The sequence below is a fragment of the Leptodactylus fuscus genome, chromosome 4 (genome assembly GCF_031893055.1).
Source record: "Leptodactylus fuscus isolate aLepFus1 chromosome 4, aLepFus1.hap2, whole genome shotgun sequence".
Taxonomy (NCBI): domain Eukaryota; kingdom Metazoa; phylum Chordata; class Amphibia; order Anura; family Leptodactylidae; genus Leptodactylus; species Leptodactylus fuscus.
The window spans coordinates 79,912,839-79,984,927 of record NC_134268.1 but is presented as its reverse complement, the minus strand read 5'-3'; the positions used below and the strand labels follow the sequence as shown (position 1 = coordinate 79,984,927).

General features: G+C 41.1%; 1 protein-coding gene across 1 annotated transcript; it reads left to right on the top strand.

Annotated features, from left to right (window-relative positions):
• Positions 1–19,625: 19,625 nt before the first annotated feature.
• On the top strand, positions 19,626–60,152 carry TMX3 (thioredoxin related transmembrane protein 3). The gene is made up of 16 exons (XM_075270718.1): positions 19,626–19,706; positions 21,747–21,798; positions 26,688–26,727; positions 27,628–27,751; positions 36,652–36,697; positions 37,542–37,622; positions 39,644–39,743; positions 41,439–41,516; positions 44,038–44,104; positions 49,267–49,365; positions 51,771–51,828; positions 53,021–53,074; positions 54,830–54,886; positions 56,485–56,614; positions 57,794–57,862; positions 58,756–60,152. The coding sequence occupies exons 1-16, from the start codon at positions 19,670–19,672 to the stop codon at positions 59,014–59,016; spliced, it is 1,353 nt and encodes a 450-aa protein (XP_075126819.1). The 5' UTR covers positions 19,626–19,669; the 3' UTR covers positions 59,017–60,152.
• The last annotated feature ends 11,937 nt before the right edge of the window (positions 60,153–72,089 follow it).

Genomic DNA, 72,089 nt, shown 5'->3' with positions numbered 1-72,089 from the left:
TCATAACAAAGGGATTATCCAAAGTGTAGAATCACTTTAATATGATGGTCCTCTGCATAGCTTTCTAGATCATTTAATGTGTCCCTTAATATCATCCCTTTTTGACAGTTTTCTGGGAAATAGGGATTGTTGAATTAGACCCATTATGCATGGCTGTTAGGATGGTGCGGTAGGTGCGGCCAAGGTATCAAGGTCGCAGCCTGTTCTGCTGGCACTGCTCAATCCAGCGTGCATAGGGTTAATTCCCTTCCAGCCGATGGGCGTGGTCACTCTGCTGACTGACAGGGGTGTCAGCCTATGGACACCTGGTTTGAACACCTGGACTGGTTGTTCAGGCCCGCCTTCCCTCCATTTAAGAGGCTGGTTTCGGCCTTCCAGTGCTCTAGCTGCAAATCCTGTATGGTGCACGTCTGCCCAAACTTTAGTTAGCAGAATTCTGCCTTAGTTAGCTAGGTAGGGCTTTACTTAAAATTGTTTCCCCTAGTAATTGCTCAGGGAATTCCTAGCTTAGCTAGTCTGAGACCTGTAGTGCTTCTACAGCAGGTGGCTGTAGTGGGTGCGGCTAAGGAAGCTACTGGGAGCACACGGTCATACTTTGTGTTTGTCTTGCAGTGGAGTAACTGCAAGACTTTGGAATTCATTTAAGCGTCTGCTTTGTACTGCAGTGGTAACTGCCCTGTGAGGTAGCAGGGAGCGCCTTGTTTGTGGTGTAGCCCGGCAGTGAGGTTAATTGTCGGGCCTTGTTCAAACCAGTATGCCCTGTAGTTCAGAGTCCAGTTGGGCTCCGCAGGATATTTATTATTTAGTTTTTTAATATATCCTGATGACCGTAACACTGACCTCCTATCTATTCATTCTCTATCTCAATAGGGGAACCCCATTATGGCATATTCATTTCAATGTGTTATACCTTTAAAAGAAATTTACATATCAACGAATGTGGGGAGAACTTTATTGTTTTAATCAGCTAAGAGTTTTATATTTATATATGGACACTCATCATAACATCATTTTATGCATTGAAAGGTAACTAAACCAAAAATCTAATCCTTCCAAATTTTATCATTGATACCTAAGAATTACATGGTGTTCCAAATTAAGACGGCAGCAGAGATGCATTGCCTCTATTATACTTATATGGAAAATGCCAACGTTTCCGTAAGTATAATTGACATGCAGCGATTTTCAAAAAAAAAATTCCGCTGCAGATTTTTTTTCTGCAATGTGTGTGTGCAATTAGCCAGAATTCCATCCACTTTACAGGTAATGTAAAACGCAGTGTATTTTGTCTGTGTTTTCCCAACATGGGGTCAGGGTCTATGAATGACATTTCAAAGTATTAAACAGGCCACAGGTTTCAAGCAGTATGGAAAAAAAGGATCTTTCTGCTGTTGAAAAGATTCAAATAGTGCAATGCCTTGAACAAGGTATGAAAATATTAGATATTTTACAAAAAGTTAAGCGTTAACATTGAACTGTGAAAATATTTTTGGCTGATTTACAGCACAGATGGGTTTGTGCAAATAAAGGCATAAGGAGAAAGGTTTCTGCGAGACAAATTAATCGGATTAAAAGAGACGCTGCTGAATTACCATTACAAAGAAGCAAACAGGGATTTGAACCTGCTGGTGTCTCTGGAGTCCCACGAACCTCAAGGTATAGAATCCTCCAGGCTTGCAGTTGTACATAAACCTACTATTCAGCCACCACCTTGCCTTCCGTAACAAAATCATCTACATACATGATAATGCACCGTCTCATACAGCAAATAATACCTCTGAGTCATTGGCTACAATGGGCATCCTTCCCTGATCTCAATGCTATTAAGAACCTTTGGAGCAACCTCAAGCAAAAGATCTATGAGAGTTGGAGGCAGTAATTTATGGATGTAAGACTTGTGAAGGTGATATCAAAGAAGGGGTCCAATGTTAACGTGTAACTTGGCCTGTTAGGGTGCAGTCACACGGAGTAACGTGCTGCTTGACCTGGCACGTATACGCCGTGTGAGATTTTGAGCGCCATATACGCTCCCATTGATTTCAACGAGAGTTAGTCTCGTATATGACGCGTTATTTTGCGGCCTCAAAATCACGGCCGCAAAATAACGCGGTATATATAAGACTAACTCTCATTGAAATCAATGGGAGCGTATACGGTGCTCAAAATCTCACACGGCGTATACGTGCCAGGTCACGCGGCACGTTACTCCGTGTGAATGCACCCTTAGGGAGCATTCACACGGAGTTATGCTGGCCGTAATGGGTGCTTATTTTTACTGGCATAGAAATGCGCGTTTACGTGGCTTTTTTTTACTATGAGCGTATACGCGGCATTTTTTGCTCACGTAAACGCTTCACATAATAATATGGAATAAGTTATATATCCATTGCACTTAAGGCAAGCGGTGATCATCCTAGCAGGATAAGATAAGGCATATCCACTTGTCTCCAATTATGGACACTGTCAGTGAATATCTGCTTTTATATCAAGAGGTACTTGTTATTTTCTCGGGTCAGGTCCTAAGTTAGCAGCTGACATCTGCAATACATGTATAACAGGTCAACACACACAGCAATGTCATTAAGAGGTAAATCACCTGACAACTAATCCAATGCATAGAAACATATACACTAGTTTTAAAAAAACATATTAGGGAAAATTTATTAAGACTGACATATAGTACATCGCCTTAATAAACTGCCCACTTGGCGCAGGAACTGCAGATTTATGAAGTAGCTGCAGCACTTGGACGTCCTAGAGCCAGAATGGAAATAAGATAAGATAAGATATTCCTTTAATAGTCCCACAATGGGGAAATTTCAGTGATACAGTTTCATAGATGGTACAGTAGTATATAACAAGCTCATGGCAGATAGAGAAATCCTAGGAATCATAGCAACTAAAACGAAAGAAACACAGACACACTGAAGGATCATTTAGTTCTCTGTGCGGATTGATGTTAATAATACAGCCGAATGTGGTTGGAGGACACGAGGAGGGGGGTCACAGCATGTAGATATAACAAGCAGAAAACATTTTTTGCAGAGGTGGGGGACATATGCAGCTATCATGATAACATGTGGTAGTTCTTTGGTAGGTGGTGAGATCTCCTGCTCACAGCTGATAGTTCGGTATCTTGCATCAGCACTATTGTCCATTAACCACAAAAAAAAATGCCCCAAATGTCCTTCATCACAAGCCCTCCTCCTCCTCCTTCCTTCTTACCACTGTGTTCTACTTCCCCAAAGAAGTCTGAAGCCATCCAGGTGTACATGGTGCTGCTCTCTTGCCAAGCTTCCATAAACTCATGGGGTAGGTGGGTGATGGTAGGTTCCCAGGCTGTAACAGAGTCCCATGTGTCCACAGTAATAGAAAGAAATACCAGTCAGCTGTAGGCATCTTCACACATCAGCAATAGATGCCAAAAATCATCTCCTTGAACGAAGAAGTCCACATTTCCATGTAGGTTTCTCCTCCATGCCGCATGGTGTCCATGCTGTCCTAGCTCTGGGCGGATGGTAATAGGCACATGTGCACAGGAAACCAGCTGAACCAGGTCTTGAGTCCATGCTTTACAATAGAAACAAAAGGAACAAAAAACTCCATAGGGTCTTCCATTCGATTTATAGTTGCTAATTCATAGTGCTAGTTTTCTTGGTTACAGGATTTTTGAAGATACAGAGAAAAAGAGTGAGAAAGGAAAGCTAAAGGTTGCTCCCAGCTTGGAGCCCTGTATCGAGGCAGCCACTAAGGGCGCCAGGAAGAGGAGGGATGATCTCTACGCTAGGTAGGAATTGGTATAGACTTCCATTGTAAGTCATGCCATCCCTGTCCACTGTGCATAGGGCATCAGTATGAAAAATCAGTTTAGGGCTAGAAAACCCCCTTTAAGAAAGTAGAGGAGTGATCAATAGTAACAAACATACTGAATGCATCTCTCTTCTGTATATGGTGCTGTGTATAAATAAAGCAGAGTGTCTTCTCAAATTCTTCCACAAGAGGTCACTGTAGCCAAAGGTTTTATTACAGTTGCCATGAATGTCAAACATTTCAATTGCAGAAAAGATAAATGCTATGTGAAAGATGTATCTCTAAGGCTGGGCTCATATCTGCATTGGATTCTCCTGCACAGTGGGCTTTTCTCTCCGCCGGTTTCAGTACAAAAAAGCCGGCGGATACCATTATAGTGTTTGGGCTCACTGGTGTTCGTGGGTAAAAGCTTTTTTTTAGCTGTTGGGATGTCTGTCTTTCGGGTCCTTATGCAGATCCAAATGATGGAGAAATTAACGCTAGTGTGAACCTAGCGAGACATGAAACATAAAAAAGGATTTCATTTTGTAATATGAAAAAATAATACAAAATATGTTACATTTTACAGTAATTGAGCAAAGTAATAAGAAAGAAAGAAAGAAAAAAAGAAACCAAAAAAATGGCCATGGGCATGTTCAGTCGGCTCTGCCCAAAGTCCGATGGCACAGCAGACTGGGCATGAGTAGAAGTTTGAAGCCAGCACAGGAAGAAGACGCGGAGAGAGGCCATTCCAGACGAAGATAGAGGCGGCGCTGGAGATTTCTCTTGCAGCATTGGGGACACCCCCAGTGCTGTTTGAGCGCTGGGGACCGCCCCCAGTGTTGTGAGAGAACTCATTTGCATACCGAGGAAAACCAGAATATCTACCGAACGGCGGCACAGAGAAGACATCTAAAGGTAGGAGAAGAATAGCCTTTCTTAAGGCTATTCCTACCTGTTAGTGAGAAAAAAAATAGCAATTTAATGATAGAATTCCTTTAATATAAGCTTTTTTTTAACACTTTAGAGTTGGACGCTGGAAAGATTCTCTTGACACTAAGCATTTTCTCTGCGGCCATTGTTCCAACAAATTGGTTCTACTAAAGCAAAAAAAACTTCCATGAAGATCAATCACCTGTCATAATAAAGACCCAGCCATCATGGCAGCAGATAGATGTCATGCAGAAGATCTGTGGAAAGTGACATCTCTCTTTTCCACCAGAACAGCATCTTCTGACTCATTTTGGGCAGCACGGTGGCTCAGTGGCTAGTACTATAGCCTTGCAGTACTGGGGTCCTGGATTAACATCCGACCAATGACAGCATCAGCAAGGAGTTTGTATGTTCTCCCCGTGTTTGCGTAGGTTTTCCCCGGGCACTCTGGTTTCCTCCCACACTATAAAACATATTGATAGGTTAATTGGCCTTAAAATAAATGATTGTTACAACTGGCCAAAAATTATTTGTGTTGTGTCATCATGGGGATGTATGGAGAGAGATCATCTCCTGTATGATATAGCCAGCACCTGCCGCTAACCACTGCAATCAGTGCCGAAACTGATCACAGCTGTTAACACTTTAGATTCCGAAGTTAAACGTGACTGTGGAATCTAAAGTGCACAGGCGCCATGGGCCCAGCCATCTTTAATCTATCACCACCCTCCGGAATAATAACGGACGATGATAAATGGTTGCCATAACAGCCTGGAGCCTATTGAGTGCTCCCAGGCTTCTCATTACATCAATTCTATTACACACTGCTATAGGCAGCATGTTATAGAAGTGAATGGATTTCCCTATATACTGCAATACATTAGTATTTATGAGGGATCAGACCCCCTAGGGTTCAAGCTCCCTAAGGGGTCTGAAAATAAAAGTAAAAGGAAAAAAAAAATTGTTTTTTTTAAATAAATTTTTATTGAATTTTCACAAAAGAAAGTATACAAATGAGTAAGGTAAAAACATATATAGTAAAACAGGAAACTGTTCAGTAAACCTGATATATCTATAAAGCAGGAAAAGCGTTGAACACAGTGAGTACAACAAAGTGAGGGGAAAGGGAGGGAACAACCTACAGGGGGATGTGACACAGGTATTGGGAGAAGTGTGTGGGGCAACACAGCAACCTTCCAGGGGTTGATGGACAGAGTCCTTAAGCCCCATCGAAAGTATGCTTCTGCCTACCTGGATGATATTGTTATCTTTAGTAAAGACTGGGAGAGACACTTGTTAAAAGATCAGGCTGTACTAAATTCCCTCCAAGCAGCCTTCCCTCCAAGTGTGCTTTGGGTCTGGAAGAGGCCAGATACCTTGGGTATGTAATTGGAAGAGAGGTGATAAAACCCCAGGTTAACAGAGTGGAGGCATTTCAAAATTGAGCCCTCACTTGCTTTTTATTTGAGGGCTTTCCTAGGAATCGTGGGCTATTACCGCAGGTTCATCCTAAATTTTGTTATTATTGCAGCCCCGCTGACAGACCTAACTAAGGGGACTTATTCTGTCATGGTCTGTTACATGTCTGTTACATGTATGTTTCCAGTTTGTACATATTCTTAGAATATATTGATTATTGGTGTTTGAGCTTCTTATACGTTTTGTTACAGTGAAAGGAAAAAGGAACGCCCCATCAATTACTGTATCCTAAAGGATCTATCTTCCTCATATTCTAAATACGTCACCAACTTCCATGAAAACAAAGAGGAGCTGGCGACATCTCTCTACAACTTCTTTAATGATACCATCTTTGAGAATGAGGTATACAATTATAATAAACATCCAGGTACATGTTGGGTTAGATATAAGGGGCTACAGGTAGGGGTTGGGTTTAGGGTTAATAGATTGAGTCGATATATCTCTATATGCCTCAGAATCATAGATATAAAAGTTATCTTTGTTATTTCTATATCTTTTCTCCTTCTGTCTTCTTTAGCTCCCTGCAGACATGAAAGTCAGCTGGAATAGAAAGCTGGGAAAAACCGCCTGTTTCACCAGGTTCCACGAGGAGAACGGCCATCAATATGCCGACATCCATTTATCGGAGAAACTCTGCGATTCTGCAGGTAAGTCTCTCATCATGTACAATTATTGCTGTGAAATCTTCCAAGTTCCTGTTGCACTGAGTATAAATCTATCTCTCATTGTCTTCAGACTGAGTACGAGACACATTAATCCATGAGATGTGTCATGCTGCCTGCTGGGTCATTGATGGAGATCGAAATGCTGGACATGGATGGCGTTGGAAGTTCTTCTGTCAGACGGCCACCCTGACTCATCCTGAGCTCCCACCAATTACTCAATACCATGAATTTGAGATCAACTAACCGGTGGTCTATCAATGCTCAGGCTGCCAACACAGGTAACATACAATCTGTTATATAATCCCAGTTTGTGTGCCAAGCACATAATCTATGGACAGACCGGAGCGTGATGTTGGATTGTTGATGTAGTATTTTAGGCCTTCCCTATGCTATGTGAGCATGTGCAATGTGTTAGTTACCAGCACTGCTTGCTTTACATCTATAGACTGGTTACTACTATAATAAATTAAGGGGCTGTAGAATTTATTTTGGACTTGTTTGTGCTTTTATGGTTTGTCTTTAATATAAGCTTTTTCTATCACTTTAGAGTTGGATGCTGGAAAGCTTCTCTTGACACTGAGAGGTTTGTCTGCGGCCATTGTTCCAACAAGTTGGTTCTCCTAAAGCCCATCTGAAAATTTCCATGAAGATCCGTCATCAGTCATAATAAGGACCCAGCCATGACAGCAGCACATAGTGATGTCATCTAGAAGACCTGTGGAAAGTGACATCTCTCATTTCCATCAGAACAGCATCTTCTGACTCATTTTGGGCAGCACGGTGGCTCAGTGGCTAGCACTATAGCCTTGCAGTACCAATGATATCGTCTGCAAGGAGTTTGTATGTTCTCCCCGTGTTTGTGTGGGTTTTCCCCGGGTACTCCGGTTTCCTCCCACACTATAAAAACATATTGATAGGTTAATTGGCCTTAAAATAAATGATTGTTACAACTGGCCAAAAATTATTTGTGTTGTGTCATCATGGGGATGTATGGAGAGAGATCATCTCCGGTATGATATAGCCAGCACCTGCCGCTAACAGCTGCGATCGGTGCCGAAACTGATCGCAGCTGTTAACACTTTACATTCCGAAGTTAAACGTGACTGTGGAATCTAAAGTGCACAAAAGAAAGTATACAAACGAGTAAGGTAAGAACATATACCGTAAAACAGGAAACCGTTCAGTAAACCAGATATATCTATAAAGCAGGAAAAGCGTTGAATACAGTAAGAACAACAAAGTGAGTGGAAAGGGAGGGACCAACCTACAGGGGGATGTGACACAGGTATTGGGAGAAGTGTGTGGGGCAACACAGCAACCTTCTAGGGGTTGATGGACAGAGTCCTAAAGCCCCATCGAAGGTATGCTTCTGCCTACCTGGATGACATTGTTATCTTTAGTAAAGACTGGGAGAGTCACTTGTCAAAAGATCAGGCTGTACTAAATTCCCTCCAAGCAGCCGAACCCAAAAAAGTGTGCTTTGGGTCTGGAAGAGGCCAGATACCTTGGGTATGTCATTGGAAGAGAGGTGATAAAACCCCAGGTTAACAGAGTGGAGTCATTTCAAAATTGGCCTCAGCCCTTATATAAAAAGCAAGAGAGGGCTTTCCTAGGAATCGTGGGCTATTACCACAGGTTCATCCCAAATTTTGCTATTATTGCAGCCCCGCTGACAGACCTAACTAAGGGGACTAATTCTGTCATGGTCAAATGGAGTGAAGAGGCTGAGGGGGCATTCCAAGAATTGAAGTCAATCCTCTAAAAACAGCCGGTTTTGGTCTCTAAGGAGCCTTGAAGACGAGGAGGGTGACTCCGGTACCTATCGGTCATCCATAGACACAGGTATCCAACTGAGCTTCTGTAATGATCAGAAATATCTTTCCAGTAAAAATATATATTTTTTTTTTATAGCAAACTAATTTAATGACACATTTATGACGTTATTTCTTGTGTTTTTTATATCCCAATTCTCCAACCCTGAGCCTTGTCCAGGAGGAGAGGTAGAGTATTTTATATTAACTAGGTTATCTGGTTCATGTTACCTATACAGTAGGGGGCAGTATTATTTTGTGGTATATTCTCGGCTAAGCTGTTACATGTGTATTTCCAGTTTGTGCATATTCTTAGAATATATTGATTATTGGTGTTTGAGCTTCTTATATGTTTTGTTACAGTGAAAGGAAACAGGAGCGTCCCATCAATTACTGTATCCTAAAGGATCTATCTTCCTCATATTCTAAATATGTCACCAACTTCCATGAAAACAAAGGGGATCTAGCAAGATCTCTCTGCGACTTCTTTAATGACTCCGTCTTTGAGAATGAGGTATACAATTATAATAAACAGATATGTACATGTTGGGTTAGATATAAGGGGCTACAGGTAGGGGTTGGGTTTAGGGTTAATAGATTGACTCGATATATCTCTATATGCCATAGAATCATAGACATAAAAGTCATCTTTGTTATTTCTATATCTTTTCTCCTTCTGTCTTCTTTAGCTCCCTGCAGACATGGAAGTCAGCTGGAATAGAAAGCTGGGAAAAACCGCGGGTTTCACCAGGTTCCACAAGGAGAACGGCCATCAATATGCCGACATCCATTTATCGGAGAAACTCTGCGATTCTGCAGGTAAGTCTCTCATCATGTACAATTATTGCTGTGAAATCTTCCAAGTGTCTGTTGCACTGATTATAAATCTATCTCTCATTGTCTTCAGACCGAGTACGAGACACATTAATCCATGAGATGTGTCATGCTGCCTGCTGGGTCATCGATGGAGATCAAAATGCTGGACATGGATGGTGTTGGAAGTTCTTCTGTCAGACGGCCGCCCTGACTCATCCTGAGCTCCCACCAATTACTCAATACCATGAATTTGAGATCAACTACCCAGTGGTCTATCAATGCTCAGGCTGCCAACACAGGTAACATACAATCTGTTATATAATCCCAGTTTGTGTCCCAAGCACATAATCTATGGACAGACTGGAGCGTGATGCTGGATTGTTGATGTAGTATTTTAGGCCTTCCCTATGCTATGTGAGCATGTGCAATGTGTTAGTTACCAGCACTGCTTGCTTTACATCTATAGACTGGTTACTACTATAATAAATTAAGGGGCAGTAGAATTTATTTTGGACTTGTTTGTGCTTTTAGGGTTTGTCTTTAATATAAGCTTTTTCTATCACTTTAGAGTTGGACCCTGGAAAGCTTCTCTTGACACTGAGAGGTTTGTCTGCGGCCATTGTTCCAACAAGTTGGTTCTCCTAAAGCCCATCTGAAAATTTCCATGAAGATCCTTCATCAGTCATAATAAGGACCCAGCCATGACAGCAGAACATAGTGATGTCATCTAGAAGACCTGTGGAAAGTGACATCTCTCATTTCCATCAGAACAGCATCTTCTGACTCATTTTGGGCAGCACGGTGGCTCAGTGGCTAGTACTATAGCCTTGCAGTACCAATGATATCGTCTGCCAGGAGTTTGTATGTTCTCCCCGTGTTTGCGTGGGTTTTCCCCGGGTACTCCGGTTTCCTCCCACACTATAAAAACATATTGATAGGTTAATTGGCCTTAAAATAAATGATTGTTACAACTGGCCAAAAATTATTTGTGTTGTGTCATCATGGGGATGTATGGAGAGAGATCATCTCCGGTATGATATAGCCAGCACCTGCCGCTAACAGCTGCGATCGGTGCCGAAACTGATCGCAGCTGTTAACACTTTACATTCCGAAGTTAAACGTGACTGTGGAATCTAAAGTGCACAAAAGAAAGTATACAAACGAGTAAGGTAAGAACATATACCGTAAAACAGGAAACTGTTCAGTAAACCAGATATATCTATAAAGCAGGAAAAGCGTTGAATACAGTAAGAACAACAAAGTGAGTGGAAAGGGAGGGACCAACCTACAGGGGGATGTGACACAGGTATTGGGAGAAGTGTGTGGGGAAACACAGCAACCTTCCAGGGGTTGATGGACAGAGTCCTTAAGCCCCATCAAAAGTATGCTTCTGCCTACCTGGATGACATTGTTATCTTTAGTAAAGACTGGGAGAGTCACTTGTCAAAAGATCAGGCTGTACTAAATTCCCTCCAAGCAGCTGAACCCAAAAAAAGTGTGCTTTGAGTCTGGAAGAGGCCAGATACCTTGGGTATGTAATTGGAAGAGAGGTGATAAAACCCCAGGTTAACAGAGTGGAGGCATTTCAAAATTGGTCTCAGCCCTTAAATAAAAAGCAAGTAAGGGCTTTCCTAGGAATGATGGGCTATTACCGCAGGTTCATCCTAAATTTTGCTACTATTGCAGCCCCACTGACAGACCTAACTAAGGGGACTAATTCTGTCATGGTCAAATGGAGTGAAGAGGCTGAGGGGGCATTCCAAGAATTGAAATCAATCCTCTATAAACAGACGGTTTTGGTCACAACTTTACCAAAGAGTTTGTGGTTCAAACTGATGCTTTTGATGTGGGGTTAGACACAGTGCTGTCTCAAATGGTGGGGGGTGAAGAGCATCCAGATACCTACCTCAGTAGAAAGCTTACACCTGATAGAAATTACAGTATTGCGGAGAGGGAGTGCTTCGCCATTAAGTGGGCCCTAGAATCCCTAAGGTACCACCTCTTGGGCCGACATTTTAAGCTGGTCACTGGTATGTGAGAAGCTGGTATGTGAGAAGGTGACAGGCAGAGTGCTGGAGTCCAGATATATCAGCCCCAGGTTTCTGACATATGTGTGGTCCAGGGCAGATCTGGAGTAGGCCAGATCAGGTGTAGATCCTTGGCTCATTACTGGGCCAGAAAAGTCTTTGAGAAGCAGGATGGTTGTTCCAAAGAACTGCCCACAAACAAGGCTATTCTGCCCTAGCTGTTAGGAGCTGTAGTTACATAGGGGCATGCAAGTGAACAGACTCCGGACAGCCCATACAGACTGCCAGCTATAATGAAGAGCAGCTCCCACATTTCCCTTGTTCTCCATCCAGATAAGATAGTAGTGCTCCTGGGTAAATGACCTGTGGTCTCTTGGTGATGATGTCATTACAGGTCCTTCGGCCTTTCTAGCCATGGAGACTACACTGATAATACAAGGCTAGCATTATCATTGTAGTTTTTGCCTGTTGATACTTGCAAGGATCCATGTCGCAGTTTGAGAAGTAGCTAGCACAGACCACTGATATTATTGGGTCTCTCACTACTTTTTGGGCATCATAATGAACCTGACAGTTTACTTTTAATAACCAACCATCATGTACCATATGTTTATAACATATAATCAAAATGAACTAGAATTCTGGTGCAATTTGCATCAAAAAAACTTTTTTCCATGCCCTGTTCCCCATTTAGGCTGGAGCCCCACGGGACAGAAACGCCACAGGAAAAATTGTGGTGTTTTACAGTACAGGCAAAGTGGATGGAATTCTAGCAAATCCCATGCCCACCTTGCGGTAAAAACCGCCATGCGGATATACCACGATTGCCTCGAAAACTTGTGCGGTTTACGAAATCTCACCATGTCAATTATATCTATGGAAATGCTGGCGGTTTCCACATAGGTATGATTGCAACAGAAAGTCCCCAGAGGAAAACTTTCTGAAATTTATGTTTAAAACGCTGTGGGAAGAACCACGATGCTTCATACCTTGTGCATTTTAAGACTGTCTAGTCCTGTGGTGGTGAACCTATAACACACGTGCCAGAGGGGACATTCAGTCCTATCTGTGGTCATGCATGCTGTCACCCCAGTCAGGCTCCTGTATCGATTGTACTGGAAAACACTCTGTGGATATCTTAAATGTCATTAACTGTTTTTTTAAGTAGTTTTTTATACTGATTTCAAATCTGAAAACCGTTTTGCTCTATCAGGTCAAATTGTTAAGATATTGTCGAATAAATGTTACTATTTTGCTTAAATAGGACTACAAGCTTCTAACAGTATACAAAATTATATTATGTAATATATATTCTCTCTCTCTCTCTCTCTCTCTCTCTCTCTCTCTCTATATATATATACTGTATATATGAATATTGCATTATAATTATTTATTAAGAGATGATGTAAGAGGGGACCACATGGTGGCTCAGTGGGTAGCACTGCAGCCTTGCAGCACTGGAGTCCTGGTGCTCAAACCCTGCCAAGGGCAAAAAAACATCTGCAAGGAGTTTGTATGTTCTCTCTGTGTTTGCATGGATTTCCATCCAATATTCCAAAAAAGACATACTGATGGGGGGGGGACACATTGTGAGCTCTATGTAGGGCTCACAGTCTTTATTTTAAAAAAAAAAAAAAAAAAAAAAAAAGATGATGTAGGATTTTAAGACGCAATTTTAGTTGGCAGTTGCGTTATGAATTGCGCCCACATGAAATATTCTGCCCACATGAAAGAGACGTACGAAAATATGTCACTACTTCTGGACAAAATACATTATCGCGAGTACAATTGGAGTATTTGTGGTGACTTAAAAGTAGTAGCTACTCTAACGGAAATGCAGACAGACTCCTCACACAACGGTCTCCAAGATTTCTCCCGTGCATCCCCCATAGTCTGGAACTCCGTACCAAGACACATATACCTAGACACATAAAACTGATCCCCACAATCACAGGCTTCAAGAAGGCCCTCAAGACTCCCCTAGTCAGGAAGGCCTACAACCTCCAATAACACTATCACCGCACCACCATCTGAACAGTCTCCCCCTCTCCTTCTGTCTCTATCCCTCTTCCCTCATAGACTGTAAGCCCTCGCGAGCAGGGCCCTCTACCCCACTGTGCCAGTCGGTCATTGTTAGTATCATATCTGTTTGTACGTTTTGTGTACTGTATGTGAACCCCCAAATGTAAAGCACCATGGAATTAGTGGTGCTATATAAATAAACAATAATAATAATAATAATAATAAATGCTGCTTCATATGTGAATGAAACATCAAGAAGAAGTGGCCAATCAGAGACTGAATGCAGCCAGGAAATAAAAACGTTCTTCATCCACCGTTGGTTGATTGTGACAAGATTCTCATGCCACCAATTCATATAAAGGTCCCAATTAGATTCAAATTTAAAACTTCAACTTTATTTACTTATTTTAAAATCAGTACAAGAAAGGTATAAAACCAAAGTAGACCACTCCTGACCAGCCAGGTCAAAGAGTAAATTAATGCACACCTCTCTGACCTAGGTGCACAAATATATACAAGGGATGTAGACAAGGGGACAAAAAAATAAGCAATATGTCCCTATCCTGTAACCCTACCTCCCTGCACAATAGACAAATATGTCAAGGCAAACACCCAAGCCACACACTTTTACCATTAGTCTAGCAATGGAGTAGTCTGACCGCCGTCAGGACTGCTCCCTAGTCACCGGTAACGTGCCCTGCACATGACAGGCTATTTAAATAACTCGCTTTGTTGAAGATCTGAATAGAAACAACTTAGGTCTTAAATTCACTGCAGAGTATAAAAGAGAATCCATCACATTTTTAGATTTGAAACTGACTAGGTCATCTAATGGAAGGATTTCAACAAATATATACCGCAAACCAACAGCAACAAATAGCTTCCTCAGTTGGGGGAGCTGTCATCTGGACACATTAAAACAGGGTATTCCCGTGGGTCAATTCCTGAGAGCTCGACGAAATTGTTCGTCAGATCAAGAGTTTTTGCAGGAATCCCAAGACCTTTCACATAGACTCCAAGAACGAGGGTTCCCCCAACCAGTCATTAATAAAGCATTCAAGAGAGCGCAATCCAGCGAGCGGAGGACACTATTGGTTCCTAAGAAACGGATACATGAAAAGGGAAACACAAGGATTATAGGTACCTATGACACCTGTCATCAGGAGGTGTGGGCGGTGTTGCAAAAATATTGGCGTATCTTACAAGCAGATCTGGTGGTGGGAAAGATGGTAGGGGTAAGACCAGGTATAACCTTTAGGAGAGGACGCAATCTTAAGGATAGACTAATCCAAAGTTATTTACCTAAGAGTTCACGATCTGAAACGTGGCTCACACAAAATAAACCAGTGAGTACCCTCAAATGGGGCAGATTCACTGCCTGCCCATTTATTGAAAAAAGTAAAAGCTTTTCTAATAACGTCACAGGTGTCTCTTATGTGTGTAGAGATTTTGCCACATGTGCCACCATGGGGGTGATGTATCTTCTCAGTTGCCCCTGCCCACTTTTTTATGTGGGAAAAACCAGGAGACAACTGAGAAGGAGAATAAGAGATCATGTTTGTGATGTTCAAAATGGGAGGGACACACCGGTGGCCAGACATTTTGTTTCCTGCCATTCAGGGATTCCTGTAGGACTTAAAGGGGTATTCCCATGAACATAATCATATCTATACTTGTAAATAATTAAAAGTTAAACATTTTTGCAAATATAAGTAATTAAAAATTCTGCAAAGTTTTAAAGATTTTCTCTAACTTTCTTAGTGGTGACAGTCTTTTGTCTTGATCGGTTGCCAATGGTTATGACCACTAATGCAGAGACTTTCTATGGTCTGGGACTTGTCAGGAACCCAGCTATGATTTTCATATTGTAGCCGGGTTATCAGGCAGGGACACTACATGTATCAGAAGATATCCCGGCCACAATAAGGAAAGCATGGCTGATTTTCTGACCTTAGAAAGTTTCTGCATTAGTGGTCGTATCCATGGCAACCAATCAAGATAACGGACTGTTACCACTAAGAAAGTTACAGAAAATATATAAAACTCTGCAGAATTTTTAATTACTTATTTTTGCAAAAATGTTTAACTTTTAATTATCTACAAATTTAATAATAATTATGTAGATGGGAATACCCCTTTAAAGAGGACCTTTCACCACTTTTGGGCACAGGCAGTGTTATATACTGCTGGAAAGCTGACAGTGCGCTGAATTCAGCGCACTGTCGGCTTTCCCGATCTGTGCCCGGTGTGAAGAGCTTACGGTGCCGGTACCGTAGTGCTCTATGGTCAGAAGGGCGTTTCTGACCATTAGCCAGAGACGTCCTTCTGCCTCGCGGCGCCAATCGCGCTGTGCTGTGGAGCAGGGAGGAACGCCCCCTCCCTCTGCTCACAGTGCTCGTCCATAGACGAGTGTTATCAGGAGCGGGAGGGGGGAGTTACTCCCCGCTCCACAGCACAGCGCGATAGGCGCCGCGAGGCAGAAGGACGTCTCTGGCTAATGGTCAGAAACGCCCTTCTGACCATAGAGCACTACGGTACCGGCACCGTAAGCTCTTCACACCGGGCACAGATCGGGAAAGCCGACAGTGCGCTGAATTCAGCGCACTGTCAGCTTTCCAGCAATATATAACACTGCATGTGCCCAAAAGTGGTGAAAGGTCCTCTTTAAAGTCCAAGTGATTGAGGTGGTAAAACCCCCCCTAGGGGAGGAGATTGGGATAACATGATACTGCAAAAAGAAACGCAGTGGATATTTAGGTTAGATACCCTAGCCCCAAGGGGATTAAATGAACAACTGAATTTCACCTGCTATCTGTGAATTATATGGGAATATTATCCTTAAGTTATGCAGAATTGGTCTCCTTCTTCCCTCCTCTTAAATATGTGCCAGATGTGCTTGGCTATATATGAACATGGAGTAAAAGAATGTGCTTGTAGTGTAAGATTAGCCTATAGATGCGTTTTGAAATAGTGCCCGAAATAAAAGGGATTTGATATGCCCCTTTGGGAGATGGATGCTCCTCGGGGTTTGAATGCATTATGCTCCTTTGGCGATCGGATGGCTATAAGTGATCCAGCTATTAATACCTTATGTGTCTTATGTATGCAATCATAATTGGGTATACTGGTATGCAGGTTTCCCCGTACCGCTGCATCTTAGTTTTATGATTGATGGCAGCATACGGGAGCGGGGAATAAGTGCGCGCGCATGCGCGTGACGTCAGTTGATACTGGATGATAATTGGTCAGTAATCAGGCCAATGATGTAGAGGCAAAGGCGCATGCGCGTTCGGGTATTTTATGAGATGATGAGTGTGTAGCTATCACGTGAACTGATGACGGATATTCAAAGGAATTTGGAGGATGAGCACATATACTGAGCGTGATTGGCTCAGCTTGGTTACGGGAGGTGTGGCGAGTTATTTAAATAGCCTGTCATGTGCAGGGCGCGTTACCGATGACTAGGGAGCGGTCCTGCCGGCAGTCAGACTACTCCACCGCTAGACTAATAGTAAAAGCAGTTTTTACTGCTGGTAATACAGTCATTAACATCCTAATATGCCCCTGAAGAGTCTAAGTGTATGACGAAATACATAGGACCAGACTTGGAGGAGTTATTTATATGTTCTGGCGCACTGGGCTGAAAGTTCTGAAATTGGCGGGTTTTGCTCCTGCCTTACATCCCTGTTGGTGTGGTGCTAGACCAGTAGCCTCAGGGTGCGGGGGGGGGGGGGAGCTCCTACCTGTCAACATCCATTACAGAGATTTTATTAGCACGGGTGTTTGCCTTGACATATTTGTCTATTGTGCAGGGAGGTAGGGTTACAGGATAGGAACATATTGCTTATTTTTTGTCCCCTTGTCTACATCCCTTGTATATATTTGTGCACCTAGGTGAAAGAGGTGCATTCATTTACTCTTTGACCTGGCTGGTCAGGAGTGGTCTACTTTGGTTTTATACCTTTTTAGTACTGATTTTAAAAGAAGTAAATAAAGTGAAGTTTTAAATTTGAATCTAATTGGGACCTATTTTGGGAATATTCCCTTCAGTGAATTACTTTTTGAAAAATAGAACTGTGCATCCAATTTTCAGTGAATTACAATTCATATAAAGTTGGGACTTATGAAAAATTTTGTCAAGAAATTAGACAGCGACACTGATGCTTTTCGGTTCCTGCTCAACAAGTTTCCAGGGTTGAGTTATGTAAAGGTAAAAGAAAGTGTATTCAAAGGTCCACAAATAAAAGAAATCATGGCTGATTAACACTTTCAAGACATTCTAAGTGCTGCTGAAAAAGATGCGTTTGTGGCATTCAAGTCAGTCGTAATCAATTTCCTTGGAAATAAGAAAAGTGCTGACTACGTGAATGTTGTACAAAAACGCATTAGTGCGTACAAACATCTTGGCTGCAATATGTCTCTGATAAATTAATTTACTTGACTCGCCTCTGGACTTCTTCCCAGAAAACCTAGGCGCAGTCAGCGATGAACATGGCGAGCACTTTCACCAGGACATTTCGGTGATGGAGTCACACTATCGGGGTCAGATATTAGACTTCAAACTGAATTTTTGTTTATCATATAATTATGTATGTGATATATAATTTCAGTAGCTATAGCCACGCTCATGTTTATGTTTAAAATTCATGTAGAAATAACTTTTAGAATGCAAGTTTTTGGGCAAAAATTACATTTTTATGTTTTGAAATTGAAATATAAAATTTAAGATCATGGATATTTCAAGAATGGCGGGTGATAGAGAAAAACGGTTTGCATATTCGAAATCAGCATGTTCAATGCGATGATGTACAGTAATTCATCAGCACCTGCTTTGCAGTGGAAGGAGGTCGTCCAGATGCTCTATGGGGAATGCAGGTAAATACAGGAGCATGTTATTCTGTGTGAGGGCCAATGTGGAGAATATTAGAGTGGGGCCAAAGTGGAGCACCAAATTTATATTGTTTTTTTTTTTTCCATGTTTTAATAGCTTTACAAAAATTCAAAATTTTGAAAAAAAATATCTTTTGAATCCTCATAATCTGACCTCTGTAACATTTTTATATTTCAGCGTAAGGCGTCTTTTTTGTGCAGGACAATATGTATTTTTTATTGATAACTTTTTGGGGAATGTATGATGTTTTCATCACTTTTTATTCCATTTTTTTTTTTTTTACCAAGTTGGTAAAACACAACAGTTTTTTTTTTTTTTAAAAAAACGCATAAAAAACTGCAAGTGTTTTTTTAAAGGGAAATTTCAATGTCCATACAGTGGCTGGAGCAAAAAAACTGCTACAAAAAAGGCTACTTAAAACATGACAAAAATGCATTTTGTAAAAAAAAAAAAAAAAAACATTAAAAAAAGTTTCCCAATTCCTGAAGCAGATAATATCGGTCAACAAAAACTGCCTGAAGATACGTCACATCGCTTTTTTTGATCCTTTCATCTAGAGAAAAAACTTCTACTGACTCCCATTGAAATGAATAGGAGGCGGATTTTAAGACGGAATCCTTTTCAAAATCGAACTTATTTTTATTCCCTCAAATTTTAAAGAAGAATGGATGACAGCAAGCAGAGATGTGGAAAAACCGTGAGGAACTGACACAGAAAGTATATTGGAAAAGTGTAGAACTTTTCATTATACAAAGCATAAGCTTGAGTTACTGTATAGACCCCAGGTATAAGCATTGTGGATTCATGATTGTGGCGTTGCGGATGTCCTTTGTATATGGTCTGTAGTATTAGCCGCCATTTACCTCATACTACTCAGGCTGTGGTTGCTACATAATGTAATGGATCTACACGACATCCAGGAGTATTTGGGCACATTATGGCGGAAGTGTATGGCGGTATTATGAAGGCAGACATTAAAAAAAAAGTTAATAAAAATGCCATATTGTGACAACACACTGAACGGCGAGCGGGAAGCTGCGGGGTTGAGGGCGGGCAGCGGGGCGACTACGGAGAAGCGCCGACATAATGTCAGTCTATCCAATGATACAGCTGTGTGACCCGAGCACAGAGAACACCGCCCGCCTGTCTCTGAGGAAGCAGCCTATGACACGGAGGACGAGGGAGGCGCCATCATGCTCCTTGCACAGTTTCCTTCCGGTATCACATCCTCTCAACATGGCAGCTGCCGGGTTCTGCTCCCTCTTAGCAACAGGTAATGACAGAAGCGCTTTTATTTGTGCCTTTCCAGTGCGCCGGGCGTGCAGGTTCTATGCGATGTCCCGATGTGCACTTGTCACTGTCATGTAGGCTGCTGTGCTACCCTGTGCTGTGAGGGTGTCTGCTGCCTTCATGTGATGGTGCAACATCCTCATCACACCCTCATTGTTATTCTCCATATTGAGATGTAGATAAGCTGAGCCCTATTATATGGCATCAGATAGAAGATGTGCAGGCCGTCCTGTATGTATGTGCTAGCTACCAGATCTATAGGAGACTGTATGAGTGCAGACAATGCCATATGACATACAGATCGTATGTAGGGAGGGGTAAATACATGTAATAATGTGTGGCTGATGAGCATTGACCTTATGAACATGTATAAATAGTGCATGTATGTGACTGGACATTGTATTATCATGAACATACAGAGGAGGTGCAGATCATGTATGTAAATGGACAGTGTATGATTCTGAACGTGAGGGGATGCTAACTATATATATATTCATCCATATATATATATATATATATATATATATATATATATATATATATGACTGGACTGTGTATGATTATTAATATTTGTAAATACAGATCATGTATGAGAGGCTAAGATATATGTGACTGCACAGTGTATGATTATTCATATATATAGTAGATGCAGATCATATACGTGACTGGCCTGTGTATTATTGTATAGAGAATTTCTTGGTACTGTCCATATGAACAAGTACAATAGACTAAGTTAGTGACTAACTGGTAGAATGGCAGAGGGTCCGGCCCACAGTGTATAAGGGAAGAGAAGGGGGAGAAAGTAGGTGACTGATGACTATGAACATGTAGAGGAGGCACAGCAGGTCATGTATATCTATATATCTATGTCGAGTATGTGAGGGGAGTGTTCATTTGTGACTACCGTATATAGGATGTGCAGATAATATGAAGTAGATGGAGAGTATATGACTGAACATGCAGAGGAAGTGCAGATCATGTATGTGAATGGACATTATGATTATGAACATATATATGGTGCAGATTATATATATATATATATATATATATATATATATATATATATGTATGTATATATTGATGTTAAGTATGTGAGGAGAGCATATAATTGTGACTATAGCATGTGTACTGATGTAGAGTACATGATACTGTAGTGAAAATGTTTACATAGTGCACATCATCATCACATATTTATATATATATATATATATATATATATATATATATATATATATATATATATAATGTGTATGGACAGAGAATATTAGTATGTTTTCACACATGGCAGCTTTTGTTCTGCTTACTGAAGATCAGCTTCATTCATCTGGATAGACCTTGTAGAATCCAGGCATTTACTATTAACACAACCGCATTCTAATGAATGGAACAGATTTTGAGTCTGAGAGAGACAAGCGTACATATGAATGGAGTGTATGCATCTGTGAACATGTACAGCAGATGCACATAAACTATAGGAATAACTAAATGCCTGTGAACATGTATACAAGGTATTAATCATATATAAAAAAAGGCATGTATACAGTTGTGAATATGTGTATGAGGTGCAGATACTATATAAGATTGACGCTGGGTTCACACCAGCGCCTGGACTTCTCTGCATGCAGAAGACGGAAACCTGTCATGCCGAGTCCGGCCGTGAGCGCCGGTGAGCGTTTGGAGCTCTCCGCGGCGAAACCGTTTTTTTTTTTAAACCAGACACCAGGCATGTCCGACTCTGTGTCCGGTTTTTAAAAAAACAGTTTCGCCACGGAGAGCATAAAACGCTCACCGGCGCTCACGGCCTGACACTTACAAACCCATTCAGATACCGGCAGGTTTCCGTCTCCTGCCCAGTTTTGTGCAGGAAACAGAAACCTGCAGAACGGACTCCCGGGCGCAGATGTGAACGAGCCCTGAGACGCAAATGTCTATGAACATGTATAGAAAGTACATATAGTAGAGCATACATGAGTGGAGGGTAATATCCAGGCATTATTATTATTTTCCCTGTGTTTTGTTGCAGCATTATTTCTGGTGGCCCCCTCCTCAGCATTGGTAGAGGAGCTGGATGAGACGTAAGTGACACTTCTGTTATTTTTTAATACTGTGTGAAGTGAACAGATGACCAGGGGATATTCTTTATAAGTGGAGGGAAGGCAGCTTAGGCATCGGCACCCTCTCAACATTGAAATTGCATCACCAAGAAGGAAAAGTCTTGGTATTGTAGAAATCGGATTATCGATAGACATATTCATGAAATGCAAATGATAAATAAAAATTGAACCAAAACACTCAAAGCATCTGTATTTGTGTAGTATGGAGTATGAGCGCCACACGCCTTTACACCCCTTAGTGTGCTATCCATGATGTTGTGCCACTCTGAATGCACTTGGGCACACAAATCATCAAGATTGGCATCCAGCAGCTTCATTTGCATTTGCCAACCAATGGCATTGCAGATGTGCTCAATGGGGGACAAGTCTGGAGACACTGCAGGCCATTATGGCACATTTAGGCCACACAGAAACCTGCAGCCTGGCATTGTCCTGTTGGAAAACTGGGACACTTTATAGAAATGCTACCAATGGTAAGTATATCTGAAATGAAGACAAGAAGGGCGGGAAATATTGTAACGCAGAGGTAGGGAACCTTCAGCTCTCCAGCTGTTGCAAAACTGCAGCTCCCAGCATGCAGACTTGCTTTGTTTTTCTTGAGACTCCCATGGAAGTGAATGGAGAATGTTGGGAGTTGTAGTTTCACAGCAGCTGGAGAGCCGAAGGTTCCCTACCCCTATTCTAGAGTTCTTCTTTATTGTTTTTTTTGTTTTTTTTTTCTTCTAGTTATTACATGGCAAACCAAGCCCCTAACATTGCTTGCTTCCACTTTTCCCATCCAGGAGAATTTCTTTTGAAGAGATTTTAGGAACTGAGAAACAGAAAATTTTTTAGGGCATAATCATGTTATACACATATGTCATTTTTACAGAAATAACATGGCAGATGGACACTTAGCCCAAGTCTAATCATTCAGTCTTGTGTTATTTTTCTGGACTTTAAGTTATACTATACAAATGGAGTCCTAAGCACAAAGCAGGGCTGTGGAGTCTAAGTTGGGTTTAGTTTAGGATCGACTCAAAGTTGCAAAAAAGTGACTCCAATTTAAAAACCGAAACAAAATGAACTGATTATTGTAAATTTGTTTCTACAATTATTGATATTGTATAATGAGATGTATAGTTGTCGCATGTTTACTCACCTCTCCACTACATATGTGCTGTACTGTAATCACTATGGGACTAGTAGCACCATAGAGATATATAGTGCTACAAGTCCGTCTCTTGGCGTAGTGTATAGGTTGCTAAATCCGCCTTACATCTTAGGCTCTGTTAGCGTCACACCAGCCAAATGTGTTTTATTTATTCATTTTTATTTGTCATTTTATCACATTTCCTGATAAGCTTCTTTTGTTAAAAAAAAACAAAACACAAAAACAGCTAGTTTACTTTAAGGCTTGTTGCAGACAACCGTGTACTTTGTCAGTGTGCTAGCCATGGTTTTCAAAGCTAGCACGCTGACCCATTCATTTCTATGGCCACATATAAACATATGTGAACAGAGCCTTAAAGATATAAGTAATATTCTAATGTACAAATGACTCCACGTAGAAACCACTTCAGTCAGTATATCTATACCACCTTATTAAATAGCTGCTGAGTGGACTGTGCTGAATAGTCTTTTGATGATGGGATTTATTAATGTGCGGTTCACTGCGTAGTCATCAGATAATGGACTCTGTGGAGCGGACGGTGTGCTGCTGCAGTATGTACTGTAAAGTCATGGGCTTCAATGAGGAGCATATACAGAACAATGAGAATAGAAAGCTGCACATTGAGCATGTGGGATTTCCATGGCTTTTGTGCCAGTGATGCAAACTCTTTATAGGTGACGAAACTGCTTGTCATAATCACAACAACAATGATTGGTTTTGACAGGAGCAGTTTAGGGAATGCTGTGAAAGCCTCTGGGGACGTGATGCTGCAATAATACTAATAAGTTTCCGTGCTACTTACAGCATTGCAAGCCCAAAAGCAATATACTTTAACCACATTTATCAGATGATATTCTAGCACATTGTGGAGATTAAACATTTAGGCTAAGGCCCCACGTCGCGGGAATGCAGTTGTTGTTTTTTTTTGTTTGCAGATTTTATTGCGTTTTTCTTATTTGAGCTAAAGTCAAGAATGTCTTCAAAAGGAATGAGAAATATAAAGGAAGTTTTTATACTTCTCCCTTCTGTTCAATCCACTCCTGGATTTGGCTCAAAAACCACAACAAAATCTGCAACACAAAAAGCTGCATGTGCTGCTTCCACCTCACAGACCGGTGATGTCGCATTCATTGGTCACATGACCTGTTTGCTGCTCGGTCCTGATCAAGTGAATAGGATAGATAGGAAATACCATGTACATCCACAATACAAAGTATACCAATGTGCTTGATATTCATTGAAGATGCCTTAGCACCTTGATATTTAGGATAGATCATCTTTACCAAATATCAAGGTGCTTCAACATCAAGTATGTTGCCATACTTTGTATGTTGGTTCTTTTAAAGAAAATATTTAGGATTTATGCAGCATTTCCTGGTAATCTGGATTAACTGGAGTTTCTTCTCTGTAGCTGGAAATAATGTATTCAAATCATTAAGTTCAAGGGCGTGTCTTAGAATGATGCAATGTATACTAAAATGCTGATCATGTGAAAGGATTAGATAAAAGGATACAAAGTACCGTATATACTCGAGTATAAGCCGAATTTTTAAGCACAGTTTTTGTCCTGAAAAAGCCCCCCCTCGGCTTATACTCGAGTCAAGCAAAAAAGAAAGAAATTTATTTATTTTAATTTTTTTTTTGGAGGGGAGGGTCTATGACCAGCCGCAATAGTAATGTATAAAATCTTCCATAAAATAGTGGGGGAAAAAAAAGGAAGCTTTAAAAAATAAAAATAAATGTTCTAAATCCCTCCTTTCCCTAGAATACATATAAAAGTAGAAAATGACTGTGAAACACATACACATTATGTATCCTGTGTCTGAAAGTGCCCGGTCTACTGAATATAGGATCTGCAGTGCTATTCTTCTGTCAGGAAGGGGTTAATAGGAGCACTGCAGATACCCTATATTCAGCCAGGCTGAATTCCATGTGGGTGACTTAAAAAACAGTCCTCAAGCTCGGGGAAGGGGCAGACAGACAACCAAAACACCCTCTCCCCTTTCCCAGCAACTACTGCACCCAAAAACCATTTTAATTTTTGAAATTTTCCAGTAGCTACTACATTTCCCCCATAGGCTTATACTCGAGTCAATAAGTTTTCCCAGTTTTTTTGTGGTAAAATTAGGGGGGGTCGGCTTATACTTGGGTCGGCTTATACTCGAGTATATACGGTAAGTCACAAGAACTGTGTCCAGGGTGGGGGAAAATATTGGAGTGAAGTAAGGGCCCTGCTGTGACAACCCGACAAGTCACTTGTCATGTATGAACCTATGATAAATACAACCTACTTTCAGATCTCCACAAGTCTGACACTTGAGGGATAAATACAGTATCACATAATGGCCATTTATATGAGACGACTATGTATGCTAGAGGTCCTTGTAAGTGACTTATAGGCCGGTCCCAAACTGGGTGGCACTCCTCTACAATGTCCATATGTCCTACGTGGTCTTATGGAAAGGACCTGTATCTATGAGACAACCCCATGAGTCCTCTTTCACACGATGAACAGCGACATTATGGTGCGATTGTATTTTACCAAGAAGAGGAGCGTATATTATATACCGTACCGTACCGACTATAAGACGCACCTAGGTTTTAGAGGAGGAAAATAGGGAAAAAAAATTTTGAAGCAAAAACTGGTAAAATATTTAATATATGGGAGTTGTAGTTTTGCAACAGCTGCAAGGCCACATTGACAGGTGACCCTGCAGCTGTACGGGGACGCATAGAGCGTTTTTTTGCGGGGCCAGCTGTACTTTTTAGTTATACCATTTTGGGGGATATCTATTGCTTAGATCACCTTGTATTGAAAAAAAAAACAGGAGGTGATTTAGAACTTTTATTTATTTCATATTTTTAAAGTTTTTTTTGTTTTTTTTTTAACTATTTTATTCCCCCCCGGGGGCTTGAACCTGCGGTCACTTGATCGCAAGTCCCATAGACGGCAATACAACTGTATTGCCGTCTATGGGACATTCTGTCTATTAGTATTACGGCTGGTCCTAGGCCCAGCCGCAATACTAATATATAGCCGTGACAGGCCGGGGAGCCTCATTAGGCTCCCGGCTGTCACCCGAACAGGTCGGCTCCTGCGATATCGCCGCGCAGGAGCCGGCCTGCAACTTTACAGGTACGGCGCCGGTGGGGACCGGCCCCGGGGGAGAAGAGGCCGCTGATACTGACCCGGCATCCGCTGTACTAGAGAGGCGGATGCCGGGGAGGGATAGACGCCGGGGCCTGAGACATCGCTACGATCCTCTGCCCTGCATGAAGCCAGCGGCGGGGGCACGGAGGAGCGGAATAGCATCACTCCTCCTGCTGCTGGCTTCATGCAGGGCAGAGGAGCGCAGCGATGTCTCAGGCCCCGGCACCTGTAATGGCGTCTATCAGTTGCCGGCTTCCGCCTCTCTATTACAGCGGATGCCAGGCGCCACCTTCAGACTATAAGACGCACCCTTCTTTTCCCCCAAAATTTTTGGGGAAAAAAGTGCGTCTTATAGTCCGAAAAATACGGTAGATATTCATATGACAGAAGTGAATAACATTCACCATATGCAATTCTTTTTTGGGGCACTTTTATGTATAAAGCTGCAAAGAAGAACATATTGTAGGTATATGTTTCACATCCTGATACTATTATAAGGAACTTCCCCTTACTGTTTTTTTTTTTTTTTGCTTCTGTTTCTTGCAGTTTTAAAGAAACGAGACAAGAGGATGTTTGGCTTGTTGATGTAAGTCTTGTTAACGTTCATTTTTGTATCCTTTATTAGTGTGGTGTACATACCTATTTAAAAGGAAAGTGTCACCAGGAAATGACTTGCTGAAATCACATTAAAAACATTCATTTTTAAGAATTTATGATGATTTGGTTTTTAATGTTATCTATGTTAAAAATAATCCTAAAATTATGCAATCCCAACTTTTGCTACTAACGCTGGGTTCACACCAGCTCCCGTTCTACATTTTCAGGTTTCCGTCTTCTGCCGGCAGAAGACGGAAACCTGTTAGACCGTGTCCGGCCGTGAGCGCCGGTGAGCGTTTTGTGCTTTCCGCGGCGAAACATTTTTTTTTTTTTTAAACTGGACACAAAGTCCTGCATGTCCGACTCTGTGTCCGGTTAAAAAAAAAAACTGTTTCGCCGCGGAGAGCACAAAACGCTCACCGGCACTCATGGCCCAGACACTTTTCAAACCCATTCATTTGAATGGGTTTTAAAAATGCCTGCAGGTTTCCGTTTCAGGTTTACCAACAAACCCTAAGCCTGTAAGAGTTTGACCTCTTGTCTCCTGGAGATGAACCATAGGGGTAGTAGAAAAGATGTGAAATCCCCTGTAGTGAGTGGTGGATTCTGCGCCTTATCCATACATATATACGATAGCTGTGATTATCAGTGTGCTGGTAAGTGAGGAGCCTGCTGTGATGAAATCTACAGAAAACAACATATTTGACTTGGAGGCCAGAATCAGAACTGTAGGATTTTTTTTTTAATATAAATAATTACATGGAATTTTTTTTTTATAAAGTTCACCAAAAATTCTTAAATTCCTAAAACTTGATGCAAGTGGTAGTTCTTATAATATTATAACTACTTCTATTTGGTCTATTTCAATTTTTTTTCTTTTTTCCATTAGTTCTATGCACCTTGGTGTGGCCACTGTAAGAAACTTGAACCTGTATGGAATGATGTTGGTATGGAGATGAGGTCAAGCGGTTCCCCTGTGAGAGTTGGAAAGATGGATGCAACAGTTCATTCAAGTAAGTGTCTGCATTTTGAATAATTAGCTGGGTCCACATGTGGTAGACTTGTTACCTCTCAGATTTGTCATTTTACATGTAATGAGGACCTTTCACTACTTCCACCAACTTTAAAAGGGTTTCTGTTAATGCTATTAATGGGTTAATAAGTGCACCCTATTACCTTTTAGCAGTGATTTATGGGTTTCTCTGGAGCTCCTGACATCTTCTTTATTTGTTTACATGGTGTAGCTTCCAGTTCTTTTATCCTACAACTACCATTGCTCTTCACTCAGAGCTGACTCACACTACCTCCCCCTCCCTATCTCTCTTACCCCTCCCTGTTTCCCTAGCTAGCCCACCCCTCCACCTCATCATACTTGCCTTTCTTCCTGTCCGGATCTTATGGTCAGATCTCTTCCTTCTGCGGAGCTGTCTCCTCCTCTTGCCGGCAATCCTGCTCTATTACGCTGGCGTGGGAGGCTGGCAGACGTCAAGAAGAGGAGGAGCCAGCCCCCCAGGAGGAATTGATGTTTTGTGCCCAGAAGATCCAGACAGGTAAGTCTGATGGGGTGAGGGGGTAGTATTGGTGAAGTTCCGTTTCTGGAAATGGAATGTCACTGGAAAATCTGAAAATGTACTAGCGATCTTGATAATATACATTTTTGGTGAAGTAAGATAGAAGTTGGACGTAGGGAGGGTGTTTAGCTTAGTGTAGAAGGATGATTTTATCTCAGAAACCCCTTTAACGCCATGCATTCTTCAATAGGTATGGTTCCACTGATTTTGATTTAGTTGGAATTTTTCTCTAGCTCCCACTGTCCCTTAGCAATCAGTGCAACCATATGCATCATTCATTGTCTAAGGGACTCCCAGAGATAGCAGAGTACAGAGCTAATCTATCTCTAGCAGTGTCAAAGAAGATGAATGGAGCAGGAGTTCGCTTGCTTGGCCTGCCACTTAACTCAGGTAGGGGAAAAGAACCCTCATTTTCTTGATCAGTGGCAATCCCAATGGTTGGCCCCCCAACAATGGTTGGCCCCTATCCAGTGGGCCAATTGCTTAAAAAGGTGAAATTTACAACTTAAAAGACATGCTGAAAACATCAGCACAATGTTGGAGGGGTAACTTTAATGGAGATGTGCCCCAGTGCAAAATCTGTAATGGGCCCCCTAGTTACCTTTTGCTATTTAGAATAGTGGTCTATTTTATGTGGCATTCTGATTGCGACCTCTCCACCCCCTATGGCTACACCGGTGACCATTCCTCACCCCTTTTTATAAGAAAGGAAAACAGGTGTAGCTTGGGCTGTTTGAAACTGCAAGTCTGCCCCTGTTGCTTTTGACATTTATCAGATCTTGTATTCTGTTATTTGTCTTTCTTCTTTTTGATCAGATTTCTGTTAGATCAACTGCAATAATGTAGTAGGAAATCCACAAGTAAAAAACACATAATACACCCTTATTAAACATCAGTTACATTTACGTGTGGACATATAGCCTATATATACACATACGTGGACAACATTGTTGGTACCCCTCGTTTAATGAAAGAAAAACCCACAATAGTTCCGGAAATAACTTGAATCTGACCAAAGTAATAATAACCAAACTAAATGTTGACAAGCCACAAAGCTTCTGGGAGAATGTCCTATGGGCAGATAAGACAAAAATCAAACAATCAGCTCTATGTGAGACATGGAGAAGGCTCTGTTATGTTCTGGGGCTGCTTTGCTGCATCTGGCACAGGGTGTCTTGAATCTGTGCAGGGTACAATGAAATCTCAAGACTATCAAGTGTATGAATATAAATGTGATAGAAGGCATTATGGTATACAAAAAACATTAACATCAGTAATACAAGTCTAGATAATATCAATCCACAGTACCGCACCCCACCACAAGTTTCACCAATGCTTCGTTTGAGAGGAAACCGCATAGTAACCTACTGAGTTACCAGATAAGCAAACATTGCATTATTTAATTTCTCTTACCCTTCACCACATCCATAATTTCAAGTTCTTACCATCAGTTAATAGGCACCTCTCCATTGACTCCAAACCAGTTGGGATTTTCTCTTTAGTCTCCCCGGATTTCTGAGAAATTGATATTGCCCAGTGTGCTGTTTCAAGCTCAGTATTGTCAGAAGGACAGTGTCAGGTGGAGGGGGGATTCAGAGCTCCATATGATGGCTCCTTCTGTGACTATTATCTGTTTTCTACCAACAAGTGACGTTTGAGGAATGGCAAATACTGGAATCTACTCCCATGTTATCAATGGGTGAGGCATGGATTCTTAGAGTACAGGTAGTCCTCGACTTACAACGTTGATCCGTTCTTACGCAGCGTCGTAAACTGAATTTCGACGTAAGTCGGAAACATACCATATGACGCCGCGTAGGAACGGATCAACGTGATTTAGTGTGCAGCGGCTCAGAAACCGAGGAAGACTGTACCATATACAGTACAGTTCAGTCTTCCTTGGTTCTGAGCCGCTGCACACTAAATCACGTACTGTACAGGGAGAGCTGGCAGCTTGCGTTTATGCGGGAGATTACTTTTTCTCATAGGAATGCATTGGCCAGCGTTGATTGGCTAGTGTTCAGCATTCGGCCAATCATTGCTGGCCAGGAGGTGGAGTCTAATATCGGACCACAGTGGAGACTGCTGTGGTCCGATCTTAGACTTCGCCTCCTCACAGACGAGCCTCCGGCAGAACCAGCATTGATTGGCCGAATGCTGTACACTGGCCAATCAACGCTGGTCAATTCATTACTATGAGAAAAAGTCCGCTCCCTCGTAACAGCAAACTGCCAGCTCTCTTCCGACGAGCAAGGACGAGCCTGCTGCAGAACCAGCGTTGCTTTGCCGCAGGCTCGTCCTTGCTTGTCGGGAGTGCTGGCAGCTTTCTGTTATGAGGGAGCTTTACTTTTTAGCTCTTCTCTAGTCATAACCACGAACCGTAAGACAGGGCTCTTCTCTAGTCATAATCACCCCCTATGTAAGACAGGGCTTCATTCTGATTCTAGCTGCCGTAAATGCAGTGTGGACCATGCCATTCCCATACACAGGACGTGCAGTGGTATCTTTCTGGGTGGACATCATAGCGCTCTTAGAAGGATATATGGTGTACAGATCTGAAAGTACAGTATGTGTACTGGGGCTCCTGGGTGATGACCGCATTAAATTAGATTCTTTTTGGCATTTGATGAATGCTATTATTATTATTATTTATTATTGTTTATTTATATAGCACCATTAATTCCCTTTACATTTGGGGGTTACATACAGTACACAAAATATACAATACTATACAGTGTATAATACTAACAGTGACCGACTGGCACAGTGGGGTAGAGGACCCTGCCCGCGAGGGCTTACAATGCTATATTACGCACAAAAACTACAGGATTTGCCAAACCCTAGACCGAGAAATCTACATGGAATTGGTAGCAAATATGAATGTAGTGATCAAGTTTTCTATACAATATATGATTTATAGGAAATATACAGTGTAGGAGAAATTTAAGAAAAACTGGAGCCTCTGGCTTGATTTCCTGAAATTCTCCTCATAAGCCTTCCTTTTATATATTCACCATTATTTTTTTTGGAGGGAGAGGGGGGTGGATGTTACAGGCGGTTTAGCCTCGTTTGTCATAAAAACAAGCGGATGGATAGATAGATAGATAGATATGTCTTTTTGTGTGCGTATATATATATATATATATATATATATATATATATATATACACACAGTTAGGGCCAGAAATATTTGGACAGTGACACAAGTTTTGTTATTTTAGCTGTTTACTAAAACATGTTCAGAAATACAATTATATATATAATATGGGCTGAAAGTGCACACTCCCAGCTGCAATATGAGAGTTTCCACATCCAAATCGGAGAAAGGGTTTAGGAATCATAGCTCTGTAATGCATAGCCTCCTCTTTTTCAAGGGACCAAAAGTAATTGGACAATGGACTCTAAGGGCTGCAATTAACTCTGAAGGCGTCTCCCTCGTAAACCTGTAATCAATGAAGTAGTTAAAAGGTCTGGGGTTGATTCCAGGTGTGTGGTTTTGCATTTGGAAGCTGTTGCTGTGACCAGACAACATGCGGTCAAAGGAACTTTGAGGTGAGGTGAAGCAGAACATCCTGAGGCTGAAAAAAAAGAAAAAATCCATCAGAGAGATAGCAGACATGTTTGGAGTAGCAAAATCAACAGTCGGGTACATTCTAAGAAAAAAGGAATTGACTGGTGAGCTTGGGAACTCAAAAAGGCCTGGGCGTCCACGGATGACAACAGTGGTGGATGATCGCCGCATACTTTCTTTGGTCAAGAAGAACCCATTCACAACATCAACTGAAGTCCAGAACACTCTCAGTGAAGTAGGTGTATCTGTCTCTAAGTCAACAGTAAAGAGAAGACTCCATGAAAGTAAATACAAAGGGTTCACATCTAGATGCAAACCATTCATCAATTCCAAAAATAGACAGGCCAGAGTTAAATTTGCTGAAAAACACCTCAAGAAGCCAGCTCAGTTCTGGAAAAGTATTCTATGGACAGATGAGACAAAGATCAACCTGTACCAGAATGATGGGAAAAAAAAAGTTTGAAGAAGAAAGGGAACGGCACATGATCCAAGGCACACCACATCCTCTGTAAAACATGGTGGAGGCAACGTGATGGCATGGGCATGCATGGCTTTCAATGGCACTGGGTCACTTGTGTTTATTGATGACATAACAGCAGACAAGAGTAGCCGGATGAATTCTGAAGTGTACCGGGATATACTTTCAGCCCAGATTCAGCCAAATGCTGCCAAGTTGATCGGACGGCGTTTCATAGTACAGATGGACAGTGACCCCAAGCATACAGCCAAAGCTACCCAGGAGTTCATGAGTGCAAAAAAGTGGAACATTCTGCAATGGCCAAGTCAATCACCAGATCTTAACCCAATTGAGCATGCATTTCACTTGCTCAAATCCAGACTTAAGGCGGAAAGACCCACAAACAAGCAAGACCTGAAGGCTGCGGCTGTAAAGGCCTGGCAAAGCATTAAGAAGGAGGAAACCCAGCGTTTGGTGATGTCCATGGGTTCCAGACGTAAGGCAGTGATTGCCTCCGAAGGATTCGCAACAAAATATTGAAAATAAATATATTTTGTTTGGGTTATGTTTATTTGTCCAATTACTTTTGAGCTCCTAAAATGTGGAGTGTTTGTAAAGAAATGTGTACAATTCCTACATTTTCTATCAGATATTTTTGTTCAACCCTTCAAATTAAACGTTACAATCTGCACTTGAATTCTGTTGTAGAGGTTTCATTTCAAAACCAATGTGGTGGCATGCAGATCCCAACTCGCGAAAATTGTGTCACTGTCCAAATATTTCTGGCCCTAACTGTATATATAATATATATATATATATATATATATATATATATATATATAGTATACATTCAAAAGAAATATATATTTTTTGTGATATATATATACTTTATGTGTGTGTGTGTGTGTGTGTGTGTGTGTGTTATATACCTTTTTGGTGTCCTTCCCTGCTCTTCTTTGCCTCCTAAACTGCTTATTTCACTATTCTAATACATCTTCACTAAAGACAAACTTCTATGAGCTACAGTCTATCAAGAGTTTGAGAGAGAAAGTGCTATATTATTATTATTATTATTATTATTATTATATTTTTTTTAACTGAAAACTGGTAAAATGTCCGCCTATCTGCAGCAGTCTGTGTGTGTGTCTCTCACTGGGCTCCGCGTCCTCCCACCTCTTCTCCCCGCTCGGTAATTCGGTTTTGCTTTGCTGTCAGTATTTTAAACAGATGGCTAAAATAACATTACTACTACCTGGAATCATTTGTCGATGCTATGCAATCTCTGTGAACTTGCCTCTATCCGCATCCCCCATCTCTTCCAAAGCTGTACGCTTTATCTAGAAATGTCACCATCTGCTTCTGTTTCTTGACTAAATCTGCCAAGTTTAAACCAAGAAATGTGGAAGACACAATTACAATGTAAACTGCAGTTAACTCTTTCTGCCTTACATTGCTTGTGTGATTTTATTTTTTTTTTCCAGTAACAGGTAAAGTATCTTGGATGTCACTTCTAACCAACTTTTGGCCAAATTATGACATGTAAAAAAAATAAATGTGATGGATTTCTTCATACCCAATCTTCTGTACCCTGACATCTGCTGACCAGCAGATTCTCATACACATTTTATAGGTCAGCTGATCTGAAGTTCAACTGTATACGACCAATATTTATGGGAAACCCTAAAGTCTGTATTATATAAACTATTAGTTCAATATTTTATACTTTTGTTATTCCCTGCAAACAACCAGAATTGGTGACTAATGTTAGATTACCGTTAAAGGGATCCTATCAGTAGGAATAGCCTTCAGAAACGCTATTCTTCTCCTACCTTTAGATGTCTACTCCGCGCTGCCATTCGGTAGAAATCCTGGTTTTCTTCGGTATGCAAATTAGTTCTCTTGCAGCACGGGGGGCGGTTACCAGCGCTCAAATAGCACTGGGGGCGACCCCATTGCTGCGAGAGAACTCTGTGCAGCGTCGCCTCAGTCAAACTTCTACGCATGTGCAGTCGGCTCTGATATTGGGCAGAGCCGACTGCATATGCAGGTGGCCATTTTTTTGTGGCCGCTTACGCAAGCATGCGCAGTACGCTCATGTAGTTCAACGCAAAAAGAACTATTTCACCGCGGAGAGGCCGCATACAGACATCGGCAGTTTGCATTAAAAACCCATTCAAATGAATGGGTTTTTATACTGACTTCTGGCAAGCTGTTTTTTTAGGGATTTAGGTGGAAACACAAAGAGTGAACAGCGGGGCAAGTGTAAACGCCACATAAAATGTTTCAATATCTGGCTTGCAATGACATAATATTGATATATATTTATACTGTGTATAATAACAATATGTACACAATGTGATAACCTGCTGCACCACAATATTTAATAACAAAAGTCAAAATGTTTAAAGAGGACCTTTCATGTCATCCTGCACATACGGGTTTATATACCGCTAGAAAGCTGACAGTGCTCTGAATTCAGTGCACTCTCAGCTTTCCCGTTATATTAACTTTTCTGCAGGAGTTTAACTCTTTAAGTGTCAACTTTGCTGCATCTGTGTGTACATATTTCATAATCTTATTGAGCAGTTTGTAGTCTTTGTTGCAGAAGGAAATTGCAGATATATTGTTGAAGTTTGTGATAGTTGGTCCGTGATCTTCCTATAATGGACTTTATAGGTGTTTCTGTTTATCATGTGCTATAATGTATGCGTTAGCTATATTATTTCCTATAGTACTGTGTTGCTGTTCTGCCTTGAATAGAAACGGATAAATGTCAAAGTGTAGGAGTGACAGATGTTACATGAGGATAAATATTTCTTGTTTGGAGATTAGTCTATCCTAATATGAGTATAAAAGAGATTAGTATTGCTGTAATGTGTTGGCAGCAAATCTCCTACTGTCCAGCTGCTGTGAAGTCCCACCATGCAACCTTTAAAGACAAGTAGAGATTTTGATCTGTGTTGAGCCAGATCTGGGATAACCACTCTGTCAGTGTACACTAAGTTGCTGAGGGAAAAAAAAAAGAAAAATATTGATGTCCTTCAGCAAATTCGCTTACCTACCTACTGATGCATGTTATCAGCAGGGCAACTGAGTTCATGTATAGTATTTTTTTTTTCTTTTTGTTTTTTTGTCTCCAGAACAATAAAGTTATTTTAAGGTGTTGTGCCCTTATAAATAATGGGGAAGATACATCAAGATCAGTGTATTCTTGCTAGTCTTGATGTCCCCTGTTCCAGTTCCACGAGGCTTAGGGGAGTTCACACTACCGTTACTAATGTCTGTTGCTGCCTTGCGTCATAGGATGACTGCAATGGACATTAGCTGTCACAGAGAACTAACGGTCACATACTGTTTCTGTGTCCTTTCCCATTGACACTGTTTGCTTTTGTAATGGAAGATAAAGTCTTGCATGCACTACATAGCGGTTCCAGTGAACTGCAGATATTACTGTATTGTTCCTAGTTACTTCTACTGTTCCAGTGAACTAGCTGCTAGAGCAGATGATCTGTGCTGACTCTGGGTGTCGAACCGCAACCTATTATGTAGATAAATCATTAGTATGAAGATTCGATTGGAAAACCTCATTAATCCTATGATGCCTTTGCCTTGACACAGCATTGCATTAACTAGAGACAGTACCTTCTTTGCTTTCTGAGGAACAGTGTGATTATCAATTAACTTTTGTGTCCTTCCAAATAATTTAAGAGACCTAAGTAAGGAAGTTCAGGAAGACTGCACTGTGGTCGTCTTCATTATAACTGTATGATATGACTATGTCCAATCATCAATGGTAGCTAGGGAGTGTGTGTGTCCTCCCTTGGAGATATTATCACTCCTTAAGGAGAGATCACCTTCACAGGCTTATGGAGACTTGCAAAAGCCTTTTTTGCTCCACTGGGGGAATTATGGGAAAAATATCCAAATCTGTTTCCCAAAATGTAAATCTGAAAACAGTGCCTCTGTTTGCTGCCCTCTAGGGACAGCTCCCTAGAGGGCAGCAAACAGAGGCCCTGGGAAACAGATTTACATATTTTTACCATAACTCCCTTGGAGAGACTGTTTGGTACAGTTCATCCTGCTTCAATTACATGGGTAGGTTTAATTCCTAATATAGTGCCCCCCTCCCCCGAGAGAATAGTAAGGCCGTTATTTCACATTGACCTAAGTAAAATCTCTAACTAAATGAGGTAATGTATACATACTGGGGAAACGGGCTTCTTTAAATTTGTATTTTCTTGTAAAACTCAACTGCTAGTCCATATAAATCCGTAATATCAAAATTCTTAACTCGTATAACCTTTCCTTATGCAGGCATTGCCTCAGAATTTGGAGTGCGTGGGTTTCCAACTATAAAATTGTGAGTATTGCTTTTATTAGTATGTAATATATAGTATACATTTTAGTCCTTTTGATTGCTGTCAATGATGCATTTTGTGCACATTTCACATTAAAGAGTAAGTTTAATATAAGATTATGCTGAGATGATGAAAGAGGACTGTATATTTTATCATGTAGTATTTTCCATTCCAGAGAATGGGGTCTTTCCTAAATGGAGATAGAAGTATTAAAGAGGGTTCAGAAGTTCCTAAACCAGTGCTAGTCCCATGAAAGAGCAGAATACCTTGTAGACACAAGCCAATGCCTGATTTGCCAGGGGTATGTTAGATCTGTCAACCTCCTTTTAAGGTGGCCATACATGCTACATTATATTAACCATACATGCAGAACATTTAGTCTGTATAGGTGTGTTCCCAGGTTCTTGAGAGCGGCATTCACTACTTTTCTTATTCAGAACACATGCTTAGTCTCACACACTTACTTATTGGGAGATTGGAGGAAGACTACATGATGGCCAAATGAACACCTTCCTGTCTGCTATCTAAAGTATCTACCTTTACACACACCCGGCAGAAACAATGTTAAAACCCCTTGACACTGTAAGATACTGTTTTGTCTGTTTTTATTTGTATTGATTGTTTACGTAAGTTATAAAGAGTAAGGTTTACAGTGTAAGCTGGTTATATGGTATCTTACCAGACAGAGTAGGGAAAAAACTTCCAAAAAACTTATTTATTGCAAGACTGTAAGTACATATTGAAAACCTATTTATTCGGTTATATACTTGTTGTGTGCAATCTGTCGTTTTAATGGATAGCACACTGACTCATTCTAAAGAGCTTATCTGTTTTTGTAATGCACAGGTTAAAGGGTGAGATGGCTTACAACTATCGTGGTCCTAGAACAAAGGAGGATATCATTGAATTTGCAAATAGAGTTGCAGGGTAAGTGGGCATTTTCTACTAATATTATATAATAAATGTGAAAGTTTGGATGTTTGTTCTTCAATCACGCAAAAACAGCTGAACGGAGTTGAATGAAATTCAGCACATAGTTTGTAACCTCGATTAAAACATAGGCTACTTTTTATCCCAGTAAATGACATGGCTTCATGACTGTTATGAATTTATGTTCACATACTATATTACACTGCTCCTGCAGCAGCTTATCTCAGGTCCCAGCTGTTATCTCTCTGTGTAAACACACACTAACCCTCAGTGATTTGTGTACATGCATTTGTATATTATCTGATCTGCTCCAGGCAGTGCACACAAACTGACATGGGCAAACACCTTTAAAAGGGCTCTATCAGCAAAATTTTGCTGTATGAGCCCCACATATGCGTGAATAGCCTTTAAAAAGGCTATTCAGGCACCGCTAATCTTATTTTAAACCCCCATCCCGTTTTAAAATAAAACTATAAAAACATATAGGTAAATCATACTTGAATGTGCACCCTGCATGCACGATCCAATGTCATCTTCTGGCACGCCTACTTCTTCTTTCTTCTTCTTTCGGCAACGCCCTCCAGTCCTGGCTCTTCCCCGGCTTCTTCTTCATCCTCTTCCGTTCAAATCCAATCAGTGATTTACCTATATGTTTTTATAGTCTTATTTTAAAACGGGACGGGGGTTTAAAATAAGATTAACGGTGCCTAAATAGCCTTTTTAAAGGCTATTCACGCATATGTGCGGCTCATACAGCAAAATTTTGCTGATAGAGCCCCTTTAATTCAAATTGGCGTTTTGTCAATTTTAAACATGCCTGAAAAAAGAGAATGTAATTTGACGCAAACAACGAGCGCTATGAAGGTAGCCAGAAGTCACAGACTTCTCCTCAAGCGGAACTGAGGGGGAACATCGTTGTCAACAACACACTCATTATATGGTGTCGCAGTGAGCTGCTGAGATGCCGAAACAATTATAGGCACGGTGCAAAGAACAACTTCAGCGCCAGGCCAGCTTGAGATCTGCCGGAGCATGCGGATCATCCACGCCAACAGCATGCTCATTAAATGGCTTCCCAGCGAGCTGCAGAGATGCCGGAACAATCACAGGCACGCTGCGAGGAATAGGTTTAGCAGCAGGACAGCTTAAGGGTGCATTCACACAACGCAAAATCACGGCCACAAAATAAAGCGGCATATACGATCCTAACTCCCATTGAAATGAATGGGAGCGTTTACGGCACGCAAACTCTCACACGCCGTATACGTGCCACATCACGCAGTACGTTACATTGTGTGAACGCACCCTTAGAGCTGCCAAAACACTGGAGCAGGCAAACCATCGACAGCAGCAATTTGCTGAATATAGGCGGATCATCGATGCCAAGAACACACAGAGGAAGTCGCGGGCAGAGGCTAGTAATTTATAAATATAGTCTGAAATTCTCTACTATAGCAACAAAAGCAGGTATAGCTAAAATAGTATTATGTTAAAGAGAACCTTTCATGTCCTCAGGCACATGTGGTTTTATATACCCCTAGAAAGCGGACAGTGCACTAAATTCAGCGCACTGACGGCTTTCCTGTTATATGCCCGGTGGCTGGAGATATTAGTGCTGTTATGACGGTACCAATCTCTGCCCACTATCAGAAGAGCGTTCCTGAGAGTCTAGCTGGGCAGTGACAAGCGCTCCCTCAGCAGTACTCGTCCATAGCCCTGTCAGAGGGGGTGTCCCTTACCACCTAGCGATGACGCTAAGCTGTGAGGAACGCCGCCCCCTCCCCCCCCAACTGTATTCGTCCATAGCCCTGTACTGTCAGAACAGGTGTTTCTTACCACCTAGCGATGACGCTAAGCTGTGAGGAGTGGCCCACCCAATTGTACTCGTCCAGCTAAATTCACAGTTGGACAACACATCGGATGCCCTGTGCAGAATCGATGGTGGTTTTGGGGGATTTAAATTGAGCTGGCGGGTTCCCTTTCAATTAATTTTACATTATAACTGTATCCATTTCCAGGCCATTAATTCGACCCCTCCCAAGCCAACAGATGTTTGATCACGTACAAAAACGTCATCGTGTGCTGTTTGTGTATGTTGGTGTTGAATCAACCCTGAAGGTGAGTCATTGCATTGTTATGTATGGTAAGAAAACAGGTTGTGCAGTTTGGCGGGTTGTTCTGTATTATTAGTTAATTCTGTGCTTGTATTAATGACATGTAATAGATGTGCCTGTACGATCTGGTGAGGCATTATCAATGTGATTGACAGTAATGACTGGGGTGAGAGAAAACTTTCATCTTGACTACTTATCATGGTGCAGAAAAGGGGAGAAGGTGGTTGGTCCTAATAAAGGCCCCCTTGACTGTTTACGATCAGTGTCAGCTAGTGTGTCATTTACTAATAGGTGTGCCCTAACAGATGCCAGTGTGTTTTTACAGGCACAGGCAGTAATGGACTGTCATATAGAAGACATGAAAGAGTTGATAGCTGTATTCTCTTTATATCCTGGATAAGTAAGATGTAAATAGGAGCTCATTGGTGGAAAAAAAAAAAGAGGAACTTGCCCCTAGCTCCACCTATTGGAAAGTATCTCTCTATAGATGACCGATTCTCAAAAGAAACCGAAGGCCTAATCTGGGAATAATACCCAAGCTCCTCTATAAGGAAGAGGTTCCCATCTGTTTCAAGCCTTTTGCCTGTTATCAGTGCAGAGTATGGCACTGGCTGATGGTGAGAGGTCTCATTGTGGGTCAGAAGGGGCAATGTCTCTCATTAGGGAGAGACTGGTACAGGACTTATTAGATCATGCATGCCTTGCTAAGCATTCTGTGTTAGGAGTATACAAATATTCCACCTCATCGCTGGGAAAAAAAGAATTTGCCTTAGTGCCACCTATTGTAAGTTAGCTGCCCAATAAGTAACGCTGGGAGCAAATTACTTGTTTTCACCAATGAGGTCTTATTTGCATATTCCTAACCCGGAATTCTTAGCATGGCTTTATATTCTGATAGAAAGATCTTACTAAAGTAATTCAGCAATTAGCATTCAGAAAGGCACGTTATGTAAATGGTAGTGCAAGCAGTCTTCTTAAAGAGGACCTTTTATGGTTTGGGGCACAGGCAGTTTTATATACTGCTGGAAAGCTGACAGTGCGCTGAATTCAGCGCACTGTCGGCTTTCCCAATCTGTTCCCCCGGGTAAAGAGGTATCAGTCCCGGTACCGTAGCTCTTTACAGTCAGAAGGGCGTTTCTGACAGTCAGTCAGGTACGTCCTTCTCCACAGCAGCGCCTATTGCGCTGTACAGTGTGAGTGGGGAGGAACGCCCCCTCCCCTCCTGATAATACTCGTCTATGGACGAGCACTGTGAGCAGAGGGAGGGGGCGTTCCTCCCCGGTCACACTGTACAGCGCGATAGGCGCTGCTGTGGAGAAGGACGTACCTGACTGACTGTCAGAAGGGTGTTATAGAACTGCCTGTGCCCCAAACCATGAAAGGTCCTCTTTAATGGTGACTAGATTTGTCACTTACCCACTGCCTTTTGGTCCTCAGCTGTGTCATGTGACTAGTGATAAGACATCTTCTCATGTGTGGACAGGAAGTCAGTTTCTCCACTCATTCCTATCACTCTGTGCTTACAGCAATTATTGTTCGGACATTTCCGGTCCGAATGAAACTGCAGGCAAATACTGCAATAACTAAATCAAAATTTTTTGAATTGCCCAGTCCTAACCACAACTGTTTTTCATGGCAAGAATTTGCATAGACTTTTATTTTCTTGTTTACGGTCATTTTACAATATTTCTTTTCACAGGAAAAATTCATTGAAGTTGCGTCTGAACTTATTGTGTATACATACTTCTTTTCTGCTTCAGAAGACGTCTTGCCAGAGGTAAATATCTACTTGTATATTTTTAAAGAACAACAATTGTAGCAGCACCAGCAAATCTGGGGATCATCCCATAAATTGCACGGCAGAAACTCCTCTCCAGGCAAAAGGGTTTGCAATAGAAAAAACAATCCGGTCTGTCAGCAACTTGTATGGATGGAAAAATGTCCTTTTATTGGAAAAAGCAGCACACCATGTATCTACTTATATAGTTTATAAGGGACACGTATTAAAGAGATTAAGATAGATAGATAGATAGATAGATAGATAGATAGATAGATAGGAGATATAGAGATAGATAGATAATAGATAGGAGATATATATTAGATAGTAAGATATAGATAGATAGATAGATAGATAGATAGATAGATAGATAGATAGATAGATAGATAGATAGATAAGAGATATAGAGATAGGAGATAGATATTAGATAGATAGATAGATAGATAGATAGATAGATAGATACTGAGCTACTTCCCCCACAATTTATAGAAGTTCCTGTGTTTGTGTGAAGACACTAGAAAGTAATAACCAGGCAAGTCTTTAACAATTAAATAAATACATTGGCAATAAAGTGTTTTAACTAACTTATATTTAAAAAAAAAATGGCCGTAAACAGTAATTAAATACATTACATGGCTGACAATGCTGCTACTGCAAGGTGAGGCAGGAGACAATGTATCTGTTCAATCTCCTCTCACTGTCTGTATTTCCTGAATAAAGTTTTAAAGGCTACTTTTTGTATCTTCTCTATTGATCAGATGAGATAGAAATGTAAGGACCTCCAGGGATTTGTATTCACTTGTTAACCTGTACTTGGATGTAAAGGAGTCGAGCAATGCAATTCTTTACTAAACTCCTATTTTGGATCTCTTCTGAATGACAGTAATACTTTAGGGAATTGATGGATATGCAGTTTTAGACTCTTACCTCTGCGAAGTAATGTGCTGTCAGATGTTTTTGGCTGGAATATTTAAATATAGTATTTAGACTAAAGGGGTGTTCTAACATTTGTTTTTAATTATTTGCTGCAGAGGTGCTCATAAATGTAGAATAAAATATTACTCCCCTCTCTGGTCTTGAGATTATAGGTTCCCCAGCTGTTTCTGCCAGGCCTCAGCGGTCATCTGTTCACAAACTGCATGTCATAATGCCATTTGCCACTTGCCATTTTTGAAGAGGTCACCCTGAGGCTTGTGATTGGCTGCAGCAGTCACTCAGCACAAATACTACGTCAGGTGACTAGTGACATCCGCTGGAGCACCTGTACACTGAGGACCAGCGCTGTCACTGCTGGAAATGGGGTCTGGGGAGGGGTGAGTGAGGTTTTTTTATGTTAAAAGAGTAGCACCGTTAAATAATAATAATAATAAAAGAGTCAGCACACCTCTTTGCTGTTATATAGTTGCAAACAAGATAAGAGCCCACCAAGGGGGCTGAGCACTTACTTTTTTCCCGTAACATTTCCATTTCATAAACCTTTTGTCAGATTCATGGATGTATTGGTCTTAGAATCGAATCCAGTAGTCCCCAATCTCAGGTAGCACAATACAATTATATCTCAGTCTGCCAACAGTGAGAGAGCCACAGATAGAGGGCCCAATAACCGTTTGTGCCTCTCAAGCTACTAGATACAGTTTATTGAAATTAGGAAAGTTCAGCTGTTTTGACAATACTTTATCCTTGTATTTCTAACATCATTTCTTTCCATTATTTTCTGTCACACATTTTACATCCAAATGTCACTGTACTGTAATCTAGCTAGTGTTACAAGGTTGTTTCTGCTGCTATTGTATCTATTTTGACTGAAGCACATTTTGCATCTTCCTTTGAGGCTGTGGGTGTGCGTAATAAGGAGCAGTCTGCCCACTCCCCTCTCCATTACAACTAGTTTGGTTTATTTACATGCAATTTTACCAGGAGTACAAGAGCAAACAAATGGCCTAGAACAGCCCAAGTGACTCTCATAGAAGAAGAACACTAACCTGCAAACAAATAGCAGATACATGCAGATGCCTTCTATATTCCAGCAATTACCATTCTGTCATGACGCAGCAAAAGAGCATGAGCACTGTCAGTAAAGCTGCTTGCTGTCTTTGAATAATATCTGACCTGTGCATTATTCCATGTATAGTTTATCTGGTCACAGTGAGAGTGACCCGAGAAGGATTCAGATATTAAGGAATAACTAAAAAAGGTACCGTAATACTGGCTGAATTATATATGTTTGGTAAATGAGTACATTATGAATGGAAAAAAAAAATCATAGCAATACCTCTTTATCTTGTGCAGTAGTGTAAGCTTACAATACAGCAATGATATACAGAATTCCAGCACTCAGGTCTTTTGCAAGGGTTCTTCTGTACATTATTATTGTTGATGTAACATGTTCCTTTCTGGGCACTGTAGTTTATTCTCAATGGAGTGCCGTGATGCAACAAAAATGCTGCAACACTAGAGATATGTAGGTGAAGAAAGTTGTTTGCTTGGGTTTCATGTGGCATACCTTCATTTTGTCTTTTAGTACGTCACACTGAATGAGGTTCCGGCTATCCTGGTGTTTAAAGACTCTACTTATTTTATTTATGATGGTGAGATCTCAATTTAACATATTGTATCTCTTTTATAAATAAATGTCCAACAGAAGTTAAAGCTGCTGCCATACCTGAAAGCTGCATATGGTAGAGGCATATCAAACCGAAAAAAGAAAAAGGCAATGCACGAAATAAGATAAAATATATATGTTTATTAAGTACAATATACTACGTAAAAGACTTGGGAGACAGCATTGCAATGTTAAAGGGACAAAGAGAAAATGATTGAGACCATTGTTCACTGACAATCTTATAAAGAATTAGTAAATAAATGTATAATCCGCAGAGTTAAAAGGAGGTGGTTACCCCAAATATTTCTACGGCAAATAACAGTAAAGGTTTGGTATGTAGTAGCCCTCATAGGTAGCTATTCATGATTAATCTATGCATGTAAACTGGCATGAATGCACACACCCGTGGAAATATTTTCCAAGGTCTCCTTACTTGATACCGCACACCCAATGAACCCAATACCTGCGCCTATGCCCGAGTGTTGAAACTATTTTTCAGATTGTTTACATGCACAAGTTGTGCTATATGGCTGGTAATATAGTAGAGGCATAAAAGCTGAACTATGTGATCAGTATTTATGTGAACTTTGCGAGGCCCAGGGGAGTTGATCAAACAACGTTACATACCTCTCCTGGGCTGCAGCACGGTCTCTCCCTGCTGTCTTTGGTGCTCCTGAGTGATGTCAGGGACCAATGTGACCTGTGTTTGGGCCTCAGATGGACAAGTGGTGTTGTGACGCCTAGACACAAGCATTCCATCGCTATATGACCCATCAGTTGGAATTGACAAAGACAGCAGGGAGTTGCACCAGAGCCCAGAAGAGATGAGTAATCCTGATTTATGTTTGATCACCTCCCCTGGGCCACTGCTTATTATGCTCTGAGGTCTGAAGAGACCTACAGTGTAATAGCAGTTTTGGTCTGGCTGTATATAGTCCAAACGACACCGCCAAGTGAAACTCGCAAGACATATTGCACTAGGTATGCCTAATACATACTCATACTGGGTTATAAGGGGCATGGTTTAAAAAGGTCATGACCTAAATAATCACTTCTAATCGTAATCGAGATAAAATGCACAATTAATTGTGAATTTAGGCCATAATCGCTCAGCCCTACTATGCATCTAATTAGTTATACAATATTAAAAATTGTGTAATGTAATTTATTGTATTTTGAAGTCTGAGATTGTAACTTTTTTTATGACTTTACTCAAAATAGGTCCCAACCTTGCCGACAGCCCTGTCCTCAGGTCACATGCGGTGTACTACACCTCTAGAAAGCCAACAGTGCGCTGAATTCAGCGCACTATCGACTTTCCTGTTCTGCACCCTCACTGAAGAGCAATCGATGCCGGTACCGTAGCTCTTCATTGTCAGAAGGGCGTTTCTGACAGTCTATTAGGAATGTCCCTCCTCACAGTAGTTTCTATTGCGCTGTACTGTGAGAGGGGACGTTCCTTACCGCCCAGCGATGACACTGAGCGGAGAGGAACGCCTCCACTACTCATGATAGTTCTCGTCCATAGACGAGTACTGGGGGGGTTCCTGTCGGCTTTCTAGCGGTGTATTACACCGTATGTTCCCTGAGGACGTGAAAAGTCCTCTTTAAAGGGATCCTATCATTCACACACTATTTTAAGAAAGGCTATTCGTCTCCTACCTTTCGTTGTCTTCTCCGTGCCGCCGTTCGCCTACAATCCTGGTTCTTGTTGGTATGCAAATTAGCTCTCTCACGGGCACTGGGGGCGGGCCCCAGCGCTCAAACAGCAATGGGGGCGTCCCCAATGCTGCGAGAGAACTCTGTCCAGTGTTGCCTCCATCTTCATCAGGAACGTCCTCTTCAGCCTCTTCTTCCGGCGGTGGCTTGTAACTTCTAGGCCTCGGGCAGATCAGACTGCACATGCCCACAGGCCACGAGAAAATGGCCGCTTACAATACTCTGCAAGCGGCCATTTTTTTCATGGCCTGCGGACATGTGCAGTCTGCTCTGCCTGAGGCCTAGAAGTTACAAGCCACCGCCCGAAGAAGAGGCCGCTGCTGAATAAGATGGAGGCGGCGCTGGAGAGAGTTCTCTCGAAGCATTGGGGATGCCCCCAGTGCTGTCTGAGCGCTGGGGCCCGCCCCCATTGCTATGAAAGTGCTAATTTGCATACCGACAAGAACCGTGATTTTAGGCGAACGGCGGCGCGGAGAAGACCACGAAAGGTAGGAGACGATTAGCCTTTCTTAAGGCTATTCCGACGTGGTACCTAAAAAAAACATGTGTGAATGATGGGATCCTTTAAGTAGTGTTATCTGCAATACTAGTAATGGGGTGGCTCTTTATGTTAGCTTGAATAGATACTCAAACATTATCCTGTTGATATACATAAACTCTGATTTTTATTTCAAGGTGTTATATATACATAAAGTCTGATTTTTATTTCAAGGTGTTATAATGAATATACAGAATCATAAATTCATATGACTACCCGTTAGTTTTGAGGAAGTGCCTCTAGGTTTCAGCTTAAGCTTTATTTTAGCAGCGGTACCCAAGATCAGAATGAAGATGGCTTCTAGGTTCATCTCCACTGGTAGTCCTCGCTTAGTGCTTCTGCATCTTCTGTTTTCTAGATCTTGAGTATGTTACATGTCATGTAGGATAGCCAGTTGTGTGGCGATGGTAGATTGCAGATGGGACATTCCATTCTATTCACGGATGGATAAACTATTAAAGGCCAGGCCCAATCTTACCGCTTTTGTGCTCACTTAGTCAAGTCCAACAAGCAGCATTCTTTGAACAGGTAGATTTGAAATGATTCACTTTTCATCGCAGGGAAATAAGCCAACATCCTCCTTTCTTTTTCCAATTGTAAAAGGATTTCATTGACCATTCCTTTAACTTCTGGTGAATCAAATGGTAACATGTCTTTCACCGAAAATAGAAACTCAAGCATAAGTGTATTGTGTACGGTTGTCTCCTCCTGTTTGATGTTACCTGACAGACTAAACTGATGGGGCTTCAAAGTATTTATTATTCTAGCATTGCTGCAGTTGATCTGCAGTTTAAGCATTTTCTTGTGAGGCTTGGTTATAATTTGAACTTGCAGAATTTCTTGGCACCACCAGTGTTTTATTAATCTAAAGATAATAAAATGAATAAAAAATATGGTAATGCATAGAGTGTTATGTCGCATATGTCTTTTTTTCATCCATTCTAACCATGTAACTATATTTAGCCGTGGAATGTGAAAAAAGAAAAAACATACTCGCCTGTCCAAGTGCTCCAGTAACGCCCAACCTGGTGCGGTCCTGCTGTTCCGCTGTCTTATTTTGTTGGAAGTCCCGTGTTCCATACCAATCAGCAGCCTAGGGAAAAGACACAGGAGCTGAGGCTGAAGATTGGTCTCAGAAGTCACGTGCAGTGCGTACTTATGCCAGAAAAAAAAAAAACACCGGAGCAGCAGGACCTATCCAAGCTGGAAGATACTTGAGCTGTTTTTTTTGGTTTGTTTGTTGGGGAAGAAGGGGTCACTTTCCATGGCTTAGTATTTAAAAAAAAAATACCTCCCCCTTTTTTAAGAGGCAAAACACAGATAAAAATAAGAATAGAACCATAAGTTTGTTATAGAACGTATATATAAATGTATATTGTTTTCCCCCTATGTTATAGATATCTTGTACTTACATAATAACAGCGAGAACGGTCATGTAACTGACCATTGCACATAGTATACTCCTGGAAATCATCTTGCAGCTGTACGTTGACTGTAAAACATTTCTCTTATGACTGACTTTTTATGTAATGATTTTTGTGGGCGGGTTTTTTTCAGGAAAGTGAAACTGTGAAATGGAACAATAGTGACAGCTACCTTGATACACGTGTTCCCAGTGTAAATAGTTACGTAGTTAGGATGTTTGCATGCACATCAACAGAAGGAACTTCTAGGACTTTGTTTCCCCCTAGAGCCCCGTAAGGTGTTAGCAAATTTACAACTTCTTTCTTGTCCCCAAGAAGCGATCAGATTGGATATCCTGCAAACAAGAATTCTGTACATGTACATCAGTGTTTAGAGTGGTTTTCTTTCTCTACTTGTCTAGGTCTGTATATTACAGTTTTAGAATTGTGAATGTTTGCTATACATACTGTATATACTCGAGTATTAGCCGACTTTTTCAGCACATTTTTCATGCTGAAAAAGCTCTCCTCGGCTTATACACGAGTCGGGGTCCACGGAGCACAGAAAACTGGAAGGACTTGGAAGGGGGAGGTCCTTTAGTGCTACTGCTCTGTGATTGGCTTGTCATGAGGTCACGTGACTGTGATGTCATCAAAGGTCCTGTAGCCACTGGTATGTAACATCTGCAGATAAGGTTGAGTCTAAATCCTAGTAGCTCCCCCCACACCAGAGTCCGATCGCATGGTCATGACGTCATCAGAGGTCCTTTAGCACACTAGGATTTAGCATCTACCCTGCAGATGAGTAGCCAGGATTCATTGTGGCTTATGGAAGATGTCTGTTGTATGGAGGAAGCTACAGTAAAGTGACACACACAGGGACCTTCCTTTAGTTACTCTGCCTATTAATGTAAGGCATTTGGGGTTATTAATTTAGTGTCAGGAACTCCATGTGCCTCACATTAATAGCAGTTAACCCCATCGTGCCCCTCATATTAACCCCTGTGTGCCCCATATAAGGATTACTAATATGTGAGACACATGAGGGTACTAATGAAGGACCTTAATTATGAAGATACCTAATTATTACCTCTATATGACCCACATATCAGTAACACTTATGTGAGGCACACAGGGGGTTAATGTGAGGGACATGATGGGGTTAACTGCTATTACTATGATCCCCATGGAGTTACTAAGCTGCAGTGCACATGACCAGACTTTTTATCTGCAATGGTGGGCCCACCCCCAGGCTTATACTCGAGTCAATAAGTTTTCCCAGTTTTTTGTAGTAAAATTAGGGGTCTCAGCTTATATTCGGGTCGGCTTATACTCGAGTATATACGGTACCTTATTTCCTTAGGCCAACTCTTTCATATTCAATGTCTGCAGACCTCCAAACACTTATATAGCCATTCTATAATACAATATGTATTGCATTGTCATTTTCAATGTTATTCTAAACATATGTTTTTCTATTCTGTGTAGAGTATGAAGATGGTGATTTATCAAGCTGGGTTAATAAGGAGAGGTTCGAGGGGTACCTTCATGTCGATGGATTTACATTGTATGAGTTGGGTGACACAGGTAATACTTCAAAGTATTATACACTGTCTACCAATAAGTATTTAGACACCTGTGGTAGAATAGAAAAACAACATTTATTCATAATCATTAGGCTGGGTTCACACTAGCGTCGATCTCCGACAGCTAGTGTCCGCGCAAAATTTTAGCATCGGACACTAGCTGTGTCCGCTTACAATTTGCATAATTTTAAATGGGACATTATGCAGTGTCCTTTACTGTCCGTGGGTGTCCTTAAGTGCCCGTTTACAAAGATGTCCGATTTTTCAAGCAGATAGCTAAATCTTACATGTAGGATATATACTGTATTTTTCGGACTATAAGACGCACTTTTTTTCCCCCAAATTTGGGGGGAAAAGAAGGGTGCGTCTTATAGACCGAATGTGGCGCCTGGCACCCGCCGTAATAGAGAGGCGGATGCCGGCAAGGGATAGACACCGGGGCCTGAGACATCGCTGCGCTCCTCTGCCCTGCATGAAGCCAGCAGCGGGAGGAGTGATGCTATTTCGCTCCTCCGTCCCCCCGCCGCTGGCTTCATGCAGGGCAGAGGAGCGTAGCGATGTCTCAGGCCCCGGCACCTGTGATGGCGTCTATCCTTTGCCGGCATCCGCCTGTCTAGTACAGCGGATGCCGGGTCAGTATCGGTGGTCCCTTCTCCCCTGGGGCCGGTCCCCACCGGCCCCGTACCTGTGAAGTTGCAGGCCGGCTCCTGCGCGGCGATATCGCAGGAGCCGACCTGTTCGGGTGACAGCAGGGAGCCTAATGAGGCTCCCAGGCCTGTCACTGCTGTATTAGTATTGCGGCTGGGTCTATGACCAGCCGTAATACTAATAGACAGAATGTCCCATAGACGGCAGTACAGTTGTATTGCCGTCTATGGGACTTGCAATCAAGTGACCGCAGGTTCAAGCCCCCGGGGGGGAATAAAATAGTAAAAAAAAAAAAAAAAAAGCTTTAAAAATATGAAATAAATAAAAGTTCTAAATCACCTCCTGTCCCTAGAATATATATATAAAAGTAGAAAATCATATATCATAAACCACCGGGTTTTTTTTTCAATACAAGGTGATCTAAGCAATAGATATTCCCCAAAATGGTATAACTAAAAAGTACTTCTGGCCCCACAAAAAAAAAAAAAACACTCTATGCATCCCCGTACAGCTGCAGGGTCACCTGTCAATGTGGCCTTGCAGCTGTTGCAAAACTACAACTCCCATATATTAAATATTTTACCATTTTTTGCTTCCAAATTTTTTTTCCCTATTTTCCTCCTCTAAAACCTAGGTGCGTCTTATAGTCCGAAAAATACGGTATGTATATACAGAAATATACAATGTAAAGGGATAAAACTGATCCCATTTTGACTAATCAGTGAAAAGTTATGAGTCCCTACTTGAAAGAACACTTTTATGTCCCACAAAAAAAAAAAAAAAAAATCAATGACAAACTTTTTTATTATTATTATTTATTATTTACTTATTGCGTCTGTTGTCCAGATTGATCCAAATGGTTAAACTGCACCTTAGTAGTGTTTCCAACTCCCGAATGAATAATTTTATCTGTTCTCACTTACTTACTAACTAAAACACCTGGGTGCCATATGCTTTTGAGGTCTGGTAGTATTTAGTAGAATGTGTTCCATTCATATGCATCAGGATCTATACAGAATTTCTAATCCTCCCATTTTGTTTGCATGTATCCATTTTATGCTTAATGGCTACTTCTACTTTTGATGTGGAAAAATATATATGTACAGGAATGAGAATCGCTACATTTAGGTGACCTATCTAACTGTGTTGCTGGTTTACCTTAGGTTCATATTAGCGTTTGTCTCTCCATCATTCGGGTCTAAAAGATGGAGAGCCTGTCCGCTAAAAAAATCGGTTATCTGCCAACATACGTTGACCCCATAGACTATAATGAGGTCCGTCAGATTCAGTCTGTGCAGACCTTTATTCTCTGTCAGTTTTAGACAGCATTTCTACAGAGACTGCAACACAGATGTGGACCTAGCCTTAGTATGCTTCACTGTGGCGACCAACCCCCCCCTTAAGAGTTGTATAGTTACATAGTAGATGAGGTTAGATGAAGAGATTAGTCCATCAAGTCCAACCAATAACCCTACAATCCCCAACAGAGGAAGGCAAAAAAAAAAACATGAGGCTCATGCCAATTGCCCTTTTTCAGGGGAAAAATATTCCTTCCCGACTCCAATCTGACAGTCAGTATAAATACCCTGGCTCAACGTGTCCTTAATATCTAGAGTCTATAACCCGTAATATAGTTCTGTTCAAGAAAGGCATCCAGGCCCTTACATTATGCACCTTTCTAACAGGCCAGAAAAGAAAGGAAAAAAATAAGCTTGTACTACTTTGTGCACCTTTTATATTACGTTTATCTTTCTTCAGGAAAACTTGTGGCTGTTGCAGTTATTGATGAAAAGAACAATTCAGTTGAACATACACGGTGAGGAGCTCAGTGACCGTTAACTCCTAATATGCTGCACTCTCCATGTGAAGCTCCTTTTCCCTGATAATAGATAATCTTTTTCTATTTTTCATTTTCACATCTTGTTCTGTCCATAAAAAGTTCCTTCTGCTGTATAGTGATTGTATTATTATTTGGGTTGGGCCACATGATGTACTGGATGCCACTATAGCCATATCCAGGCCTTGCCGCCGATGCTTTCACTTTTTAGGAAGTCAAACCTTGCTTAATTTAAAGAAGTGAATGCATCAGCGGTCCGGGGACTGGATACCATGTGTGGCTGAGATTGGAGTAGATATTTAAGGACCACAAATTATTATTATTTTTTTTTATATTGCATTGTAAGACATATAGAGACTTGTTTTTTTCAGTAGCATTATTAAAATACAGATATATGATGGTGATACCAAATATGTTTATATTTTTAGTGTTTCACTACTTTACATACAAACTTTTTTTTTTTTTTATCCTTTCTTTTTGTTTCACCACACTTTTTCTTATTTTTATGTGTGCAGGCTTTTCAGTATTTTTTTTTTTTATTTAGTTTTTTTTTTTTTTTTTTAAACATGGCTGGATGAGCAAAACCAGCATTTTTTGGCATAGAGTTTTTCTATGGTATTCACCATGAACAGGTAAAATAAAATTATAGTTTATAGCCCAGGTTATCACAGACTTGACAATACCAAATTCTCTGTGTTAACCTGAGCTGCAGAATATATTAAATTATTAATCGGACAAACAATCCCACAGTCCACTGTCTACTCCAGGAACTAAGTAGAGACATTTAGAATTACAGATGCATCAATACCAATTGATGGTTTCTAAAACAGAATTTCTGGGTATGTGTATTACAGGCGTCTCAGACATGCGGCCTGTGGATGCCATGCAGCCTCTGAGAATGTCATGTGCATCCTGCAGCCTTTTCCCCAGCTTTTCTGGATTGACAGAGACATGGAGGAAAGAACCCTGACCTGTTTCTAAAGCTTCTGTGGCCTAAAAGCTGAGGGAAATTTGAGTGTAGATACTTTCACCCGGGCGCAGTGTTATTAAACTATACAGGGCCCTGCTGTGGTTACTTAAAAGTAAATTTGTATTGTATAGAATTATATAAAAAGGCAAATTATCTGGCAAATTATATATTGTTTCTGTTTCACGTTCCTTGATTCTATAGATTGAAGTCGATTGTTCAAGAAGTAGCAAGAGACTACAGAGATCATTTTCACAGGTAAGTCCTCATTTTGTTTGTATGCAACTCTATTACTGTAGTTGTTTAGTTCAGGTTCTTTAAGGTAGCAAAGGAGACCAGCATCACCGTGATACCATACACCAAACTAACAGATAACTAACGGGTAATTGAAGGGATTATCTATTTTTGTAATATAGATGACCTATATAGGATACAACGTCAATATTAGATCTGTGGGAGTCTGACAGTCAGGATCCCCAGAGACCGCACAGCTCCCAGTAATGTTTACATGCTCAGAGCCATACTGCTCACTTACAGTACAAAGTGTAGCATCGCCTTTAGATACTGCAGTGTATCCAATAGACTTCAATGATGAAAAAGGTCATCAATATTAGAAAAAAGAAAACCACTTTTAAAAACAGTTGAAAATGTGTAGAAATACATGAGGTGTAGACATGATAAACTGTAAAAATCCCCCATATCCATCCATCTCCCTTCTCTGATCAATATAGCCACTGTTAAGAACAGAAGTTGCAAATGTTAACTTAAACGTGACATTTAATGTGTTGCATGGTATATGTTACACCTGCGTGCTGGTTGATCAAATTCATTTCCTCCTAAATTATCAACAATTCAGTGACAGGGTACGCACCGTCAGAAAATTCGTAATATGCTGTAGGAGCAAGAAGAAAGGATAGGTAGATGGGTAGATAGATAGATAGATAGATAGATAGATAGATAGATAGCTAGGTAGGTGTTTTCTAATATAATATTATGTTTAGATTTAAACATATTTTTTTTTCTAATGATACAGTCCTGTCATGCATTCCTCTGTGTCATTGTGCTGTCAATTGTGTTCAGGACAGACTGTTCTTGTCGTATTCTGTAGGTCTCCTGTCTCCTCCAGCACATCTGCTGCTCCTTCTATGTAGCCTTACTGTCAGACACAAGACAATGCTGTTTATCTGCCTGTGACAAGCGTCTCTCCTGTCAGGGACAGACACTTACACACAGCCTCTTCGGCTCTCTGACAGCGTATGAGCATAGACAAGCCTGCAGATGTGCTCAGAAAACAGGAGGCCTGAGGATTGGTAAACTAAGGAATTCCTATCCATACAGTATGGCTGCTTGTGACAGTGCAGTCTCTATAGGGGGACCTTGGTTTAAGGTTTGAGACAATAGGAGTATTAAGTGATAGATGTAATTTGGTGGAAAAACGTCTTTATATTGAGGCCCCACGTTGTGGAAAGACAGCTTTTTTTGTTGAAGATTTAGCCAAAGCCAAGAATGGCTGCAAAGGAATGGGAAATATATAGGAAGCTTCTTATACTTCTCCCTTCTGCTCAATCCACTCCTGACTTTGGCTCAAAAAACTGCAACAAAATCTGCAACAAAAAAAGCTGCGTTTCCGCAATGTGGGGCTTTAGCCTTAAAAGAGGTTGTCTGGGATGTATGAAAATCTGAGTTCGGCAGTGGTATTTTATACATTATATCTATCTGTACAATCTACAGCCAATACAGTGCCACCACTTTAGTGACGCCGGTGTGTTTGGCACTTGGCAACTGCATTGGTCACCTGAGTAATGTAAGACATCACTTCTAGACCAACAGGGAACGAACTAGCGGGAGATTGAATGGGTGACTATAAGTTATCCGTATTTCTTTATTTTATATCATTGTTTATTCTCACCTGCCTGAATGTTGAGTCATTTTGTAGGTATCTTCACTATAGTAATGCGTTCAGGGTTGTTGTAATCAGAAATGTCTTACTATTTTTGTTTTCATTTTGTTCAGAGACTTCCAGTTTGGACATATGGATGGAAACGATTACATTAATAGTCTACTTATGGAGTAAGTCCCTTTTTTTCTTTTTATAACTACAGTATATCATTACCTATCCTGTCTGCACCATATGAAATTTCATTTTGAGCTTTACGCTTAATAAACTTTACCATCTCTGGCTGGTAGGAAGATGAGAAACCTTAAGTATACAGTTAGGGAGGCAGAACTCTCGTCATCTTTATTATTACTGTGTGGCACAAGGACTATGATCCCCTGTTCTCCACCAAAGAGAACCTGTGTGGTTCAGGTCATATAGCGTCATCATACAGGAGGTGAATCATGAAAAGACTCAGAGACAAGTGGGCTACCTAAGCTGGGATCACACTGTACCTATGCAACAGTGTGATGGAGAGGTAAGCAGCAGTAAAATGGGGCAGTTTCTCACTGATACATGGGAGACTTTAGTTTTGGGTGCAGTGTCTCAGTGAGCGCCCTCTATTGGTGTGCATACTTGAGGCACTGGCTTCCTAATTACATCATGGAACTCAGATTTGCATATTCTTCCCATGTTGCTTTGCACAGTGGAGCGCTCATGGCTTAATAAGACTCCACACACCTAAATTGTGGTTCTCTCCCTATGGAGTGACGATATCCCCTCAATCCTTGCAGATCTTTAACACGCTTGAAGCTTACTTTCCTCATCCTTACACATCAGCTGTTCAGTTAAAGGATGATATATTTATCAAAATCAGTCTCAAGAAGTAGAGTAGTTGCTCGTACCAACCAGTCCAATTCCAGCTCCCAGCATCTGTATAAATTTAAAAGACAAAAGTTTCAATAAATCACACTCAATGGCTATGTTTTTTGGTGGCTGATTTATTATGAGTGGCGTTTCACACACCAGTCATAGTAAAGGCTTTGCTTGCCGTCAAACACGCCTGAATTATCAAGATTAATAAATCCGATCAGAATGAAAGTCTGTGGCGGTGAGGAACTGGCCTAGTATTCCTGTATTATGCGCCGTCAGGTCAAGGCATCCCAGGCCCGCCCTGCTGTCTGCTCTGCTCCACCAACATTTGCAGAAAGTGACAAGAAAGACACAGAACTGGGGATGTGTTGCATCTTTTGTGCAAGAATGGGAAATGGGGAATAGATACGTTGATAAATTTGCTCTGCTATATGTTATGGGCAACAAGGCTTTGCTATCAAAATAAAGAAAAATTCTGTAACGTCAATTGATTATCCTTGAAGGGTTTTGGAAGGTGTGTATGTGTTTGATGGCCCATAAAACCTTTCTCCTACTTCTAGCATCCTTATCTGCATGTAGATTAACAGAATTATCTCTCAATTACCCACTTACCCCATATTAGAATAAAAAATGTGCCTGGACCCCAGTGATCATCAATACTGGGTCAGTCCCATAGAAGTGACTAGAGTGGTGCTTGTGCATACACGCTACTGTGACATTCATGCAGGGGATTCAGGACCCCAGTTCTTATGATTGCTGGGTGTCCAAGTAGTTGGAAAGTGGATAAATATTTGTGAGGTAAACACTTTATTAGTAAGTGTCATTAGAATTCTAGTTGTTTGTTACATGTTGTCCTGTTGTGCATAATCCTAGTGATCTTACTAACAGCGTGAAAATGACCTCTATGTCTTTATTGCAGTGAAGTCCAGGTGCCGACTATTGTTGTTCTCAATACATCCAATCAGCAGTATTTCCTTCCAAGCAAGAAAGTGGAAAACACCGAAGATCTGATTCAATTCATTAACAGCATTTTGGATGGAACCGCTGAGGTAGGCTAGTATTCAGACAGATGAGTCCACCCTTACTTCACATTCACACCATACTAGCAACACCATCTAGGGCTAGTTCACACGGGGCTAGTGACTGCGTATTTTGGTCCTGATTTTGGGTGGGAAGCGTCAGAATAGGATCAAAATTCGCCTGTCACGACTGTCGCAGCTTACGACAGTTGTGGCTTCCCGCTCCGGAGTAGGCCCAAATGAATGGGCCTGGTCTGGAGGGTGCTGTCGCGAGGTGGACGCCGCAGCTTGATCAGCCACAGAGTCCGTCTGAAGAAAGGGCAGCTCGCTTCTTTTTGCACAAGCGAGAACACACCACTAGCGCAAAAAAGAACGCTAGTGGTCTACATAGACCTCTATTGTGAGGGGGCACATTTTGAGGTCAAAATCCGCCCCTTCTTGCCCCGTGTGAACGATCCCTTAAGGACCACAAGTCACACCACTACCACTGGGTGGCCACACATAAACTCATGTAGCAAAGCTCTCTCGTGGTAAAGGATTATCAAGTTGCGTGTTTTGTTTTTATTTTATTTTTTCTCTATAACTGGTCTAATGCCACAAATCTTAGGATATTGAGCCAACAGAAAAGATTAGTAAGGCTGTATCTGTATTGTTCTTGCATAACCTCACATACCTGAAAAATAATTTCTTTGAAGCTACATGCTCTTTAGGATACACCATATTTTATTTATTTACAAAATTTCGCTTACTTGCATAGCAAAAAAACCTTCTTCAAGCAGGGAGAAAATCTAAACGCCATGCAGATGTTGTCATTCTAACCAAGGCTACAGTGTTAACTACTGGGCCACTATGCTGTATGATTTCAGTATTAAAGGGTTTGCCCCAGATCAGAAATTTTAAAGCGAGCATCTTACCAAATCCCTGTCTCTCACCAAATCATAATGGTTGGTAGGGGATCAAACACTTATTTCTCTATGCAAATAAATATATACAATGTGATTTTCTGGATTTTTATTTTTTATATTCTATCTCTCACTGTCAAACTTAACCTACCCTTAAAATTACGGACAGTTCATGTTTTTGTCAGTGGGCAAACTTACAAAAGCAGCAAGGGATCAAATACTTATTTCCTTCACTGTATGACCACTCGAGGATCATTGATGTGCATGGGGAGACTCTATCTGACTAGATCCCTTTGTTTTGTTTCAGGCTCAAGGTGGCGATGGAATTCTGCAGCGCATCAAAAGAGTTGCTTATGATGCTAAGTCTACTGTTGTAGTAAGTGAATTGTATACTGGGGTTTATACTTATTCTGTTTCACTGAAGTAACCAACCTTCTTTAAGGCTGAGGGCCCGTGTTGCAGAAACACAGCTTTTTATGTTGCAGATTTTGCTGCAGTTTTTTTGAGCCAAAGCAAGGAGTGAATTGAGCAGGAGATAGACGTATAAGAGTTTCCTATATATTTCCCTTTTCCTTTTGTAGTCATTCTTGACTTTGGCTCAAAAAAAGCAGCAAATCTCCAACAAAAAAGCAGCGTTATTGCACTGTGGGTCCTCAGCCCAAAGGAGTTTAAAGGATACTTAACCATTCATGAGCTATCAGTACTTGCCGAGAAAAGCACCAAACATTTGTATAGTAACTGTGCTTGGTATCACAGCTCAATTCATTCACTAGAGTGGGATTCCGCTGTGATCAGTGTATGAGACCTATGAATGTGACGTCACTTGGTCTCTGAAGCGCTGACACTTCAAACAGCCGGTCGTGGGGGTTTCGGGTGTCAGACCCCCATGGATCTTCAATTGGTGTCCTATCCTAAGGGAGCATAAAAGAAAGTAATGACCACAAACAGTGTGTTGCTTATGGTGCTCTCTCGGCTTCAGAAGGGTGCCATATTTAAAGGGCCAGTATCTACCATACTGTGACTACGGATGTTGGGAAGGGGTTAAAATGTGACTTGTTTCCTTTTTTTCACCTATCAAGTCTTTTTTGTACACAAAAATTTTTGCAAGGAGAAGTAAACTGGAAAGATTGTTTGAATCTATGTCACTGCCATGAACTACTGTATAAATGTTGATCTACTAATTATTTTAGCCCATTACTATTACGGGTTGTTAAGCTGTTGTGAGCACTATCTAGTTTAAAGCATTGGTAACCTTCTTTGTTTCTCCAGTCTGTATTTAAAAGTTCGCCTTTGCTGGGGTGCTTCCTCTTCGGTCTACCACTGGGTGTCATCAGCATAATGTGTTACGGAATCTGCACCGCTGACTCGGATGACGGCACAGAGGAAATGACCAGAAAAGATGTCATTGATCCAAATGTGTCAGATGAGGGCAGCGACGAGGAACAAGACGACAAAACTAGAGAGAATTCTTCAGAGGTGACGGATGAAGACCAAGAAGAAAAAGATATTTTGGAAAAGAAGAAAGATTAACTTTTATGAAAATTGGATTAACTAGGATTCCAAAAGAAACTTATTTATTAAATTCAACCACTGACACAGCTTTATTAAAAAAAAAAAATATAGAAAATAAAAAAGACAGGACTGCTTCACTGATTCTTGGCATGCAACTCCATTTTTAAGGCATCAAGACTATTTCTCGTACGTTCTAGAATTTAATAAAAAGCCTTTAAAAATAGAAGACTAATAAGGAGCTTTTGGTTTTTTATTATAGCACGATCTTCAAAATGGGTAAATCTTAAATTCATGCAGAAGTTATGCTATTGATTTTTTTTCTTTTTTTTTTAACGTTCTATTTGCTACTGAGATTAAAGTGAACATGTCAGATGATTTTTGCTCTCTCTCGAGAGGATATGATGTAGAGAAACTGAGCTCTTTGATATAGGATTTGGGGCAGGATTTCTGGGTGAAAAGCTGAGTAAAACTTGATGGGTTTGATAGGAGAGAGTACTAGACACCTGCATACCCTGACTACACAGGCTGATTGAGAGCTTTTGTTGTATTAACCCAGAAAGCTGTCAATCACTGTGTGGGTGGGGTAAGCCGGACTCTTACAATCTCTAAGAGTCCCATCTTGATTTATACTGTCTTTTTCAGAAATCCTGGTCAAAATCATTTATATCCATACACCATAGAGCTCAGCTTCTCTTTCTCCATCTGGTAAGGGCAGGTTCACACCTGCACCCAGTCTCCGCTTTGTGGTTTTCTGCCCGAGAAACTGGACAGGAGACGGAAGCCCGGCAGCCAGTGTCTGCCCGTGAGCGTCTTCTGGTCTCCGTTTTGTTTTAACCGGACACAAAGTTCTGCATGTCCGAATTTGTGTCCGTTTAAAAAAAAAAAAAAAAAAAAAAGGGCTTCGCCGTGGAGAGGCAGAAGATGCTCACAGGCGGACACTTTGCAAACCCATTCAAGTGAATGGGTTTGAAAACTGACTGCCGGTTTCCGTTTCCTGTCCAGTTTCTCAGGCAGAAGACGGAAACCTGCAAAGCGGAGACCGGGCGCTGGTGTGAACCCGCCCTCAGGCAGTAGAAATCATGTGACAGGTTCACTGTAAATAGGATTTCCAGATGGACTAAAATTGTTGGCAATGGTTCAGAAAAAGAACCAAACTTCAGCTTCTCCTTGCCGCCTCCTTTGTTATGCTGCCTGGGACACTACATCTCCATCTCAGCACAGCAAGCTATGTCTTGTCTGTCTAGTTGGGCCATCATAGCAGACAGGAGGGGATTGGTAAGGTGGGTAAGGGTATAGGCCCTTATTTATTTTACCTGTTTTTGTCTGACTGGAAACCCCCTTTAAAGCATTATACTTTTTTTTGTTAGTTTTTTTTTTTTACAATGGTGAAAGTGTGAGCTTAGTAAGCACTTAGGTGAAATCATATTGAAGCAGTAATGAATATGACATGTTTGATATGTATCTCTGTTGCATCTTGTAGTACAACTCAGGTGTGTTGAAGTGGTGACTAAAAGCGAAGTACCCTAACTGCAGGGTGTCTATTGATATTAAAGATTATATGAGAACGTTATTCTATAGATCCTATTGTACATATGTTTATTTCATTGAACTAGAGCTATATGCCTTATAGCAATACCTATCCAACCCTCAGTGTAGAGAAAGGTAGGTAACACAAATGTTTAGGTTTGTCCAGGTGCTTATTTTTTTAATATCTGATGAGTCTTTTTTGGGTGGGTTTCCATTCTTACATGCTATGATTTTGCATTCAGTTCAGTTCTGAATTCTTGCTGTACCAGTTGTTCTCAAAAGCTAAAGTGTTTTTATTTTTTTTACATTTCTAATATGGCTTCTCCCTCACCTCCTGCCAGTCTGTTCTCCTTCCCCTGTCTTCTTGTTTTCTATGACTGTTTTGGAACTGCTTCTCTAGCCGAAAAACTATGCAGATAATATTAGACAAGGAGGTGGGATGAATGGGGAAACTTAGCAGGGATAAAGGACTGATGAGACATCTAATAAATGCTCAACTGGCGTAAGACGGGTCTGAATTATCAAGAGAACCCGGCCTAGCTCGAGTTATAGTAAATATGTCAGGCGGAGGCGTCCCCACTCTGCTCAGCCCATAATCTCTGAAAGTGAGGAGAAGAAGGGGCATGTGATGTATCTTTGGTACAAGAAAGTGCTTTGGACCAAAGAGGGCCAGACCCTGGCGTAGATGGAATAATAAATTCCCCCCTCCCATCCTCTCTTCCTCAGCCTTTATGTGAGACTGAGCTAATAAGATGTCTTTTTCATTCAGAGTACATAACACCACTCTGACATCACACCAGATAATGGCCAGCCCATTTAGCAAGCAGGCAAAAAAAATAATATATATATATATATATATATATATATATATATATAATGAAGAAGAAAATAAAAAGACTCAAAGTATGTGGACTACACACAGCACTTCTGTGTTAAACATAGATAGCCACTTGGTTTGTAATAGGTTTATAGAGGTTTTTTTTTTTTCTTTTAGAGGGTCAGCATGGCATAAAAAGAAAAAAAAAGTTGCCACCTCCATCCCTCTGCCACTCCAGTTCTTATGCTTACCCGGGTCCTGGTCCTATAGCTTAACATCCAGGAAATGCTGGTGATGTATCTAGGCCAGTGACTAGCAGAGAGAGGATTTTGGTTACCTATTTTTTTTCACCTTACGAATAAGAGTTTACAATTTCAGACTGTGAACAGTGTGTGTAGAGAAACTACACCGTATATCAAAAAGTTGCATCATGTAACCAATAGAGGGAGAAACATTAAACATCATATTGGGTTAGGCCCGGTTCACATCTGCACATGAGTTTCCATTCGGCGGTTCCCCCAAGTGAAAATCAAATAAAAAAAGTGGTTACCTTAGGAAACTCGCAGACCCCAGTTTCCACATTAAATGCGGAGAGAAAATTGCTGCTTGCAGGACCTTTCTCTTCGCATTTATCATGCAGCGAAGGGAACGGAATGGCCTGAACGCAGATGTGAACTGGGCTAAGTAGTCAGAAGTTTAGTATCTGAGGCCAGGCTGTGCTCTCCCTCTTCTATTGCTTGCAGCAGCCGTGTTTCCTTTTATCATTCAGATTTTATTCAGATTTCTATCCTTTCTAGTTGTGGTACAATGTATGTGCATATTACATTTACTAAATGTTTTCTGTTAAAAAGTAGTGTTATGTTTTATACCTGTGGATTCATCAGTCATCTACTTTACCCTTTCTTTCCTCTCTTTTTTGCAGTACGTTTTCTAGGTTCTTTAAAAAAAATGAAAAAGCGGGGTCACTGCAGCTTTAAACATAACATTCAGATCAGCTAAAGGGACAGTATCCCCTTCCTTAATACATATAAAGGCTGCTTCAGTCTACACGCTCTTGTTTTTTCACTGTATGGATGTGTATATTTTCTTTCCTATCAAAGGAAATTGTTATTATATAGACTCACTGGAGATTTATTATTTGTTTGATACATTAATAGGTTATTTTGCTGTGAATTTGGTTAAAAGGAACTAAAATGCCTGTAATAAATGATCAGTAAAAAACGGATTTGACCTGTATTTCTATTTTCATCTATCTGCTAAAAATAAAGGGAACCTTTTAGAGTTGTATCCATTGCAGGCACTTTCAGCAATATAAATACCTACAGGCTCCACATTACAAACAAAAAATGGGTTTTTACTCCGAAACGGTCTCTGAAATTTCTCTGTAATGCAACAGTGATTCAGAGTAACATATGCAGCTGTTTGTAATGAAAGAGTCTGTCAGTATTTTATACTACATGTGGTTACAGCAGCATGAATCTCTCCACAGATTTCCTTTAAAGTGATTATACCATTAAAACTTCTTTTTTTGTGGATAAGACGTCAGAATAGCCTTTAGAAAGGCTATTTGTCTCTTACCTTTAGATGTGATCTCCACCGCACCGTTCCTTAGAAATACCGGTTTTTACCAGTATGTAAATTAGTTCTCTGGCAGCGATGGGGGCGGACCCCAGCACTGAAAATGCGATGGGGCGTCCCCACTGCTGCTCGAGAACACGATCCTGCGACACCTCTATCTTCGGCTGGATTCTCCCCTTTTCTGTCGTCTTCCTTCTGTGTCACCTCCGACACCTGCGCAGTTGGCTCTGCCAGTGAGACACCAGCAGAGCAGAGTGCGAATGCCGGCCGGCGGCTATTTTTGGGAGGCCGCTCCTGCATTGAACTACAAGAGAAAGAGCGGCCTCCCAAAAATGGCCGCCGGCCGGCATTCGCACTTGGCTCTGCTGGTGTCTCACTTGCAGAGCCAACTGCGTAGGCGTCGGAAGTAACACAGGAGGAAGACGACAGAGAAGAGGAGGATCCATCCAAAGATAGAGGTGTCTCAGGATTGTGTTCTTGAGCAGCAGTGGGGACGCCCCCATCGCATTTTCAGCGCTAGGGCCCGCCCCCATCGCTGTGAGAGAACTAATTTGCGGCGGAGATCACATCTAAAGGTAAGAGACGGATAGCCTTTCTAAAGGCTATTCCGACGTCTTATCCACAAAAAAAGAGGTTTTAATGGTAGAATCCCTTTAATGATGGAATAATATATAAGGAAAGCTGATGTCATTTCTGCAAATTCCTGTGTAATCTCACTATAAAATCGTCATGTGCGATATGCTCCATGCAACCTCCATTACTTTCTAGCTGTAATAGTGACACTGCAGAGTCTGTATACAGTCTCATGGGAAATTCAGAGTAAGCTTCCCAGATACCATGGAGATTGCCATAGTAACTAAATACACACGGTGATGATTTTTAAGTGTGTTTTGGGCTGCTGTTTATTCCAGTCTGTTACCACTTGAATATAAATATAAATCTGCAATCTGTTTTTTTATTTCTTTTTTTATGTGTTGACCTATTTATGGTTGTATTCCCAAACCATTCAGATTTCATCACTGTCACTTACTGTATTTGCACATCAGCTATACTTAGTAAGCCGAAGAATATTTTGTAATATATTTACACCAGTCACTAGAAGTAACAAGCTAAACGCAAAATGTGATGCCAAATTTTATTCCAGTGTATAAAATGTGCATTAAGCGGTCTATAAAAATTGCTTCCCAGCATAGTCTGTTACAAAATATTTCCTCTTATCAGTGGAAGCGGGGCAAGAGTTTTACGCCTCTGTATTTTTACATCTCATCCATCTGACTGCTCTGTGAATAGGGTAAATACATTGTTTCCTTCTGTCAGCGACCAACGTTTAATAAAGTCTATGATAAATTGTAAGATGTGTGGTGCTCTTATTTGTGCTGCATTAGTGTATATAAGGAATCCCTAGTTGTTCTATTCATATGTCTGCGTTTTTTGGTTTTTTTCATTGCAATATTTTAACAAAGTGACTATTGGTAAGGGATATTTAAAAGCTTTAAAGCACATAGGGGTTGGCCCGGATTTAGGATTTTTATAACCTAAGCTTAGGCCATTAAATCCTGGACAGCCCCTTTTAAGTCTCTTTTATTGAATGTCGTGCTACACTTCTCAGGAGATGATCTTGAAAACATCGCTTTATTAAGTCCATTGTTTTCCCTTCACTTAATATATCATTGACTTAAAAAGTTGCGTTATAAATACATGCAAAATCCAGGTAAGGCTAAAGCCACATGTTTACAAATGTGTCATGGCTCCTGAAAATGAATCTGCTCTCCAAAATCCTAATGGTGCTTCTTGCCTCCTCTGCCTTGCTGGATGTTCCAAAGAGAAGTTTTCATCCACATGTGGAGCATTTCTGTACTTGGGAGTAATCGCGTAACAACACGTTTTCTCCTTTAACCCCTTGTGAGATTTGGGTCTAAAGTAAAGTTTTATTAGGAAAACAAATGCTCACTTTTTCTCTTGATAAATTGTGGGAGGGTTGTAGTTTCCAAATTACCACCAAGTATTGGTACTAAAGGGGCTCTGCAAATGAGATACAGCACCTCAAAATATAGCTTTTTTTTTCCTTCTCAGCTCCACCATGTGCCCATACATCAGTATACAATAATATAGGGCATGGGTGTCGATTTGGCCCGCCACCTTTTTTTATTCGGCCCAGCACTTGTTTTTGAGACAAACATTTAAGTGATTGGGAGCGGGGTTGCAGCTCCAGGCACCTCCACTACAGTGTATGGAGCACCGCACACTGAATACAGATCTGTATGCTGTAGCAGTGACACCTGGACCTGCAGCCCCTCTCCCATTTCCTTGAATAGGATCAGCACTGTGTTCAATGGCCACATCAGACCTGAAACCAGACATAGACACACTGACCTCAGTAAACCGGATTAAGTCATCCAGCAAGAAAACAAAATAGGTAAGCCTAAAACAGAATTTTCTATACAATTGAACTGTTGTACTTGTATTTTGCTTAATTTTTTGTTATATTCAGAAAATGACCAATGGCTGAGGATACTATGTAACATGCCAAAGTCTTATGTTTTACTAATATGTTCTTCCTGGTTGCCCTCAAAGGGCTGATTGTAACAATAGTAATGTACAAATGTAACTGCTCCTTAATAGCTCGCTTAACTGTTAAGGAGGTTACTTTTATACACGTCTAAAATAATCTTGGCCCTTTAAGGTACCCCGTGAGGCTAAAGTGGCCCCTGGTGAAAATGAGTTTGACACCCCTGATGTAGGGTATTGCTATATTCAGGAGAAATTATGTAACAATCTGTAGTGTGCTTTTTTTCCTTTTAACCTTGTGCGAAAATTAATAGTTTGAGGCTAAAGCATCGTTTTAGCAGAAAAGTAATTTTTCATTTCATTTCAAATCTGTGAAACAGCCGTGAGGTCAAATTTTGTGTTCTTGAGAGAAATTGCATAACAAATTGTGTAATGCATTTTCTCCTTTAACCGCTGGACATGGTCATTTTAGGGCTATATTAACATAGTATTGAAAAAAAATTGAATTTCTAAATTTTACCTCCTTATTGTTTTAATTCCTTTGACACTGAACACTGAAAGGGTTAACGAATTTAAAAGATGTGATTTTGTATTATTTTAGGGGAGAAGTTATAAAAATTGAGTGGTTTACGGGGAGCTCCTTTAGGGTTTGAGATATTTTCTGTTTAATTTAAAAAATTACTGTGGGATACATCCTAAGTAAATAAAAGAACAATTAAAAGTTAACATAAAGCAGAGATATAATAGATAATATTTTCTCACTAATTTGCTTGGTATGACTGCTGAAAAGCAGAGTATTTCATAATTTTGAAAATTAGATAAGAAAACCATAAGGTGATCTTTGTCTCCTGAAGGGTTTACAAGTCATAACTTTTTCATTTTATTGTTGACTTAGCTATATATGAAGTATTGTTGTACTGCTGTGCAATAAGTTGTAATTTTCTATTGCAACGTTTTGGGAAACATTTACCTGATTTATCAAATTTTATTAACTCTTGCATAGCAGGATGGCAAAAATAAATAAATTCTACCTTTATTCTGCCAGTCAGTGCCATTATGGTGACATCCAGTTTATGTAGATTTTTTATAACTTTTGCACAATAAATCACATAAATAATTGTTTTAGTGTCACTATATTCTGAGAGCCATACCTTTTTTAATTTTTTTATTTTTCCACCACTGGAGCTAAAGACTTTTTTTTTTTTTTTTTTTTTTTTTTTAATGTAGATTGTGAGCCCACATAGAACTCACAATGTACATTTTTTCCCTATCAGTATGTCTTTTTTTTTTTTTTTTTTTTTTGGAATATGGGATGGAAATCCATGCAAACACGGGGAGAATATACAAACTCCTTGCAGGTGTTTTTTTTTTTTTTTTCTGCCCTTGGCGGGATTTGAACACCAGGACTCCAGCGCTGTAAGGCTGCAGTGCTAACCACTGAGCCACCACGTGGCCCCTAGATCACCTGTTGTTTCAATTGGATTGGTGCAATTTTTTATCCCCTGCAACTGCTGAAGCATTGTTTGTCCATGTAGCCCAGAGGTCTGAAAAAATAATCCTAACATATCCTAGAACCGCAATGTGAAGTCAGAGGTTTTGTGGGCCCCCTTTCTTTACATTTTGTGGAGATCATGTCAACTGTGCATCGCCCAGCTTGGAAAAGCGGTGTCGGAGTCTCATGTCTCCATTAGGGTTGAGCGATCGTGTTCGATCTTTTTAGGTGGGATCGAGATCTGTACTATTTCCCACAATACTTTGCTTAGCCTTCACACTGACTATACGCTCCGCTCATTCTGAGTGGAGTGTATACTCAGTGTGAAGGCTCCGCTGCGGTTCCATAGGAATGAATGGAAGCAGCCAGCACACAGCCTTAACCCCCTGCACGCTGGCTGCCTCCATTCATTCTAATGTAGAAAAGAAAGGACCAAACCTCAGATTTGGTGACAATCTGGGAAATAAGGAACTGCGAAAGTTGATTGCAATAGCCTCCTGAACTACCATAGCTTACATTATCGTAAGTGGAAAGACAATGTGCCATATGGCCAGTTCAGGAGGCTAAGGAGAAACTGCACCAAAGATACGGACTTCCATATGCAAAGCATGGTGATGGAAGAACGATTCTTGGAGAAGAATTATCCCAGAGGACTAATAAACAGCGCAAAAGCTAGAGCTGCCGATCTTACTCAAGAGGCATGCCTACAGCCTAGAATCAAAGAAAAGAAGTCGGACTATAAGCTCAACTTTATTACCACCTTTAATGGTCAACATGAATTTATAAGGAAGATCATGCGCAAATATTGGCCAATTTTACATGCGGACCCCTATCTTGAGAAAGTGCTGCCCCAGAATCCCCATCTTACCTTTAGACGAGCACGAACTTTGAAGTCCATGTTAGCACCCAGTAGGCTACGAAAGGAGAAGCCACCAAGTGCTGGATCTCGGCCCAATGAAATGCGACCTGGAAGCTGGAAATGCCGAGGCAAAAAGTGCAAGTGTTGTGACAGTATTAGTCACGGTACCACAGCCATTCGGAGTAACAATACAAGCGAGATGTTCAATTTGAGACATAGTCTATCATGTGATTCCAAATATGTGATATACGTCCTGCAGTGCCCTTGTGGCCTGCAGTACGTGGGGCGGACAATACGGACACTTCGTGAGAGGTTGAATAAGCACCGTTCTAATGTGCTTAATAAATTTGAGAAACATAGTGTGTCCAGACATGCTGCTACCTATCATAATGGTGCCTTTGAGGGTTTTACAGTTAGCCCGGTCGATTATATCCCGGATACTCACCATAATAGATTCCAACTACTCCGACGCCAGGAGATGTTTTGGATCTATCGCCTCAATAGTTTGGTCCCTACTGGACTCAATGAGGCTTTGGAAGATATTTCAGGTTGAATAGGAGATCAGTACGTTGAAATTACTATCTTATAATTAGGAAAACTGAAGGCAATGATTAATATATTTTTAATATACTTTTAATTGTTTCTTTAAGGTAGAGAGATAGGTAATGCAGAATGAAAACTAAGGGTCTGCAATAAGCCACATTTATCAGTGGCAGCTTGTCATTTATTCATTTATTTATTATATTATATTATGTCTCTATTTATTGTATAGATATGCTCAACATTGCTTTATCTTTTGATCTGACCTCTTCAGTCTATCCCTGAGTTGGGTCCATCTCAGCTAACTGGGTTTAGAACCAGAGTTTGATTATACACTCACCGGCCACTTTATTAGGTACACCTGTCCAACTGCTCGTTAACACTTAATTTCTAATCAGCCAATCACATGGCGGCAACTCAGTGCATTTAGGCATGTAGACATGGTCAAGACAATCTCCTGCAGTTCAAACTGAGCATCAGTATGGGGAAGAAAGGTGATTTGAGTGCCTTTGAACGTGGCATGGTTGTTGGTGCCAGAAGGGCTGGTCTGAGTATTTCAGAAACTGCTGATCTACTGGGATTTTCACGCACAACCATCTCTAGGGTTTACAGAGAATGGTCCGAAAAAGAAAAAACATCCAGTGAGCGGCAGTTCTGTGGGCGGAAATGCGTTGTTGATGCCAGAGGTCAGAGGACAATGGCCAGACTGGTTCGAGCTGATAGAAAGGCAACAGTGACTCAAATAGCCACCCGTTACAACCAAGGTAGCCAGAAGAGCATCTCTGAACGCACAGTACGTCGAACTTTGAGGCAGATGGGCTACAGCAGCAGAAGACCACACCGGGTGCCACTCCTTTCAGCTAAGAACAGGAAACTGAGGCTACAATTTGCACAAGCTCATCGAAATTGGACAATTGAAGATTGGAAAAATGTTGCCTGGTCTGATGAGTCTCGATTTCTGCTGCGACATTCGGATGGTAGGGTCAGAATTTGGCGTCAACAACATGAAAGCATGGATCCATCCTGCCTTGTATCAACGGTTCAGGCTGGTGGTGGTGGTGTCATGGTGTGGGGAATATTTTCTTGGCACTCTTTGGGCCCCTTGGTACCAATTGAGCATCGTTGCAATGCCAAAGCCTACCTGAGTATTGTTGCTGACCATGTCCATCCCTTTATGACCACAATGTACCCAACATCTGATGGCTACTTTCAGCAGGATAATGCGCCATGTCATAAAGCTGGAATCATCTCAGACTGGTTTCTTGAACATGACAATGAGTTCACTGTACTCCAATGGCCTCCACAGTCACCAGATCTCAATCCAATAGAGCATCTTTGGGATGTGGTGGAACGGGAGATTCGCATCATGGATGTGCAGCCGACAAATCTGCGGCAACTGTGTAATGCCATCATGTCAATATGGACCAAAATCTCTGAGGAATGCTTCCAGCACCTTGTTGAATCTATGCCACAAAGAATTGAGGCAGTTCTGAAGGCAAAAGGGGGTCCAACCCGTTACTAGCATGGTGTACCTAATAAAGTGGCCGGTGAGTGTAGATCATCGACTCTGACTTACACTCAAATGAGTTTTTGGAGCGCAATGCCTGTCAACATGTTATTTATTCATTCGGACAGGTCGCGCTGCTGTGGCCGTGCCGGATGCCGAGAGTTGTACACATGCACACAGTGGCCGCAACAGTGGCTGCCTCGGCTGTCTGCACGCGCAGGCGCGGGCCTTTCAAGCCGGGCGCGTGCGCAATAGTAGGTTCTTTAAGACGGGATCGCCTGCTTACGGGCGGATGCGTACATGCTAGTGCGCATGCGCCCGTACAGTGAAACCTGGAGGGCGTTCCTACCCACTCCCGCCAATGATTCAAATAGCTGTGCCTTCCGCTGGGCCGACATGCAATCTAGCCCAGCGGTTAAGGTAAGAGGATTTCGTTATCCATTTTTACTTGTACTTGTGGTCTGACCTAGACTTGGGGGAATCTAGCTTGTGGTATGCCCTGTCATAATGTGGGGGTGTCAGTTGGTAGTCCCATCCACCATCAGGGAGCTAATTGTGATCAAAACCTAATGCTTTTAACTATAAGCAGAAAGACTTGTCCTTTCCTTTGAGTGTTTGGGGCTGGTAACCCACAAAAAGGATTGGATGCTAGTGGGTCTTATAGGATCCTTAATGTGTCAAAAATTGGACACTACTACAAGGGGCATTCTTTATTGATAGACCAGAAGGTCAATGTAAATCATTTTTTTATTATACCTTTGTACAAGGTTGATGTTCCCAGGTGAAGCTTCCATTTGTGAACAACCAGACTGGGCTGGTTTGAAATCTTGTTTTAATGATGAATGACTAGGGTTTGAGAGTTGTGTGTATATATATGTTGTATATTTTATCTTTACTTTTAGAAACTATTGCACCTGAAGAAGGGCGTGGTTAAAACGCCCGAAACGCGTTGTGTGTGTTTACGAAAATAAAACCGTTTTTTACTAAACTAAGAAGGAGAGCGCAGTTCCTTATTTCCCAGATTGTCACCAAATCTGAGGTTTGGTCCTTTCTTTTCTACATTCGAACACTTTTGAGGTGTTGGGAGTACTGCTGCTGAACCCGAGGTGGACACTCCGGTTACATATGTGAATACAGAGTTGTGACTTTGATTCACAACCATTAAAGGTGAGCGTTCACCATCTACTTAGATATTCCCTATTTTTAGAATTTACTACACTATGGTTGCTCGGTGTCGTTATTCCCTTTTGTTTTGAGATCCATTCATTCTAATGGGAGGCTAAACTAACATCTCTAGTAGCCACTTACCTTCAGAGATGGTTGCTCCGGTGCCAGGTGTTCTCCTTCTTCTTCGCGTCGCTGCCGCTAAACGCTGCTCTTCTCGCCTCGCTGCTGCCGCCTCCCAGGTTAGTGTTTAAAGAGCTAGGAAGGTGGGGCTTGTGTCTTAGGAGAATGTGGGCGGGTACAGGGTGGGGAGACATGACGTCTCCCCTCCCAGTACTGGCCCACATTCTCCTAACCCGCCCACACTCTCCTAATCTGGGAGGCAGGGGGCAGCGAGGCGAAGAAGAACACCGGGCACCGGAGCAGCCATCTCTGCAGGTAAGTGGACACCAGGGGGGATTCACTTAGTGATTCTCTACACAGCGTGGATTCTAACAATTAAAGCGTTCAATTGTTAGATTCCATGCTATATAGTGAATAGGATTGCTTTTAAAATCCGATCTCCGATAAATAAAGAAATCCCATTGACTTGCATTGGGATCGAGATCGGGTTAGAATGAAAAATGATCGGAAATCGGATTTTAAAATCAATCCTGAAAAGTCAAGATCGGCTCAACCCTAGTCTCCATTCTTCTTCTCATTCGTTCTAGAAACATAAGCAGAAAAAAAAATACAAGGAAAATTAGATACACGGTTAGTGCAAGAAAAAATAATGCTGCGTTGGTGGGTTATGTATTGTTATTTTCTGATAGGACTGATATTGTTATTTCCTGACATGTTGAGTTAATGTAAGTGTTAAGGGTGTTGTACTACTAAGGTAGGGTTCACACTACCGTTGGTGTCTGCTCAGAAGGTGTCCGTTTAAAAAAAAAAAAAAAAAAATCGGACCCCTATCATAACGGACACAAACGGACAGTAACTAATAGCTATGACTTACTGACCGTTATATGTCCGTTGCCCATAGACCTCAATGTTAAAAAAAAAATAGAATAAATAACGGACACTTAGGGTGCCTGCACACGGAGTTACGCTCCATGCT

What these genes read in the sequence shown, in the direction of transcription:
- TMX3 (XM_075270718.1), top strand. Translation starts at nt 19,670, where the DNA reads ATGGCAGCTGCCGGGTTCTGCTCCCTCTTAGCAACAG. An exon ending in TTTGCAAATAGAGTTGCAGG is followed by an intron (nt 37,623 to 39,643) that starts GTAAGTGGGCAT and finishes ATCCATTTCCAG; the next exon opens with GCCATTAATTCGACCCCTCC. An exon ending in ATGCTAAGTCTACTGTTGTA is followed by an intron (nt 57,863 to 58,755) that starts GTAAGTGAATTG and finishes TTGTTTCTCCAG; the next exon opens with TCTGTATTTAAAAGTTCGCC.